The 72,089-nt window shown below is 36.3% G+C and overlaps 2 non-coding genes across 2 annotated transcripts; both read left to right on the top strand.

The window, feature by feature from the left end:
• The first annotated feature begins 18,619 nt into the window (after positions 1–18,619).
• Positions 18,620–18,726, top strand: LOC126008286 (U6 spliceosomal RNA). Its single transcript, XR_007495624.1, has one exon. It is a non-coding gene; the product is annotated as a U6 spliceosomal RNA (small nuclear RNA).
• Positions 18,727–44,561: 25,835 nt separating this feature from the next.
• LOC126007977 (small nucleolar RNA SNORA51) lies at positions 44,562–44,687 on the top strand. The gene has a single exon (XR_007495436.1). It is a non-coding gene; the product is annotated as a small nucleolar RNA SNORA51 (small nucleolar RNA).
• The last annotated feature ends 27,402 nt before the right edge of the window (positions 44,688–72,089 follow it).

Below are 72,089 nucleotides of genomic sequence, written 5' to 3'. Positions count from 1 at the left end.
CCTTTGTGGTTCACATCTAACTTCAGAGCCTTTTGGTCAGCAAAGGTAGCCTGCAAAATTTCTATCTTTTTGATTTTATGGAGGTATGATTTATGTGCCAGCACGTGGTCTATCCTGGAGAATGACCCATGTACGTTGGAAAAGAATGTGTATCCAGGTTTCTGAGGATGGAGTGTCTTATATATATCTACTAGGCCTCTTTCTTCCATTTCTCTTTTCAGGTCTAGTATATTTTTGTTGGTTTTCCATTTGGTTGACCTATCAAGTGTTGACAGACCCATGTTGAGGTCTTCCAGAATTATTGTGTTATTATTGATATCCTTGTTCAGATTTGTCAACAATTGTATTAAATACTTTGCTGGTCCCTTGTTGGGTGTGTATATGTTTAGGAGACTGATTTATTCCTGCTGTACAAATCCCTTGATTAGTACATAATATCCATCTTTGTCTCTTACAACTTTCCTGAGTATAAAGTTTGTGTCATCTGATATTAGTATGGCCACCCCTGCTTTTTTAAGGGCATTATTTGCTTGAATGATTTTCCTCCAGCTTTTGATTTTTAGTCTATGTTTATTCTGATTATTCAGGTGTGTTTCATGTAGGCAGCAGAAGGTTGGCTTCAGTTTTTTGATTCATTTTGCCACTCCGTGCCTCTTAATGGGTGCATTTAGTCCATTGACATTGAGAGAAATAATTGTCATGGGATTTATTGCCATCTTTGTGTAGAAGTTTGGTGTGTTTTTTGTTCTGTCTTGTCTTTAGAATTGATCTTTCAGTTTTTCTTTGAAGGCTGGTTTTGAGTCTGTAAAGTTTTTGAGCTGTTGTGAAGCCATGTACACTTTCTTCAAACCTGAAAGTGTGTTTTGCTGGGTGCAGTATTCTTGGCAAAGCATTTATTTCATTGAGTTTTGTCACTATATCCCACCACTGCCTTCTGGCCTTGAGTGTTTCTGGTGACAGGTCTGCTGTAAATTTCAAGGATGCTTCCTGGAATGTAATTTCCCTTTTTGATCTTGCTGCTTGCAGTATTATATCTCTATCTGTGGGATTCATCATTGTGACTAGGATATGTCTTTGGGTGTTTCTCCTGGGGTCTTTTTTAGCTGGTACTCTTTGGGCATGCAGGATTTGGTCACATGTTTTTTTTAGCTCTGGTAGTTTCTCTGTGATGATGTTCTTGACTATTGATTCTTCCTGAAGATTTTCTTCTTGGGTCTCTGGGACTCAAATGATTTTAAAGCTGTTTCTGTTGAGCTTATCAAAGACTTCTATTTTCATCTGCTCATATTCTTTGAGTAACTTTTCCATTCTCTGATCCTCTGATGCTTTGATTTAAAGCTTTTTTTCCCAATCTCTTCTGCTGTGTAAAGTTGTTATGCATATCATCTTCCAGCACACTAATTCTATCCTCAGCTGCTGTTAACCAGTGGGAAAGCTCAACCATGTTTTTCTTTAATTCCTCTACTGAGTTTTTCAGACCTGTTATTTGACCTGAAATTTCTGTTTGGAGTTTTTTGATTTCTATCTTTATATTCTCTTGATTTTTATTAGTGTTCTGATTTATACTTTCTTTGAGTTCTGTGAGCAACCTCCATATTTCTTCTCTAAACTCCATTTCTGAAAGACTGCTTAGATGGTTGGCCATTGTTGGGTCATCAGAATTTCCATCTTCATTCTCTATGGCTGAAGTTGGTCTGCGTAGTTTCCCTATTGTCATGCTTATGCTGTGGGCTTTTTCTACATGTTGTGGTGGTATTCATTGGCTAGGTGGATTGCACGGCCGCGAAGCGAAGCAGAGCGGCCCACCTTCTCTGCTTCTACCCCTTATAGGTGGGCTTAAGGGGGCCAGCAGAGTTAGTTTTATCTGCAACTCCGGCCTGGAAACACTCACCTCAGCCGAGGCAAGACGTCAGGGGATAAATGCCAGAGAGATCAATGTTCCCAGGTTGAAGCAAGCCTGAGGAAGCCCCAAAATATCTGCCCATCTTAAGGGGCCCAGCAGAGTCTGTCTTATCCACAACTTCGGCCAGAAAGACACCCCTCAGCCGAGCTACGCCCTCAAGGGATTAATGCTGGAGAAGATCAAAGTTCCCATGTTGAGGCAAGCTGGGGGAGGCCCCAAAATGTCTGCCGAGCCTAAGGGGCCCAGCAATCAGCTTTATTCGCAACTCGGCCCGGAAACACTCACCTCAGCTAAGGCAAGCTGTCAGGGGATGAATGCCAGAGAAAATCAAAGTTCCCAGGTTGAAGCAAGCCCACAGAAGCCCCAAATTGTCTGCCAATCTTAAGGGGCCCAGCAGAGTCTGTCTTATCCACAACTCCGACCAGAAAGACACACCGTCTTTAGGGTTTTCTAAGTAGAGTATCATGTTGTCTACAAACAATGAGAGCTTGACTTCTTCCTTTCCTATCTGAATTCCCTTGATATCTTTTTCTTGCCTGATTGCTATAACAAGAACTTCAGTACTATGCTGAAGAGGAGTGGTGAGAGCGGACAGCCTTGTCTTGTACCAGAATTTAGAGGAAAGGCTTTTAGTTTTTCTCCATTGGTAATAATATTTGCCATTGGATTGTGGTAGATGGCTTCAACTAGATTGAGAAAGGTTCCTTCCATTCCCATCTTGCTGAGAGTTTTGATCAAGAATGGGTTTTGGAACTTATCAAATGCTTTCTCTGCGTCTATTGATATGATCATGTGATTTTTATTTTTCTTATTGTTGATGTTGTGTATGATGTTGATAAATTTATGGATGTTAAACCATCCTTGCATTCCTGGAATGAAACCTACTTGGTCATAATGTATGATCTCCTTGATGATGCATTGGATCCTATTTGCCAGGATTTTGTTGAAGATCTTTGCATCAGCCTTCATCAGGGATATTGGTCTGTAATTTTTTTTTTTTTTTGGCAGCATCTCTGTCTGGTTTTGGTATCAAGGCAATGATGGCTTCACAAACGCTGTTTAGGTGTGTTCCCGTTTTTTCAATTTCATGGAAGAGCTTGGCTAGGATTGGTAGTAGCTCCTCTTGAAAGATTGGAAAAAATTTATTAGGAAATCTAATGGGCCTGGGCTTTTTTTTTGGACAGATGTTTGATTACAGTTTCAATTTCCTCAGTAGTGATGGGGGTGTTTAGATATGCTACATCCTCCTTACTTAAATGTGGAAGGTTATAAGTGTCCAAGAAGTTTTCCATTTCTTCTAGGTTCTCATGTTTAGTAGCATAAAATTTCTCAAAGTAGTCTCTGAATATCCTTTGGATCTCTGCAATATCTGTCGTGATCTCCCCCTTTTCATTTCTAATATGGGTTATCAGATTTCTCTCTCTTTCTCTGTGAGTTTTGCCAATGGTCTATCAATTTTATATATTTTTTCAAAGAAACAACTTCTGCTTTCATTGATCTTTCGGATTGTTTTTTGGTTTTCTACTTCATTGAGTTCTGCTTTCAGCTTTGTTATTTCCTTCTGTCTCCCTATTTTTGGTTTCTTTTGTTGGTCATTTTCTAATTTTTTGAGCTGTGTCATTAAGTTATTCAGGTATGCCCCTTCTTCCTTCCTGGTGTGTGCTTGTAGAGCTATAAATTTTCCTCTCAGGACAACTTTTGCTGTGTTCCATAGATTCTGGCAGTTTGTGTCTTCATTATCATTTGTTTTCAGGAAAGTTTTGATTTCCTTTTTAATTTTATCTTGGACCCACTGGTTGTTCAGTAGTAGGGTGTTTAATTTCCAATTGTTAAAGTTTTTCTTCTGTGTGGCTTTGTAGTTTACATCTAAATTCAGAGCCTTGTGGCTAGCAAAGGTAGCTTGCAAGATTTCTATCATCTTGATTTTATGGAGGTATGTTTTATGTGTCAGCATGTAGTCTATCCTGGAAAATGACCCATGTATATTAGAGAAGAATGTGTATCCAGGTTTTTTGGGATGGAGTGTCATATATATATATATATATATATATATATATATATATATATATATATATATATATATATATATATATACTAGTCCTCTTTATTCCATTATTCTTTTCAGGGCTAGTATGTTTTTGCTGGCTTTCAGTCTGCTTGACCTATCAAGTGTTGATAGGGCCGTATTGAGTTCTCCCACAATCATTGTGTTATTATTCATCTTCTTTCAGATTTGTCAGTAACTGTATTAGATAATTTGCTGGTCTCTTATTGGGTGCATATATGTTTAATAGTCTGATTTCTTCTGTTGCACATATCCCCTGATTAGTACATAGTGTCCAACTTTGTCCTTACCACTTTTCTGAGTATAAAGTTGGTGTCATCAGATATTAATATGGCCACCCCAGCTTTTTTGAGGGTGTTGTTTGCTTGGATGATTTTTCTCCAGCCTTTCATTTTGAATCTATGTTTGTTCTAACTATTCAGATGTGTTTCTTGTATTCAGCAGAAGGTTGGATTCATCTTTTTGACCCATTTTGCCACTCTATGTCTTTTAATTGGTGAATTTAGTCCATTAACATTGAGGGAGATGATTGTCAGAGGATTTAATGTCATCTTTGTAAATAAGTTTGCTGTGCTTGTTGGTCTCTCTTGTCTTAGAGTAGACCTGTCAGTTTTTCCTTTAAGGCTGTTTTATCATCTGTGAAGTTTCTGAGCTGCTGTTTATCCATGAAGCTATGTATCCTTCCTTCAAACCTGAATGTGAGTCGGTCTAGGTGCAGTATTCTCGGTGAGGCATTCATTTCATTCAGTCTTGTCGCAATATCCCACCACTGTCTTCTGGCCTTGAGAGTTTCTTGTGACATGTCTTCTGTAAGTCTTAGGGATGCTGCTTTGAATGTAATTTCTCTTTTAGATCTTGCTGCTTTTAGTATTCTATCTCTATCTATGAGATTTGTCATTGTAATGAGGATGTGTCTTGGGGTGTTTTTCTTTGGGTCTCTTTTATCTGGTACTCTTTGGGCATGCAGGATTTGATTGCATGTAGTCTTTAACTCTGGGAGTATCTCTTTGATGATGTCTTTGACAATTGATTCTTCCTGGAGATCTCCTACCTGGGTCTCTGGGACTCCAAAGATTCTTATGTTGTTTCTGTTGAGTTTATCAAAGAGTTCTATTTTCATCTGTTCGCATGCCTTGAGTACTTTTTTCATTGTCTGTTCGTTAGTCTTAAGATTCTTTTCCAATTTCTTCTGTTGTGTTGAGTTTTTCCTGCATCACAACTTCCAGTACTCCAATTCTCTCCTCAGCTGCTGATACTCTGCTAGTGAGGCCATCCATTGAGGTTTTCAGTTGAGCTACCATGTTTTTCAGATCTGTTATTTCAGTTTGGAGTTTTTTGATTTCTGTCTTTGTTTTCTTTTCAGATTGATCTATGCTTTCTTTGAGTTCTTCAAACATCTTTCATAATGCTATTTTGATTTCCTTATCAGAGAGTTTAATCAGGTTGTTCGGAATTTATTATATCATCTGAGCTTTCATCTTCATTCTCTGTGCATGGTGTTTGCCTGCAAGGTTTCCCCATTGTCACACTTGTAGTGTGGTTTTTCCTGCGTGTTGTGGTGGGGTTCATTTGTTAGAAAGAGTGTGTGGCCGTGAAGCGAAGCCATGCTCTTCTGCTGCCTCTAGTTGACAGTTTTTTGGGGGTGTGCTCCATAGGCCTCTGAGGAGACCTTCAAGAATTCAGAAACACAGGCAGACAGGCACAGGAGTAGTTTCCCTTTTAGTCCTCAAAGTGAAGAAAGGCACAGCAGTGTGGAGCCTTCTCAGGCTATAGAGCTCAGCTTATTGGATAGCGACACCAACAGCCAGAATTTACTCACTGGGCAGATTCAAAATGCAGTTTTTTGGGGGTGTGCTCCCATGGCCTCTGAGGAGACCTTCAGGGATTCAGAAACACAGGCAGACAGGTGCAGAAGTTTCCCTTGAAGTTCTGAGTGAACAAAGGCACAGCAGGGCAGAGACTCTGCAGGCCAGAGAGCTCAGCTTATTGGATGGTGACCCCCACAGCCAGAATTTACTCACTGGGCAGCTTCAAAATGCAGCTTTTTGGGGGTGTGCTCCCAAAACCTCTGAGGAGACCTTCATGGATTCAGAAACACAGGCAGACAGGCGCAGGTGAAGTTTCCCTTGTAGTCCTCAGAGTGAACCCAAACTAGATTTTTATTGTAACTAAGTGGGGGAAAGAGAGAGAGAGAGACAGAGAGAGAGAAAGAAGTTTAAAATGTCTGCCCCAGAAGCAGGCAGGGAGGGTAGGTTGGGGGGTGGGAGAGAGAATCAGGGAGGGTGAGAGGGAAACTGTTGAGGCTGATGGCAAAAAATGTGCACTGGTGTAGTTTGTTGTACATCATATGACTGCAACTCAATCATAAACAACTTTATATGTGGAAAAAAACATGTAGTATTAACAACCTTATAACCATGGCTTTTACATTTAAAAATTCAAACAATTTTACATATTTTATCACTGATCTGTGTGTGAATATATGTGTATGTCTCAGCAGGACCCCCTGAGAGGAATAATTGTGGAAGCTAAATATGAATTTAGTGAATCTTTTTTTCAAGTATTGTCATATACCAAGAACAGTTACTTTTAAGAAGTTAAAATTAATGTCTAATACAATATTAAAATGTATTTGTTTACTTAATAACTATACATAATTAATAGATTTTAATAATTGAAATTGACCACATTTTGCAGTTTATAGTATATACAAACAAGTAATACCACAGATACATAATTTGGTACATTGAAATTAGAGGTATTTGAAACTTGCACTTTGAAAGAGAATGGTTTTTATTAATGTTTGATAGAAGTAATAATTTAATGACATTGAGAAAGGTGTTCCCAAGTAGACATTGAACTGCAGTATTTGTCCCACAAATAATAATTTATTCTCATAGGGTACATTATTTTCCTAAAAGTCAACAGAAAAGTCAATTGTCAATAAGCTTATTTCAAACATCTCTGTCTCCTATTAATCTTATTCAGTAGCTTTGAAAATATTTTAAATCTGCTACTAAATATATGTTAAATTGTATTATCAAAACTAATTATAATTTTGGAGATGTCTTTTTTTTTTTTTTTTTTTTTTGGTTTTTGGGTCACACCAGGCAGTGCTCAGGGGTTATTCCTGGCTCCAGGCTCAGAAATTGCTCCTGGCAGGCACGGGGGACCATATGGGACGCCGGGATTCGAACCGATGACCTCCTGCATGAAAGGCAAACGCTTTACCTCCATGCTATCTCTCCGGCCCCGGAGATGTCTTTTTTTAATGGTATAGTATAAGATTATTTATTAGGACAAATTTGGAAATAATAATCATAATACATAATGCACTTGACATGAAGGAAGATGACCCAGGTTTGATCCACAACTTATAGGGAACTACAAGCCTCACTAGGAGTGAGTCAAAATTAAGCTCTAAGTAATGCATAGTATGATTCATAGATCAAAATATAATTCTAGACAAAGTAATATTAAATGTATTAAATTCTAGATGTCATTAAAATCAGCATGACTCTTGATTATCTTTTTTTAATTTCTTTTTATTTTTGGGGGGGTCAAACCTGGGGACACTCAGGGGTACTCCTGGCTCTATGCTCGGAAATCGCTCCTGGCAGGTTCAGGGGACCATATGGGATGCCAGGATTTGAACCACCGACCTTCTGCATGAAAAGGCAAACGTCTTACCTTCATGCTATCTCTCTGGCCCAACTTTTTATTATCTTTAATGGGTTGACTAAAGCAAAGTTAAAATTGAAAGCCTGTTATATAAAATTTTGACACCATTAAACTCACAAGATTGAATATATATTTGAGGAAATACTTTTACTTGTGCATAGTTTTAGTTATTTTAAAATCTTAACTATTAGAAATAATTTGTTGTTGGGAGAGTGCAATTTTTACCTATATATTAGTATATTCCTTGATTATAGATATGATATTGATAAATATTTTAAACAAACTTGGAAGGAAACATTTTGTGAGTGCTTTGTTAAAACATTTGAAAGGAATATTTGGTTTTCAATTATGAACATAAATATTTGTTTCTTAAATACCCACAAATCTGAGTACATTAATAAGACTATATTTTTATTTAGTTTCTTACTATTAAAAAGGACTATATCTTATTACAAGACTATATATACCAAAAGGCAGCATAAAAGTTCTTATATGATCTTTGTTTCTAAATATATGCTATGCCAAATGTAGCATTTATTAATTATATTTGACCTGTTCATCAAATTGTTACTGAATTTTCAAGACATAATGGATTATGTGCATTTTGAGTATGAAGCATGTCTGTATCCAGAGACTAGGATAACACATGGAGAAAAACTATAATCCACAAAAATTTAATACATATACACAGCGATAATAATCATTACAAGTACATCTTCTACTTTCTAAGAATTGGCCTCTTTTTTCTTGCATTTATGATGCTAAATATCTCCCTATGGCATCTTCTGAACAAAACTTCAATGTATGATGTGGCATTCTAATTTTATTCATGTCGTTAACTAGACTTTAAAATACATTTTCCACTTTGTGGTGTTAGATTCAGATGTAACCACATATTGACGTTAATAATTTTGGACAAATTCAGCTTGATATCATTGGAAATTCCTTTCATAGACTGTGAGTAGCTCCGTGAACACAAACTCTTCTTAGTTTATTATAATCTTTTTTTTTTTTTGTGGTTTTTGGGTCACACCCGGCAGTGCTCAGGGGTTATTCCTGGCTTCATGCTCAGAAATTGCTCCTGGCAGGCACGGGGGACCATATGGGACGCCGGGATTCGAACTGATGACCTCCTGCATGAAAGGCAAACACCTTACCTCCATGCTATCTCTCCGGCCCCTATTATAATCTTTCTTCCCTAACAGGCACCTATTGAATATTTTACCATAATTAGTTTATCTCATTTTTGATCATTAAAATGCTTATTTATATTGAGTGAGGGTTGCAACTGAAGGACAAGAGATATTGTTATTATTTTTTGCCTTCATTGCTCATGGTAAGGTTACTTTATAGTTAGCAATTCCCTACTAATAAGATTGCACTTATTGCTAGCCTATATCATTCATCTTTTAATGTTTTGGGCTACTGGGCATGGTCTACGCATTGTTCTTCTTTGTATCCATGGTCTGTTAAGAATTTTTATACAATAACCTCAGAACTCTGGTTGCAATTATAGTTTTGATTAGCTGACAATGATGTCATAGTAATATTATTTTAAATCCATTGTGCTAAGTGTTTTCTTTTTCTTAATGCATTGTAGAAATTCCATTTATTGACAGCAGTAAGACACTTTCAGGCCAATATTGCACTACTTATGGAGTTAAGAAACTTGGCCTTCAGCCTTATGACATAGCACAATCTGAGTTATGTTATAACCACCAAGATATATACATGGTCTATTGTGCTTTATTGCTTAAATGGAACCTATCCCAATGCCTCATCAACTGACAAGGTGGGAATATAGTCCCGAGCTCTAATTTCCACTGGGAGTTGCATATGGTCAGATCTTCTGTAGCCTTTAAGGGGTTGCTCTAAAACTCTGGAAGTCTTTCATATATTTACCACAAAGCAGAAATCAAACTCTTTAGAATCTCAGGTCTTGTTGCCAGACTGCCCAAATTAAAGTTGCCAAATATCTCTCCCTCAACACATTTATTGAACTATAAAACTGCAGAACAGCATTGAATGAAGTCCAATAATTTTTATAGGATATATTTTAGTCACTAGACTTTGAAGAATATTCCAACATAAATTATAAAGTTTCTGTGTCTGGATAACATATTGTTAACAGTTATTTTGCAAGTGCTAATGGCAAGATGGAAGATTTCCAATAATTTTATTGAGGAAGTAGCAATTAAAATGTTGAACACTATGGGGTACACGTAAAATAAAAATAATCTTGTAAACATTGAACTGTGCCTCATGACAAAAATGGAAATATATTTTTTACATAGAATGTTTTTTTAATTTCTACTTCTTTTGTTTAAGGAGAATCAAGAAAGCTCTTCTTTGTTAACATTTAAAGACAGTATAAAAATGCCAGCACTCTGAGCTGGTCTAATACTGTATTATTTACCACAACATCATGAAATGATTTAAAGACAAGTTGTTATCCATATTTCTTTCAATAACAAGTATCACTAAAATTAGGTCACTGACTCCATGTGACAATTTATGACTCTAGAAATGCATGAGTTCTGTTTTCTAAAGATGTTCAAAGACCTCAACTAGCATGATTTCCTCTAGAGCTCTCCAGTTTGACAACCCAACTTTCCAAACTTATCCTACAATATTCAGTCAACAACTTTGTGAAATTAGCTATACATAGCCCAGAAAACAGAATTATTTACATAAGGGGTAGAAGGTGGACAAATGGGCATTTAGTGTATGGTGTCATGGGAAAGACACAGAGATTGAAAGAAATTTACCTCAGATAACAGATGTAAAATGGTAGGTGGTACAATCGAGTTCATAAAATCGGGTTTGTAATCTTCACCATATCTCTTTCATACATTTAGATAGAAATGTAATGGTTGCAGGATTAAAATTTCTCAAATTAAGAGAAGCTTAAGTAGTTTAAAAGTTACATTTCAAAAGGGATTTTAAACAAAACATAGTGATGTTTTCCAACTGTATCTGATCACCAATTTTTCAAGTATATCCTGATAAATAATTTAGACTTGTAAAATTATATACAAAGAAACCATCATTAACAGTATTGTAAGTAATAGAACCTCAATCAATAATTATAAAGAATAATTTATGACTGGAGTGATAATACAGCGAATAGGATTCTTGCCTTATATAAAGCCAAATTGAGTTCAATATCTAGCACTCCATACTGTCTCCTGAGCACCTCCAGGAGTGATTCGCTGAAGGTAGAACTAAGACAAAGCCCTTAGCATCTCTAGTTGTGACTTACAAAATAAAGAGCAACCAAAAATTAATTTAGACTTAGGTTTCCCTCATTAATTTGTAATATATTTTTAACTGAAGGAGTAACCGAGATCCAGTTCTGTTTATGTCTAGGAAGCTTACTAGTATTAGTGATTAATATCAACATTGTTACCATATCTATAAATAAAGTTTCCTGAAGGATAATTTCCCTTAATGACATTCTTTTGGAAATGCATATATATTTTGTTATATTTTTATGATTCATTTCTTAAAAATCACAGAAACTGGTTACCTATCAATTTTCCACATGAGTTTATTCAATAACACAAATATAAAGGGGTTAATATCCAGAAGCAAAATAATTATCATAAGTGGAATTATTTAAAGAAAAATTTATTTTAAGTTTATATTTATTTTTAATTTTACTTTATTGAAACAATAAAGTGACCTACAGAGTTGCTCATAGTTGAATTCCAGATATACAATAAGTCAGGACCATACACCACTAATCTCAACCTCTTGTCACCAATGGACCCAGAGTGCATTCTACACCACCACTCTTTGCCATTTGGCCTGCCAGTAGAATTAGGCCCCTTTAAGTTTAGATTGTTAAAGTCTAGGCTCCTTAATTTTATTATAATTGACTTTGGCTTGGATATTTAGTTATCTTCATATTGTTTTTACCATCAATGTATCTGAGACCACTTGGCCCTAGCCACCAGACTTTATGCCTTTCTTCTTATTTTTATAGAAAAATGTGAGAATATGTGGTAAAATAGAGTAATATCTGTCCCAAGGTTTCAAAAACAGTAAAGATGAGAAATGAAAAATGAAAGAATAAAAGGTGTGTGGCAGTTTATTATTATTTCTAATTTTTTTGCATAGACACAGCAAAAGATGATGAAACTATAAAGGAAAAACTTTTGGCCTAAAAACAAAAAGACCTTACCCAGGAAGCATTCTGCTATAAGACCAAGTACAGGCTCCAGACATACTTAGTTAATTCTTAATGTCTGTTTTTTTTTTTATGTAGGGCTATTTACCCTTTTTTATCTATTTAGTAGAAAATTTTAGTATATAAGTTTCTCTTGAGTTCTGAGTTCATATTAGAACTAGGTTATTGGCATTGTGTAGCTTGTTATTTTTATTCCCATATGCACCAATAGTAACATGTGACATTGTTTCTTTTTGCATAGGCACAATAGAATTCTTATGTGTGAAAACTACTTATATTTCCAGGCATATAAGATGACCCTTCAACCCATGAAAAACTTTCTAAAAGTCTTAAAAGTAAGTAACTTCTTAAAAGTGAGTGGGGGCGGGTCACTCTTCCCTGAAGCTGAAGTAAGTTTCAGCATGCCACATATAAGATGACCCCGACTTTTAAGAAGTTTTTCATGGACCAAAAAGTCATCTTATACACCGGAAAATAAGGTAGTTGTTATCTAATAGTAATAGGAACACTTAAATTTTATATTGCAGTGGGATCTGACCACTTGTCATAGTGACTTTGCTTAGGCATCAGTAGATCGGACATTGGCCATTCACCCCTGAACCTTGGATCCCATCTATGGAACCAGCATGGTTTTCTATACCAGCACTTCTACCAGGGAAGGCCCTAATGCTGCCCTGGAATTGACTTGTTCCAGAGTGGGTTCATCTGACACCCTGACAACTTGGTAATAGCAACACTTATTTTCAGGTCAGGGTTCTCTGCATTGCCACCTAATGGTGAGATGAAATCAGAAGGCATTCTATATCACCATGACATGTTAAAAATCAGGATCTCTAACTACAGAAATCTGACGTGACAACTGTGATTGTGAAGAACTTCTACTAGAACTACAGAAAAAAAGACATTGGAGTTAGACAACCCAGTATTTAAAGAAAAAAATTAATGATGATTGCCTCTTTAGTGCTGAGGTGAAGGCAGTGCAGAACAACTTCTTCTGACAATTGGACCAATGTTGTATACTTGTTGGTTTGTTAGTAGCATGGCCTTGTGATGCTCTGTCTATAAGGTGTGTGTTTCAGTGCCAAGAATTGAGCTCAGAATTTTTCACATACTAGATATATACTCTAATCCTTAAATTATTTCTCATGTATCTATTTATTTTAGTTTGAATATTTATATTTATAAAATTAGTTCATACATATTCATAGTATCTTATTTAGTCTCAAGAATTTTAAACAATAATCCATACAATATTACTTAATTTCCTAAAATTTTTGATAATACATCAAGGACATACAAAAATTAACTATAAATCTGGAAGCTTTTATTATATAATTTGAAAGTGTTATTTTTAAGTTTGTCAACCTATGAAAGAATTTGCTGCTGGTTTTTATTTTTATTTGAGATGATTTCTTATTTATTGCTTACTAAAATTTTTGATTTAATGGTATAAGTGTATGTTTTTTTTCTCAGTGAGTAAAACATGCCCTTTTCTTCTTTAAGCTCAAAGTTCTGATAGTATTGCTTCAAAACCTGCTCAAAAGCTGTAGAAAGCTGAGTATATATGTAAATCATAACTTTTTTCCAAGAAAATTAATCCAAACTCTTCAGTCACAGGAAAATTAACTTTATAAACTAAGTGCTCTAAATAAATGATATTAAAATTATCTTACAAATTATTTTTAACTAAAGAGCTAAAAGAACAGAGTGTAAAATGGAAAATACTTCTGTATAAATACCAACAACAGGGAATAGAAAATTCATTCATTAAAAGATCTTATATTTTAATAACTCACCTCAAAGAATATGTGTAAATTTGATGTTGAAGTATTTTAAAGCTATAAATAAAACATGAGTAAAATATCTTGTAAGAGTATCCTTGGTAATAAAACAATTTTAATGTTGGGAGTTGACCCTCAGAACAAAGCAGTGAATTTAAGCTCAATTATGTGTCATATCCTCAAAAAATTAGCCTCTAAAATGTACTTGATTTACCCCTAAAATCTATATGAGTACTCTTTGATTATATCATTAATACATCTGAAATTTAGCACCGACACAATAGAAAAGAATTGAAGCTGCATATTTATTTTTATGAATTTTTCCCACAAGGATAGATCTTTAATTAAGAAATCTACATTTGGGGCCCAGAGAGATAGCACAGCGGCGTTTGCCTTGTAAGCAGCCGATCCAGGACCTAAGGTGGTTGGTTCGAATCCCGCTGTCCCATATGGTCCCCAGTGCCTGCCAGGAGCTATTTCTGAGCAGACAGCCAGGAGTAACCCCTGAGCACTGCCGGGTGTGGCCCAAAAACCAAAAAAAAAAAAAAAAAAAAAGGAAAGAAAAGAAAAAGAAATCTACATTTATAAACACTGTGACCTGGGAATACGTGGTAGAAAAGCACAAAGCTCACATATTATAGAGAATTTGCCAGTTACTGTACATTTGACACATCTAGTTTCCTTAGCTGTTTTATTTTGTATAATTTTTTCAACAAAATTTAGTTGAAGAATAACAAGTGTGTTTATGACTTTAAAATAACTAATATAAATATGCTTTAGTAAGAAAAAGAGAAATGCTGACTTTATTCATCAAAGCTCTCTAACATGTCTAAAAGTAATGAAGGTGAACCGGGCAGGCACATATTTTCATCATCTAAATCTTCATCACCATCAAGAAAATACTCAAGGAATGGTAAGTTTTACAGAAAGTCTTATATGAAGGCAATTAAAAGTCGTTTATATTTACTATTCTATTTTTATATTCAAATACAGATCCATTTACATGGATATTATTGTGTTTTATATTGATTACTAAATTTTCCTATCTACAATTCCCATTTGTACAGACATTTTCTTTCCAGACAGTTGCAATAGTTCCAGGTTTCCTGTGGATTTTTGTATGACCATAAGTAAATTTATTAATTAAAAAGCCTTTAAATTCCCATCATTTCACAACACCTTGATAATCCTTATTAAATCATCTCCACCCAGGGCAGGACCCCTGTGATTAGGACCCTTGCAAAACATACCTGTCACTTGGTATGACCCTTTATGGAATATTTTATGTTGAATAACTCAGAAACATTGCTTCCTTCCTATTAATTGTATTCCATTATCTTATAATGCTATTTATAGCTTTTCTATAAGATACAAACCAATGTTTAAAATTGACTCAATTTAGTTAATAAGAGTTAGAAATTTCTAGTTTTTTTTATGTGTTTTGGTTTTTTAATAGTCTTGGACATCTATCTTTATTTTCCAATTTTAGAATCAGAAAATATATGTGTACACAAAAAAATTCCCATAACAGAGAATAATGGCTAGTGTAAATTTGGTACACAACTGACTAACATGGGGTTGTGATTAGAAAACTTTGTTTCACATATAAAAATATTTCTTTGTGAAGACATTGGAAAGCCTAAAATCTATGACATTCTATTATCCCTATATGAGAGTATCTCTGTGTTTAAACAAGCACTAGTATTTATTGCATCTGCCATTAATATGTGAGTTCCACACATTTCCATCTTTGATCAGTTCCTGACTTTGATCATGTCTCTCTTACATGTCTATGTATAATGATGGGAAGCTTAATATATTTTTCCAAATGAGTTAATATGTTACAGATGTTGAACACCTACAAAAGTAAGGTCTATGAGATTTGAGAGCTTATTGGAGATTGAAATTTATGGGAACCAAAAACTTCTAGACAAAAAATCATGTGAACAGTAGATGAGTTCCAGTTTCTTTATTAATTCATTTTAATGTATTTGTATAGTTAAAAATTACACCAGGTCATAGCAGGTTATAATTGTCATGCCAATCTTTAGAAATGACTAATATAGTTAGAATCAGTGACACTTTGACTTGCAAAATCACCACTTCCAAAACTTCCATTTTTTTAAAATTAGAAATATTCTGCTATTTATTTAATCCTTTTCTTACAAACATGGGCTAAAATGTGCATAAAAATGGCACTATTTTATGTAAAATATGTGTATATTCTGACTTCCTGAGTGGGTACTCATACATTAAGATAAGTGCTTTACTTAGAAACAATGCTACTCCCTTTATCTTATGTTTGATTCAGTCTTTGGTGTATACTAACCCCTATTAGACCTTTCTATCTACTTTATTCCTAAATTTCAAGATCAAGACAGATTGGTTCCTGGATCAGGGCCTAACAGATTTAGCCATGATGAGGCTTCTCTTTCAACACCTTTACTATCTTGCTTTTAAAGAGTGTGAGGAAATTACTAAGACTAAAAGAGAGAAATGCATTTTAAAAATGTTTTTAAAATATGACACTATTTTTTCTCTTAACTGGAAAATACTCATACAATAGTCAAGCTATTTTCTAATATATCTATGAAGTCATTTTGATGATGTCTTTATTGAAATGCATTAGTTGTGGTAAAGATTTTCAGGTGGTTAATGAGAGGTTTCTTCCTTTTCTAAGACATATGGTCAGAAGACATTTCCAAGGCTGCCATGTACTAACTTGAAGCCAGGAGACTGAGATTAGAGAGTACAATGAATAAATTTGATGTGTAACATTTACAAATTCAGTAATAAAACTTTCATTATAGATTCTTTATATTCTTTCTTTCCACAAGAATTAATTTTGAGGAGATTACAAACATGGAATCTTTGTGTTAAATGTGGTGGAACACCAAAAATTAAAGATCTTTTTGATTCAGGTATGAGGCAAATTCCAGTTAATCAGCAACACTTATACTGATTTCACAGAAGTGAAAAATTTGAATCTTTATAAACTGTGGGCTTTATTTTTTCAAAAGCAATCACTGTTTACAATAATAATAGGCCTAATTAGAATCTTATTCTTTTCTTTACTTAGTGAGTGTTAAACATAGGTTTTAAATTTTATTATAAATGAATGAAAAGTTTACAGAACAATTATTTTAATTTTCATTTATTTTATTTTGCCAGTTGCATTTTTTGTCTTTTCAAACAATCACACTTCAGGAGAGCATGAAATTTTAGGCTAAGTAAAAACTCCTCTTTAACTGTCCTATACTATTAGCTACTCTAAGATAAAGCCACCCATTTCAAGGTAAGAAAAAAAGGAATACCTGTTATATTCTGAATTATCTTATTGCTTTACTTTTGACTTTTTTCTGCCATCCCTGGGTTTAATCAAATACGTAAACAAATGAGTTCAATTTCAATTTGTCTCTCACTGAGGTCATGTACCCTCTCACAACATATCTGAATACTGCCCCTCTAATTCTGCCTAAAATGAAGCAGCACTTAACAAATGTTAAGAACTTGGAATCAAGGGTCAGAACCATAGTACAATGGGTAGGGCATTTTCATGCACTTAACCTAGCTTGATCCTCATCTTCCCTGTAGTGGCGCAATTATCCCTGTGCACCACTAGAAGAAATGACTGAACTTAGAGCCAGAATTAGCCCCAGAGCACCACCAGGTATGAACTCAAAACCAAAATCCACTAAATAAACTTGTAATCATACATATCAGTGATAACACATACAGCTTGATATAATAACAATATTTAATGTGTTCAGAGTGTACTTTCAGGCTACAAGATAATATTGTATCCATCTGTAAAAAGTTGTTCCTCAAAACAGTGTTTGAAGAGCTTAGAAGCTTTTCATTTTAGATGACATATAATTAAAATATTATTCATGCATAAAGAGTCTATAAAATTAATAAATATGTGGATATGTTAGGTCTAAACTCATAAACAATTAGCATCCCCCTTTCCAAATTGATCTCAATTGTTTATATCAGAGAGCATGGGTAAAGGAGATTCAGGTATATCAGTGGGATAAAGGATTTAATAACTAAATTTAATTTAATTTAAGTATCCAAACCACAGTTAAAAATAATAAAAGGCCGGAGAGATAGCGTGGAGGTAGGGCATTTGCCTTGCATGCAGAATGACGGTAGTTTGAATCCCGGCATCCCATATGGTCCCCTGAGCCTGCCAGGAGCTATTTCTGAGAGTAGAGCCAGGAGTGACTCCTGAGTGCTGCCAGGTGTGACCCAAAAACAAAACCAAACCAAACAAAATAAAATAAGAACCCAATAATAAAAATTTAAAATCCAAATTTTAATAATTGAGCTTAAAAATGTGCCTGTCAAGGTAGCAAGGTTGGGTGTGTGCATAGAGGTGGTGAGAGGGAACTTGCTAACTCTGGTGAAAGTAAATTGACAATGGTGGTGGGATTGGTGCCAGAACTGTGTATTTATAAAATTCAACTCTGAATAACTTTATAAATCTTAGTGATTTTATAAAACAAAATATTTCCCCCTTAAATATATTTCAGGGGGGAAATAAGCATGCAAATCTTTAGCAAAATAATATACCTCAGCATAATAAAATATGAATTATAAAAATCAAGCATATGTGTTTAATCAAAGAACAGAGATACTAAGTAGAATACAATTTTTAAAATTTAAAAATGGTTGGCAAGGAGTGAATAAATGTTCAAAATATTTTATAACAGTGGAAACAATCTTCCCTTCACAGTATTACAATGAAACAACAACAGATACCTATCAGTCCACATCTGAACCTAAAATGAATTCTTAGATTCATGATCATGCTCAGTAAGGGTTACCCAGGGAAACAAATGTACCATTCTAGAAAGGAATATATAATGAGGAAGGTTTTCTGCATGAAATCTGTGGGATAAAAGATAGTACTCTCTACCTTTCTCTTAAATCTTTGATTAATTGAAATTTGTTTTTAAAACTCTTTAAAAATTAATTAAAATACAATGAATTTAGTGCTCGCTTCGGCAGCACATATACTAAAATTGGAACGATACAGAGAAGATTAGCATGGCCCCTGCGCAAGGATGACACGCAAATTCGTGAAGCGTTCCATATTTAAAAAAAAATACAATGAATTTAAATTTATAAAGGCTTGTTTAAAGAGTACAAATAACAAAACTATGTGATGAACATTAAGCCTCATTAAACTAAGCATTATTATAAAATAATTTAGAATAAAATAGAAATCCATTTTCTCTTATTTTTATTAAAATTCTGCAAATAACCAAAGGCAATGGATTATCAGGAAATTCTATTCCTGTCTTTCTTTGGCATCAGGCAAAGTACTAATACAAACTCTAACCTAGTGTTCTCAGGTACCATTCTATAATCAGATAAATATATATAGACTTTAAACACTGGAGAACATAGTCTACCAGGGGTCCTCAAACTTTTTAAACAGGGGGCCAGTTCACTGTCCTTCAGACTGTTGGAAGGCCAGGTTATAGTAAAAACAAAAATTATGAACAAATTTCTATGCACACTGCATATATCTTATTTAGAAGTGAAGAAACAAAATGGGAATAAATACAATATGTGGCCCGCAGTTTGAGGACCATTGGAGCTAAAAGCCATTAGTTTGAAAATAGCCTTAAGCTCAGAGGTGGAATTTTAGGCCCTTTCAGTATTCTTTTGTTATCACAACTTTCCAGAGGAAATTCTATTTCAAGACTATGTGAATTATTAATTTGTTCCATAATTCACATAGAAAATACAACATGCTAAAACTAAAATAATAAAAACATAAAGTTTTAAAATTCCAGAAAACATTTAAAAATAAAACATTATTATTTACCATCATATTTATTGCAATATAAAGTATAAGATAATTTAAAATTTTAACAGGTGACTAATAAATGACACTTTAAAGACACCTCAAGTTTAAGAAGGTAGATTTGTGAGATGCTTTTGAGTGGCCATATCTTAATTGGGCCAATTTATCCAAACATACAAAGAAACAAAAAAAAAACCCAAAAATATAAGCAAAACACCTAAGTGATTTGTGTTCATAAATTTATGTGAAATGCTAAATATTGGTTATTTTATTTAATTTATAATAACCCAATAAAGCATGTACTAGTGGCGTCTTGTTTTTCAGGCAAGCAAAGTAAGATTAAGGGGGTTCAGGAAGGTGAAGGGTAGATCTTAGCTTTGTTCTCCTTTGTGTGTTGTTAGCTTCTAATAGCCTCTTCTCAGGGGATACCATTCAACAATATTCTGAATGGGATACATGTGTAGTTAAGTAGTTTGAATGCTTCAGAAAAACACAATGTGGTACTGGAGCATACTAATAAAGAGATAATAATAGCAATGCAATGCATGATTGGATAAAAGAGGGTTTACTATTTTGGAAAATCAGGTAACAGAAATTGCAAGTAAAGAGAATTGTTTTCAGATTCCAAAAGAATATGAGGAAGTGAACAAAATAGACTCTTGAGAGTTGTTATGCCTGCATCTGGCCACCTCCATAGACTCATTATTTTTCTAGAAAGAGATTTAAATCAAGCTGAAACTATGGATACACAGGCTGTACAGTAGAAAGATAGCACTCTTGTGAGGAGAGAATGATCAGATCCCCAACCTGACAAAGCTATGCCAGCTGCACCCACCATCCACAATTGGCCGCTTCATTTATGGTCCAGATTCACCCAATCAATCACGGATCTTTGCAGAGATGCCAAACTGACCAAAACTCTAGTTATGCTGACACCACCATTCTTTTTTGGCATGAGTGCAGGCACCCTGCCCCAACCTCTTGAGCTCCACAATGCCTGACAGTCAAACACACTCCTCAAAAATGCCACAGTATCAGCCATAGAGCTTGGAATTTCTGGACTGGGTAGCCACATATGTTCAACAGCTCCAATTTTTTTAATACTTTTATCCCAGAAGGAACACACCAATTTAGACAACATGGATTTGAAGCTACCTAAGTTTCAGAAACAAAACATGTAACAGAAAGATCAACTAGCAACAAGATTTCAATAAACCTTCTGACAATGACATAATGATTTCTTGTTCCTGCACTTTTTTCTTTTCCTTATTTAAAAATAATTTTATTACTTATCTCTAAGCAAATTTATTATGAGTATTATGAGCAATTGTGTGATATTTAGTCTTTAAAATATTTTATAAAAACTTTATAACTTTTTATAAAAAAATCTTTAAAAGTAAATTTAAAAACAGGGGTCAGAGAGACAGCACAGCAGTAGGGCGCTGCCTTGCATGCAGTTGACCCAGGATGGATGTCAGGTCGATCCCCAGTGTCCCATATGGTCCCCGAAGCCAGGAGCAATTTCTGAGTGCATAGCAAAGAGTAACCTCTGAGCATCACCAGGTGTGACCAAAAAAAAAACAATAAATAAATAAATAAATAAATAAATTTTAAAACAGGAGAGAAATATAAATTAGCCAGAAGTAGTTGTCCATGGTGAGAAGCTTGCCACATAGTGGGCAATAGTTGAAAATAATTTCAGGACAAGAACTTGGTGGTAAAGTGATGTTTGGTACCCTTTTGGTATAAGTATTGAAAACCAAAGTGCCTGAAAGTAAGAATAGACTGAGAAAGAGGAGAAAATGAAGTGTTTTCATAGAGCTAAGTTAAGGGACTGGAGGAAAACTGGGTATATTGAGGCAGAAAGTGTACATAGGTGAAAAGATAAATGTTGATATATCATATGACTGAAATCCAACCAGCAACAACTTTGTAACTGTATATATCATAGTGGTTCCATAAAAATATCTAAATAGTTGTACTACATGTAGGAGAGGTCCTTACGCAGAGACAATAGATTAATTCTCTCTTATTATTTCTTTCAAATCCCCATCCACCCCAACTTAGCTGTTTGTAGTATAGAAAATGCACAAAAGTGGTAATGTTAATGGGTGAAATGAAGGAAGACTTTTTTTTACCCTCATTTATTTTTTTGCAGTGTAGGATAGTTGACAAGAGTAATGAGTTTATCTTATGAAAAAGTGTTTATATATATATATGTACACACACACACACACACACACATATATATATATATATATATGAATTGAACTTGGCCTTACTAGACATGTGTTCAACAACTTGAGCAATCTCCTTGGCCTCTAAAAGATATATATATATATATTTATATATATAATAACTATTCATTTATTAAATTCCTACTTTGAACTGGTTTCTATGTTTAAGTTTTGCTATTTTAAAGGCATTAAAATGTGATTTAAATTATTTAAAGTTGGGGCCAGAGCGATAGTGTAGCAATAGGACTTTTGTTTTGCACGTGGCTGACCTAGGATGGATCTCCTTTCAATCCCCAGCTTCCCATGTGGTTCCCCAAGCCAGGAGCGATTTTTGAGCACATAGCAAGGTTAATCCCTGAGTATTAATCACTGGGTGTGGCCAAAAATAAATAAATAAATTATAGTTACTTAAAAGTTTAAGCTATTTTACTTAGCTCTTAAAATAATTTTTTACTTATGCAATATTTGTATTCCACTAGACTGATATCTCAAAATCCTACTTTCTTTGATGAGAAAATTAAGACCTTGGAAGTTTGCAACATTTAATAGGTACACTAAACTCCTTTGGAATTAAGAATAAATTTCAATTAAGAAGTAAAGTAGGGGCCGGGCGGTGGCGCTAGAGGTAAGGTGCCTGTCTTGCCTGCGCTAGCCTAGGACGGACCGCGGTTCGATCCCCCGGCGTCCCATATGGTCCCCAAGCCAGGAGTGACTTCTGAGCGCATAGCCAGGAGTAACCCCTGAGCGTCACCGGGTGTGGCCCAAAAACCAAAAAAAAAAAAAAAAAAAGAAGTAAAGTAGAGGGGCCGGGCGGTGGCGCTAGAGGTAAGGTGCCTGCCTTACCTGCGCTAGCCTTGGACGGACCGTGGTTCGATCCCCCGGCATCCCATATGGTCCCCCAAGCCAGGAGCGACTTCTGAGCACATAGCCAGGAGTAACCACTGAGCGTCACCGGGTGTGGCCCAAAAACCAAAAAAAAAAAAAAAAAGAAGTAAAGTAGAGAAATGATATTTATAAGCTTCCAATGTGACAAGATGAATAAATTCATGGATATCAGGTCTTAGAAATTCTCCGTACTTTTAAAATTAATATTAATATTTGGTAACATTGTCCTGAGTTAATTTATGATCTTTTATTTCTAAGAAATAATTTTACAAATTGAGTATGTTCATACTGCATCAGACTTCAGAGAAAACTCTAGTGGCAAATACAGAGAACATCTCTTAGAAAAATAGAAACCATTTTAGCAAATCTGGAGATTGTATAGTAATGTCATACATTTTTATATCAATTTCTGGAACTTTACATTGATTGCCATTCTCTTCAGTGAGAGTTCAGACAGCATTCAGCCAAACTAAAATTGATGTTGTAAAGTCAAATTGAAGGTTATTATTTTTTTTTTTACAGTTACCCTTGTTGTAGCACCATTTCTCATATATATTAGGCTGACCTAGGTTTGGGAAACTTGTCAATCAATTGTTCAGGTTTATTTATTTTATTACTCATAGAATACAACTGACCAATATAGGAAAACATCTATTATAAAGAGAGCAAAAAGCTACTAAGAATTAAACAACAAATGATAATCTTTCCTTTTTAAAGGCACTTCGAGTTGAATATTAAATGATATCTTCCAAGTTATTTTTAATTAATTTCAATCTTCTAGTGTTTTTTCTCGTTTTATGAAGAATTGTATAAGGTAGAGAGGATAAATTTCTTAATGATTCCAGCATTTTGAGTAGATATAGAGAGGATTAGCAGATACAGCACTAATCATTTTCACTCTTTAGTGGAGGGTTGAAGTTCAGCCAGAGGTCTTCTACAATAGGAGTTTTTAAAAGATATTTAGTGAGGTCCCTATTGGAACGTTATCAATATTGCAAACAATTGTACATTATTTGATAATCACAGGCAAATTTCAGCCTGTGAAAGACATCATGTTGACTACCTTTATGTAAAATGGGTTTTTAAGAATGACAACATATGGTTGACTTAGCAAATCTTTTATAGCAGGAAAGATTATCTAGTGGAAGAGTTGAGGTAAGGGAAAAGGGGGGAAACTCTCATGTTAACCCTAAATAGTAAGTAGTTTTTATACACCCTATTTGACTCTGAAGAGGATGATATCATTCATCTCCAGTCTCCAAAAGTTTTAACATTATCTTTAGCTAAGGGCTGTCCCTAATTTTTTCAATTTGAATGTGGGCTTTGGGCAGTCTAATTTGACTAGCAATGGAAAGTTCCCAACAGCCCACCTGCTGTTATTAACCTGAATATGAATACTGTGTGAATGCCACATGCACCATACATGCAGTATCACTTTACATGTATTCCTTACATTCAACATCCCCATGCAGGTGACAGCAACCATGGATGAAGCTCAAAAGGAATTTTCATCCATATTTTCAGAAATGATTTGAAACAGAGTTAATAGTTTTAATTCTTATAAAAAGTGTCCTATCCTAATATTCTATATCTTTTAAAATTGTAGAAAAACAGCCCTTGTAAAAATCCAAAACTACATTTTATACAGACCTACACATAACACCATTTAGATAAATTTTTACAAAATAATGTTTAACATGATTCCATGTAAAGCCTTCTGATATTTTCACATTTAATTCTTTTTGTTTGTTTGTTTGTTTTTGGGCCACACTCGCCGGTGCTCAGGGGTTACTCCTGGCTGTCTGCTCAGAAATAACTCCTGGTAAGCACGGGGGACCATATGGGACACCGGGATTCGAACCAACCACCTTTGGTCCTGGATCAGATGCTTGCAAGGCAAACACCGTTGTGCTATCTCTTCGTGTCCCACATTTAATTCTTTTGAAATAAAAACAATACTGGTTTTGTGTGTTAAATTAACAAAAAATCACTATAAATAAATACCTACACTTGGGACTGGAGAGAAAGAATGGAGGAAGGGTGCTTGCCTTGCATGCAGAAGGACTGTGTTTTGAATCCCGGCATCCCATATGGTCCCCCAAGCCTGCCAGGAGTGATTTCTGAGTGTAGAACCAGGAGTAACCCCTGAGCGCTTCTGGGTGTGACCCAAAAAATCAAATAAATAAATAAATATCTACACTTTCATAGACGCTGTCCCTACTATTTTAATTTCTTTTTACATTTGGTTTTTGTTGTTTTATTTTTGAGTCATACCTGGAAGTGCTTAGTATTAAAGGACAATTTGAAATGTCAGGGGTCAAAGCCAGTGTGTTCTAGGGAAATGGCCTACTTTCTCTACTATCACTCTGTCCCTGTCATATTTTTGGTTGTTTTTTGGGGCCACACCTGTTTTTTTGGGTTCAGAGGTTAATACTGGAGCTGCACTGTGAGATAGTTCCTGGAGGGTTCAGGAAAACCGAGTCTACCTGTCAAGGCAGGCATCTACCTAATATGTACTGCTCTTCCCACCATGACAATTGTAATTATTTTATTTTTTATTGTTTGTATTCAGTTTTAGAAAATAATCTCAAAATAGTTTTTTATAAATATTTTTAATATTTCAGAAAAGCAGTAGTGAGGGATTTTTCTTTTCATTTTTTAGTACCTTGTTTAAGCATTATGGTTACAGAACTGTTCATGACTGAATTTTAGTTATAGAATATACCTTTCAACAATGCAGTTTTCCCATCACCAATGTCCACACTTACACTCCCATGCACTCTTATACACCCACCCATCCCTGCCTATCTCTGAGACAAGCATTTTGCTTCTTTCTCTCTTTCTCTCTCTTTTTCCATTTTGACACTGTTTTGCATTATTGCTAATAAAGGGGTAAGATGCATGTCACTTTATCCCATTTCAGCGCTGAGTTCTTGTTCAGAGTAATCAGTGCCAACCATCATTGTCATAGTGGACTCTCTCTAACAAATCTGCATTCACCTTATATGTGGCAAGCTTCTTACAATGGACTGGTCCTACTTGCCTTCACCTGTCACATTTATTGCACCTGGATGTTCTTACCCTGATGCCTATTACTTTTCTTTCTAAATAATTTTTATTGTAACCAAATTTAATATTAAATCTTTCACAGTAATATTTAAGGTACATGGTAACAATGAATCAGGGCCATTCCCACCACCAGGGTTGTCCTCCCTCCACCCTTTTCATAGCATGTGTCACATATCTCCCTCCTTTTTCCCTGGAGGGCTAGTGTAACTGTTCCCCTCTGTGCATAGCTTCTTGTAAATAGGGTATCGATTCTGTTGTTGTTGGCTTTGGGTTTGGTGTTTAACCTTTCATTTTACTTATAGCCCCAAGATGAGTGATAATATTTTATTCTATATCTCTCTTCTGGCTCATTTTACTCAGCATAATAATCTCCATGTCTATTCATGTAGAAGCAAATTTCATGACTTAGTTTTTCCTAATGGCTAGATAGTATTCCATTGTGTAGTTATAACACAGAATCTTTAGACACTCATCTCTTCATGGGCACCAGGGTTGTTTCCAGATTTTGGCTATTATAATTAGTGCTGCAATGAACAAAGAAATGCTGAGGGCTTTTCAGCATTATGTTTGCGGGTAGTAGTTATGGTTATCATGGGTATATCCCTAACAGTAGTATTGCTGGATTATAGTGAAGCTCAATTTCTAGTTTTTTAAGGAATATCCATATTGTATTCCAAAATATCCATATTGTTTCTCAGTGAATAAGAGTCCCTTTCTCCCAATATCGGCAGCAGCACTTGTTCTTTATGATGTGTGCCAGTCTCTGTGGTATGAGATGATATCTCATTGATTATTTGATTTCCATCTCCCTGATTAGTGAGGTGGAGCATTTTATCATGTGCCTTTTGGCCAACTATATTTGATGAAATGTCTTCTTTGAGTAAATGTTTGTTCATTCTTTCCCAATTTTGGATGGGGTTAAATTTTTTTTTCTTGCTAAGTTCTATCAGTAACCTTTATATCTTAGATATTAATGTACATCTTATTGGGTACCAAGTGCATAGTTTCTCCTGTTCTGGGGTAGTTTTCTTTTTAATCTTAGTCACTGTTCTCTTTGAACTGTAGAAGTTTCTCAATTTAATGCAGTCCTATTTGTTTATCTCTGCTTCGACTTGCTGGGGCAGTTGTGTTTTCTCCTTGAAGATGCCATTATTTCAAGTTCATGGAGTGTTTGGCCTATGTTTTCTTCTCTGTAACTTATAGTTTCATGTCTGATATCAAGATTTTGTTTGTTTGTTTGTTTGTTTTTGCTTTTTGGGCTTGTGACGTTCAAGGTTACTCCTGGTTCTGCACTCAGAAATCACTCTTCGCTCAGGGGACCAAATGGACTCCAGAGATCGAACCAAGGTCTGTCCTGATCGACCGCGCGCAAGGCAAAACTCTAGCGCTGTGCTATCACTTTAGACACTGATATCAAGGCTTTTTACTTAGTTTTGATTTGGCCTTTCTTCATGATGTGTTAAAGAGAGATCTGAGTTCACTTTTTTTTTATGAAGTTAATCAGTTAGTCTAACTCCACTTGTTAAAGAGGTTTGTCTTGCTCCACTTTGTATATCTTGCCCCTTTATTTAGATTAACTGATCATATATCTGGGATTCCGTCTAAGCATATTCAAAACTATTCCACAAATCTAAGGATTTTTTTGTATTCAACTATCATACTGTTATAATAACTACTGCTGAAATTTGTAAAAGTGATGACTCGCATCTTTTCCTCAAGGATTGTTTCAGTTATCCATGGACATTAGTGTTCCAAGTGAATTTCAGGACTGTTTGATCATTTTTGTGAAAAAATGTTATGGGTATTCGTATAGGGATAAAATCTGTACAATGCTTTAGGAAGTTATGTAATTTTAATTATGTAATTCTCTTAATCTATGAGCAAGTTGTGCATCTCCATTTCTTTGTGTCTTGGTTTTCTTTAAATGTTTTAAATTTTATTTTATTGAAACAATTGTAAACTACAGAGTCCTTTGAATTTCAGATATATTGTGAGTCAGGATCATTCCCACCAGCAGTCTCAACCTCTCTCCACCAATGAACCTAGAGTGCATCCTATACCACTTTGCTCCCTGACGTGCCAATGTAACAGGCCTCTTTAATTTTAGATCATTAAAGTTTAGGTCCCTTGATTCTATTATTGTTGACTTTGGCTTGAATATTTATTTCTGTCCTTATTTTGTTCGCCACCAATGCATCTGAAACCACTTGGCCTCAAGCCCCCAGCCTTTCTTTATTCCTTTGTTCTTAGTTTTATAGAAAAATCTGGGAATATGTGGTAAAACAAAGTAATCCATGTTCCAAGCTTCCATGAAAAAGATGGAAGCCCTAGTTAAAAGATAAAAAATAAAATGAATAATAAAAAAAGGTGTGTGTGTGTGTGTGTGTGTGTGTGTGTGGCAGTTTTTTTTTTTTTTTGGTTTGGTTTTTGCATAGGCATGGCAAAAGATGAAAAAAACAGAAAAGTAAAAACCTTTGGCCTGGAAATAAGGAGACCCTACCTATGAAGCATTCATAGTTTTCTTACATTATAATTGCTTTGTTAAAGCACCATGGTTACAAATTATTTTATTGTTAAATTTAAATCATAAAATGTACATCAACCTTCACCAGTGCACTATTCCAGTCATCATCACCAATGTCTCCCGTTTCCTTCCACCCCACCTCTCTGCAATCCTATATTACTCCAGGTCAAGCAATTTGCATATCTCTCTCTCTCTCTCTCCTCTCTCTCTCTCACACATCCTATCTCTTTTCTTTTTAACTCTAAATTTGCATAATTTTAATGTGCCTTACCTGTTAGTTTCTAACTTTTCAGCATCGACTTTTGGTCCAGCAATCAGTTCCATTTATCATTGTTCTAGTAGACCATTCTCTACTCTAGGTATACTCACCTCTCTTTGTGGTGAGCTTGCAACCCTGGGTTGGACCTCCTGACTTTTAGTTTATTGTCTCTGGGTATTATATTATGCTATCTCTTGTTTTCTTATATCACATAAATGAGTGATATTATTTTATATTTATCCCTCTCCCTCATTTAACTCATCATGGTAGTCTCTGTGTCCAGCCATGTATAAGAAAATTTCATTATTTCATTATTCCTAAAGGCTATGTATTATTTCATTGTGTAGATATACCATAGTTTCTTTAGCTGAACATCTGTTGTCAAGCACCTGGGCTGTTTTCAGATTCTGGTTATTAAAAATAGTAGTGCACTGAACATAGAGTGTAAAGATAATTTTTTATTGTTTTTGTGTTCTTGGATTCTCTGGGAGTGGTAATGCTGGGTCATATGAAAGCTCAATTTTTAGGTTTTTGAGAAATATTCATTTTGTTTTCCAAAAAACCTGGACCAGCCTCTGCATTCCCATCAAAATGAATGAGATTCCCTTTCTCTCTACATCCACACCAACTGTGTTGTTTTTTTTATGATTATGTGGCCTAGTCTCTGTGGTTTGAGATGATATCTTATTGTTATTTTGATTTGCAGGTTCCTGATGATTAGTGATGAGGAGCATTTTTTTTCATGTGTCTTTTGCCATCTGTATTTCTTCTTTGATGAATGTCTATTCATTTCTTTTCCCACTTTTCAGTGAGGTTAGAGATTTTTCTTTATAAACTTCAATCAGAGCCTTGAATATCTTATATATTAATATCTTAGATATTAATCATTTTCTGATGGGTATTGAATGAATAGTTTTTCCCCTTCTGTGAGTTGCATTTGTACCTATTCACTATTTTCTTTGAGATACAGAAGCTTCTGAGTTTGATGTCATCTCATTACTTTATTTTTGCTTCCACTTGCTTTCCTCTCTGTACCTTATGGTTTCAGGTGTGATATCATAGTCTTTAAAAAATTTTCATTTAATCTTTGTGCATGGACTTAAGAAGAGACATGATAGAGCATGAAAACCGGCTAAGCTTTGCAAAAGCCGGCTCCCTGTGTGTGACACCAGGCCGGGAAAATCCGCGAAAGTATACCGGCCCAGTGGGGCCCAACTGTGAAAAACTGTGAGTGTGACCTGTCTATGCCTGTCTACTGTCCTCTTGCATGAAACTCTTGCGAGTGGGGCAAAAAGAGGCTCCAGAAACCTCGCTCACCCAGACGCCATTTTCAGGGAGGGACTACAGAGCATGAAAACCGGCTAAGCTTTGCAATAGCCGGCTCCCTGTGTGTGACACCAGGCGGGGAAAATCCGCGAAAGTACACCGGCCCAGTGGGGCCCAACTGTGAAAAACTGTGAGTGTGACCTGTCTATGCCTGTCTACTGTCCTCTTGCGTGAAACTCTTGCGAGTGGGGCAAAAAGAGGCTCCAGTGGAGCATGGCCGCATAGCGAAGCAGAGCGGCCGTGCACTCTTTCTAAGGAAAGAACTCCATTGCAACAAGAAGGAAAAATCACACTAAGAACGGTGCTATATCACAGAAGCAAACATTTCTCTCCGGACTGTCTTCTCTGTTGCATGCTCGGGCCTAAGATTTGACCCAGTGTGAGGCTTCATCCACGAAGGACTCCCCTCCCTTAGAGGCAAGTCAGCCCATCCAGAAAGGGAGGAACCAGAGGAGTGTGCTGCCTGCATCATATAGAAAATGAATACCACCACAAAACGTAGAAAAACCCACAATACAAGTGTGACAATGGGGAAACAACGCAGGCCAGCATCAGACATAGAGAATGAAGATGACAATTCTGAGGACCAGATAATGACCAACCAACTAATCAACCTCTCAGATAAGGACTTTAGACTAGCAATATGGAAGTTGCTCAACGGACTCCAAGAAACCATGGATCGAGTTGAACAGAACACTAATAAGAACCAAGAAAATATGAAGACAGAAATCACAAAACTCCAAACTGAAATAACATGTCAACTAACAGGACTGAAAAAGTCAGTAAACGAAGTGAATGACAAAATGGATAAGCTCTGGGACAGGGTATCAGAAGCTGAGAATAGACTTGGTGCTGTGGAAGATGAGATACATAACAATTCCATACAGCAGGAGAGATTGGACAAAAACTTAAAGCAAATGAGCAGACAATGGAAAAATTAGTCAAAGAATGGGAACAGATGAAAATAGAAGTCTATGATAAGATCAACAGAAACAACTTAAGAATCATTGGAGTCCCAGAGACCCAGGAAGAAAATTTCCAGGAAGAATCAATGGTCAAGAACATCATTAAAGAGAAACTTCCAGAGCTAAAGAATATATGTGATCAAATCCTGAATGCCCGAAGAGTACCAACCAAAAGAGACCCCAGAAAAACCACCCCAAGAAACATCCTAGTCACAATGACAAATCCCACAGATAGAGACAGAATTCTGAAAACAGCAAGATCAAAAGGGGAAATCACGTTCAAGCAAGCTTCCCTGAGATTTACAGCAGACCTGTCACCAGAAACACTCAATGCCAGAAAGCAGTGGTGGGATATTGTGACAAGACTGAATGAAATGAATGCTTCACCCAGAATACTATACCCAGAAAAACTCACTTTCCGGTTTGACGGAAGAATACATGGCTTCACAGACAAAAAACAGCTCAGAAACTTCACAGACACAAAACCAGTCTTAAGAGAAAAACTGAAAGACCTAATCTAAGACAAGACTAACCAAAAGACACACCAAATTTTGAAATAAAGATGGCGTTAAATCCCAGGACAATTCCTTCTCTCAATGTCAATGGACTAAATGCACCAGTTAAGAGACACAGAGTGGCTAAATGGATCAAAAAACTCAATCCAACCTTCTGCTGCCTACAAGAAACGCACCTGAATAGTCAGAACAAACATAGACTCAAAATAAAAGGCTGGAGAAAAATTATCCAAGAAAACAACACCCATAAAAAAGCTGGAGTGGCCAAACTAATATCAGATAATGCAAACTTTATACTCAGGAAGGTTGTAAGGGACAAAGATGGACATTTTATATTAATCAAGGGGTATGTAGAGCAGGAAGAATTCACTCTCCTAAACATATATGCACCGAATGAGGGGCCAGCAAAATATTTAATACAACTGTTGACAAATCTGAAAAATAATATCAACAACAACACAATAATTGTGGGGAACCTTAACATGGCTTTGTCAACACTGGATAGGTCAACCAGACTGAAACCCAACAAGAATATACTAGACCTGAGGAGAGAAATGGAAGAAAGAGGCCTAGTGGATATATATAGGACACTCCATCCCCAGAAACCTGGATACACATTCTTCTCCAATGTACATGGGACATTCTCCAGGATAGACTACATGCTGGCACATAAAACATACCTCCATAAGATCAAGAGGATAGAAATTTTGCAGACTACCTTCGCTGACCACAAGGCTCTGAAATTATTTGTGAACTCCAAAGGGACTCAGAAGAAACACTTTAACACCTGGAAGTTAAACAGCCTCATGCCCAATAACCAGTGGGTCCGAGATGAAATCAAGGAGGAAATCAAAAGGTTCCTGGAAACAAATGACAATAAAGACACAAACTATCACAACTTATGGGACACAGAAAAAGCAGTACTGAGAGGAAAAATTATAGCTTTGCAAGCACACATCAGGAAGGAAGAAGGAGCTTACCTGAGTAGCTTAATGACACAGCTAATAGAACTAGAAAGTACTCAACAAAAGGACCCAAGAATAGGAAGACAGAAGGAAATAACAAAGCTGAGAGGAGAAATCAACGAAGTGGAAACCCAAAAAACAATCCGAAAGATCAACGAAAGCAGAAGTTGGTTCTTTGAAAAAATAAACAAGATTGATAGACCACTGGCAAACCTAACAAAGAAAGAGAGAGAGAGAAACTTGATAACTCGTATCAGGAATGAAAAAGGAGAGATCACTACTGATATGACAGAGATTCAAAGGGTAATCAGAAACTACTTTGAAAAACTCTATGCCACTAAAAATGAGAACATGGAAGAAATGGATAAATTCTTGGACTCTTATAACCTTCCACGGTTGAAGGAAGAGGATGTAGCATATCTAAACACCCCCATCACCATTGATGAAATTAAAACAGTAATCAAATGTCTGCCGAAAAACAAAAGCCCAGGTCCAGATGGATTCACTAATGAATTCTATCAAACTTTCCAAGAGGAACTACTGCCAATCTTGGCAAGACTCTTTCATGAAATTGAACAAAGAGAAACACTTCCAAATAGCTTTTATGAAGCCAACATCACCTTGATACCTAAACCAGACAGAGACGCTACCAAAAAAGAAAATTACAGACCAATATCACTGATGAATGCAGATGCAAAGATCCTCAACAAAATCCTGGCAAATAGGATTCAATGCCTCGTTAAAAAGATCATCCACTATGATCAAGTAGGTTTCATCCCAGGAATGCAAGGCTGGTTTAACATCCATAAATCTATCAACATAATACACAACATCAATAACAAAAAAAATAAAAACCACATGATCATATCAATAGATGCAGAGAAAGCATTTGATAAGGTCCAACACCCATTCTTGATCAAAACTCTCAGCAAGATGGGAATGGAAGGAACCTTTCTCAATATAGTGAAGGCCATCTACCACAAGCCAGTGGCAAATATTATCCTCAATGGTGAAAAACGGAAAGCCTTCCCTCTAAATTCTGTCACAAGACAAGGCTGTCCTCTCTCACCACTCCTATTCAACATAGCACTGGAAGTACTTGCTATAGCGATTAGGCAAGAAAAGGATATCAAGGGAATCCAGATAGGAAAGGAAGAAGTCAAGCTCTCACTCTTTGCAGATGACATGATACTCTACTTAGAAAACCCTAAAGACTCTATCAAAAAGCTTCTAGAAACAATAGACTCATATAGCAAGGTGGCAGGCTACAAAATTAACACACAAAAATCAATGGCCTTTCTATACACCAATAGTAATAAGGATGAAATGGACATTAAGAAAACAACCCCATTCACAATAGTGCCACACAAACTCAAATATCTTGGAATCAACTTGACTAAATATGTGAAGGACCTATACAAGGAAAACTATAAAACTCTGCTCCAAGAAATAAGAGAGGACACATGGAAATGGAAACGCATACCCTGCTCATGGATTGGCACGATTAACATAATCAAAATGGCAATACTCCCCAAGGCATTATACAGATTTAATGCCATCCCTCTAAAGATACCCATGACATTCTTCAAAGAAGTGGATCAGACACTTTTGACATTCATTTGGAACAATAAACACCCTCGAATAGCTAAAGCAATCATTGGGAAAAAGAATATGGGAGGAATTACTTTTCCCAACTTTAAACTGTACTACAAAGCAACAGTTATCAAAACAGCATGGTATTGGAATAAGGATAGGTCCTCAGATCAGTGGAATAGGCTTGAATACTCAGAAAATGTTCCCCAGACTTACAACCACCTAATTTTTGATAAAGGAGCAGGAAATCCTAAATGGAGCAGGGAAAGCCTCTTCAACAATTGGCACAATTGTATAGCCACTTGCAAAAAATTGAACTTAGACCCCCAGCTAACATCATGTACGAAGGTAAAATCCAAATGGATTAAAGACCTCGATATCAGCCCCAAAACCATAAGATATATAGAACAAGACATAGGCAAAACATTCAAGGACATTACAGGCATCTTCAAGGAGGAAACTGCACTCTCCAAGCAAGTTGAAAGCAGAGATTAACAGATGGGAATATATTAAGCTGAGAAGCTTCTGCACCTCAAAGGAAATAGTGCCCAGGATACAAGAGCCACCCACTGAGTGGGAGAAACTATTCACCCAATACCCATCAGATAAGGGGCTAATCTCCAAAATATACAAGGCACTGACAGAACTTTACAAGAAAAAAACATCTAACCCCATCAAAAAATGGGGAGAAGAAATGAACAGACACTTTGACAAAGAAGAAATACACATGGCCAAAAGACACATGAAAAAATGTTCCACATCACTAATCATCAGGGAGATGCAAATCAAAACAATGATGAGATACCACCTTACACCCCAGAGAATGACACACATCACAAAGAATGAGAATAAACAGTGTTGGCGGGGATGTGGAGAGAAAGGAACTCTTATCCACTGCTGGTGGGAATGCCGTCTAGTTCAACCTTTATGGAAAGCGATATGGAGATTCCTCGAAAAACTGGAAATCGAGCTCCCAAAAGATCCAGCTATACCACTCCTAGGAATATACCGTAGGAACACAAAAATACAATACAAAAACCCCTTCCTTACACCTATATTCATTGCAGCACTATTTACCATAGCAAGACTCTGGAAACAACCAAGATGCACTTCAACAGACGAATGGCTAAAGAAACTGTGGTACATATACACAATGGAATATTATGCAGCTGTCAGGAGAGATGAAGTCATGAAATTTTCCTATACATGGATGTACACGGAATCTATTATGCTGAGTGAAATAAGTCAGAGAGAGAGAGAAAAACGCAGAATGGTCTCACTCATCTATGGGTTTTAAGAAAAATGAAAGACACCCTTGTAATAATAATTTTCAGACACAAAAGAGAAAAGAGCTGGAAGTTCCAGCTCACCTCAGGAAGCTCACCACAAAGAGTGATGAGTTTAGTTAGGGAAATAACTACATTTTGATCTGTCCTAATAATGAGAATGTATGAGGAAAATGGAGAGCGGGGGTCGGGTGGGGCGAAGGGAAACTTGGGACATTGGTGATGGGAATGTTGCACTGGTGATGGGTGGTGTTCTTTACATGACTGAAACCCAAACACAATCATGTATGTAATTAAGGTGTTTAAATAAATTAAAAAAAAGAACTTGCTTTGCCAGCTAAAAGATAAAAAAAAAGAAGAGACATGATTTATTTATTTTTTTTGCATATAGCTGACCAATTTTCCCAAAATTATTTGCTGAAGAGGACTTTGTTGCTTTACTTTCTATTTGTTGCTCCTTTATCAAAGAATAGCATGCTTGAAGCCTGCCAGGAGTCTCAAACTATGACCCGCAGACCATATATTGTATTTATTCCCATTTTGTTTCTTCACTTCTAAATAAGATATATGCAGTATGCATAGAAATTTGTTCATAATTTTTGTTTTTACTATAATCTGGCCCTCCAACAGTCTGAAGGACAGTGAACTGGCGCACTGTTTAAAAAGTTTGAGGACCCCTGCTAGTCGATCTTATAGCAGTATGCTTCACAGGTAGAGACACCACGTTTGCCTTCTTAGGTCATGGGTCATGGGTATTTCCTTTTTAATTTACCCCAATGTTTACTGTGCCTATGCAAAACAAAACAAAACAAAACAACAAAATAAAAACACTGCCACACCTCCCTTCTTTTTTTTTTATTTTCAATTTTATTTATATGTCCTAGATAGGGACCTTCACCTTTTTCATAGAACCTTGGAACATGAATCACTTTGTTTTACCTCATATTTATACATCTTTCTACAAATTGAGAAAAGAAAGTGGATGGGGCCCATGGGCCAAGTGGTCTCAGGTGCATTTGGTAGGAAAAATTAGTCTGGACTAAATACCCAAGCCAAAGTCAACAACAATAGAATCAAGAAACCAAATTCTAATAAGTTAAACACAAAATGGACCTACTACACTGGTAGACCCAGGACTAAGGGTATGGTATGGGATGCATGCTGGGAATTCTGGTGGAGGGAGGTGAATACTGGTGGTGGGAATGTCTCTAATTCACTGTCATTATATCCAACCACTGTCTTTGAACCTTGAGTGTTGCTTGTGATAAATATGCTGTAAATATTAAGGATGCTTCTTTGTATATAATTTCCTGTTTTAATCTTCTTTGGATTTCTTTTAGCTGCAACTTTTTGGGCATCCACAATGTGGTTGCATACACTCTTTATGTTCTTGACTGTTGATTCTTCATGAAGTTTTTTTTTCCTGTGTCTCTGGGACTCCAGTCATTCTTATTCTTGTTTCTATTAAATATATCTCAAAGTTCTATTGTTTGATCATTTGTTAGAGGATATTTTTATCTTCTGTTATTTGCTTTTAGTTTCTTTTCCAAAATATCCTGTTGTATGGAGATATTATACAGGTCATCTCTCCTCACTAATTCTGTCTTCAGCATTTGTTAATTTACTGGTAAGGCTTTCCATTGAATTTGATTTTTGCCTACCATGTCTTTTAATTCTGTTACTTCTTTTGGAAGATTTTTTTTATTTCTACTCTCTTATTCTCTTGAGTTTTATTTGTGGTTCATTCAGTTTACCATGATTTAAGTTCTTTGAATATTATTAACATTTCCTCTCTAAATTCTTTATCAGAAAGGCTATATAGATTTAGGTCTTTAGAACTACCATTTTCATACTCTAAGCCTGGTTGAGTTCTGTGTTGTTTCTCCTTATGTCCTGACAGCAATCTCAACAACACTTACTCGGATACATTTCACCTCCCAACCTATTTCCTTTCTAGGTAAATTTTAAGTTTTGCTATTGTAGTTCAGATTGCACCTTACTTTGTTGTTTACTTGGTGGTTTAGATATATGCATATAGAGCACCTTTACACTACTGTATGCCTAAGACCCCTACCCTATCCTTGTTAACTTGATCTGCCTTTTACTGTACTTTCCCAGATTTATCTTCTTCCCTGTCCTCTATAACTTAAGATAAAGAAATTTATAAATCAAATAATCCCCTTTACAAAGGAAATTATGTATAAAAGACTATTCTTTAGGTTTTCAACAGATTTTTCGAAAGCAACCCTGAAGGTCTGAAGGTAGTAGTGGGATACAGTGGTAAAAATCAATAAAATTACTGCTTCATCAAGAAGTTGACCCAGACAAATTTACAGGTTTGAAGAAAAAATACAAATCCTCACAGATAGACAGCAGCTGAGGAACTTTACAGACTTAGAACAACATGAAAAGAACTAAACTATCTATTTTAAGGCAAGGCAGATCCAACAAATACAGAAAACTCCTAACAAAAGATGACCCTAAATCCCAAGGCAATTATCTCTTTCAATGTCAAAGAATTAAATGCACCAGTTAAGAGACAAAAAAGTTGCAAAATGGACCAAAATGTTGCTTCCAATGTTTTGCTGCCACCAAAAAACACATTTGAGAGGCTGGAGCAATAGCACACTGGTAGTTAATATTTGATAAAGAAAAAAAAAACTCACAAAATTGATCAAGGAAAGTTTCTTTAAAAAGTGGTGTTTGGATAACTAGATAACTACATGCAAAAAAAGCAAAACACAGATCTCTATCTAACACCAAGCACAAAGGTCAGAACATTCCATGACATTGAGACTGAAGGCATTTCATGGAGGAAACAACACTTCCAATCAAGTGGAAAAAATGATAAACAAATGATAAAAAATGGTATTACACAAAATTAAGAAATGTCTGTACATCAAAAGAAATAGTGACTTGGATTTAAAGGCCACCCTATTTATTTATTTATTTATATTTATATTATAATATATTATTTATATATTATATTATTTATTATTTATTCAAAACCCATTTGATATTGATCTAATATCCAAAATATACAGGTACTGACAGAATTAACAAGCAAAAAATCTAACCCCATCAAAAAATGAACAGACATTTCCTTGAAGAAGAAATGCAGATGGACAAAAGGCACATGAAAAAATATTCCACATCCCTAATTATTAGGGATATACAAATCAAAACAACTATGGGATAGCATTTCACAGCACAGAGACTGGCGATATATCATAAAGAACATGATCAACTAGTGCTGTAGGGGTTGTGGGGAGAAAGGAAATCTCATTCAGTACTGGTGAGAATCCTATTAAATTCAAACTTTATGGAAAGCAATATGGATATTCCTCTAAAAGCTGGAAATTGAGCTTCCACTTCTAGGGATGTACCCTAGGAACAAATACATACAAAACAAAGTGCACACCTATGTTTATTGCAGCACCATTTATAATTGCCAGAATCTGTAAATAATCCAATTGCCCAAAATAATGAATAGCTAAAGAAACTGTCGTACATTTACACAATGGGATACTATGCAGCTATTAGGAAAAATAAAGTAATAAAATTTGCCTAAACATGATTGAACATGGAGATGATTATTCTGAGTGAAATTATACAGATGGAGAGAGAATAGTCTCACTCATCTACAGGATATAAAAAAATTAAAGAGAGTCTGACAATAACCAGAAACAATAGAGCTGTATGCCAAGATGACCAGTTCATGACATGTATCTTGCTACAAAGAACGGTAAGTGAAGCTAGAGCACTAATCACAATGGCAACAACCATGACAATGATAGTGATTAAGAGAATCATAATGCCTGTCTAAGGAGCCAGAGCTATAGTACAGTGGTAGGGTATTTGCCTTGCACTCAGCCAACCCAGGACAGACCTCTGTTGGATTCCAAGCAACCTAAATGGTCCCCTGAACCTGCCAGGAGTATTTACTGAGCACAGAGCCAGGAGTAATCCCTGAGAGTCACCGATGTGGTTTCAAAACAAAACAAACAAACAAACAAACAAAAAGAACCCTCCCCCAAACAAAAACATAATACCTGTCTGAGAGACAGATAGGGAATGGGGAGGGAAATACATGGACATTGGTGGTGAGAAGATGGCACTGGTGAACGGTGGTGTTCATTTTATAACTGAAACCCAGTATGAAAATGTTTGTAAACATGGGCATTAAGTAAAACTATTCTAATTAAAGTTAATCCTAACCTAACTCAAATCATAACCCTAACCCTAAATCTAATACTAAACATTATCCCTAAACTTCACTCTAACGAAATCCCAATGCTAAACATAAACATAACTAAATCTAACTCTAAAACTAAATTTTACACTAAACTTAGGCTAACATTAACTCTAACCTAAATCTTAACATTACTTTTAACCCTACCCTAATCCTAACACTAACCCTAAAACTAAACTCTAAACCTAAACCTAAACCTAGCCTAAGCCTAACTGATCCCTAGCCTTTACCCTAACTCTAAACAAACTAACCCTAAACCTATAAAAAAGGAAGTAACTCATGCAACTGAATATTAGACCTACATCTTAAATCTTAGACAATATGTATAGCATAGAGTTACTATCAAACAGTCACATTCCAAAGAAAATAAATGTGTATCTAAAAGTGGTAATTTAAACATGTTATGATATATTTCGCAATTTTGTGAAATAAAAATTAATTTATAACATCTATAAGAATTTATTTTCTCAATAGACTTATGATAGTAGTAAAATGTTAATTTTATATGGAAATGCAATTTATACAAAGTGCAATACATGGATTACGTAGTATGTATTTTGGTAGGTTTTTTTTTGGGGGGGGGTCACACCCGGCAGCACTCAGAGTTTACTCCTGGCTTTATGCTCAGTAATCGCTCCTGGCACACTCAGGAGACCATATAGGATGCTGGGATTCGAACCACCAACCTTCTGCATGAAAGGCAAATGCTTTACCTCCATGCTATCTCTCCAGTTCTTATTTTGGTAATTTTAAATGTACTCATCTACATAGTACATTTCCTGTGATAATATTAAATTTCTATGATCTTCCCCCCTAATATTTTTATTCAAGCCTTAATTATGAATGTGCTGGTATTACTTTTTATATGCATAGTGAGAACTACATTTCATTAAAATAAATGATATTATTACTTCTGTGGGGTCTCATCTTCCAGTTTCATACAAGAAATCAGAAGAATCACTGGAAAAAAAACACATTTTTGGCCAGGGGTTTTTGAGCAGCTTCTTTGATAGCCCTGAGACAGTCAAACTTCTTTTTCTGATTCTTTCCCCAGCCACTTTTATTAGCCAGAATTTAACATAAATCACCTTGAGGGTCAGAGTTGACATAATTAAGGAAACTTGTGCTACTTAACTTAGAAAAAGTGAAAGTAAAAAAATAAAGTGATTTTAAATTAGTTTTTGCTTGCTTTCTTTTGTTTCATACAATGAGACAAATTAATTCTGAGATTAATTCATTAGGAGTCTGTTCTGCCTAGAAATAGCATCTTGTTGTAAAGCCAGAATGTTAATAAGCTGCCTATTTTTGATGACATTTTACCCTTCTCTGTAACTACAAGCACATGGACCCTTTCCATATTCTTTGGACAACCTTCCTTTGATTCTTTGAGCTCTTTTTATCAAGTATTCCCTTTGCAGTTAAAATGTCTTATCTCCTTGTGAGGTCTTCTGCTCAGTTTTCCCTATTATTCTTTTTTGTCTCATAACATTGATCATGATAAAAAAGTCTTTTAAATTTATTTTCCTGTTTATTTGTTCTGCATACTTCATGAGGTAATATCTCTGTGAACATTCAAAATTCTTTATTGAAATATCTGCAGCATCTCATCTAGTGGAGTGTCTAGCATCTAGAAGATATCCAAAACAATTAGTTAAGATTACCTTGAATCAATTAAGTAATTATTTACATGTGTTTTTTTGTTTTGATAACAAATAAAATGTTCTTAAGGTAAAACCTGATATATATTACAGGAATTAAGGCATTTTTCTTATATACAAACCAAATTTGGCTTGACTCTTCAAACTGTATATGGTTCCCCAGGTGACCAGTGGTCACCTCTGAGCCCAATGCCAGGAGTAGCCCCTAGCACTACAACATGTGGCTCAACTTTCTCTCTCTAAAATAAAATATCATAAGGAAAATTGATAATGCAAATTAGCCAATAGAATAAAAAACATTATTTTTATTACTTATAAAATAAAAATTTTTGAGACTTTTTAATTTATATTCAAGCATATATATTGTTTTGTCAGCAATGCTTACTAGAGACAATTTTATTTGATGCAAAGTATATTTTTTTTGTCCCATTGATTGGTCTTTCTTTTATGAAAAAGAATGACATCATTTTCCAAGTGCTATATTTAGTGCTTTGTATGAAGCAGGTAATTGACCTAAAATTCTCAGGAGACGCCTATGAAGTGAGTCCTCCTATATATTACTCTATTGAAAAGAGAATGAAGTGGAGTCAGAGAAACTGGTGGAACATTTCTTGTAAAGTTCCACAATTATTAATTAGCAGAAAATAAGCAATATACAACCTAGACAGTTTTATTCTAATGTCTATACTCTTTTCTGATAGTAAATTACAATCAAATGTTTAGGTTTAAAATGCTTAGTAAAATGTTTTAACTTCAAGTGTCAGAATGTAGGAAACATTAGATTCTCCTTTCCGTTTTCATAGTTGGTTTTAGGAAGGCCCCACAAAGGTGGATAGTAGAATTGGGTTAATAGGACTGGTCTGGATCTTGCAAATTCCTACAGGTCAAAACAATGAAGGACTGTGAAGACTTGTGAGATTCAGAGTCTTTTATTTGGGGCGGGGGGGGGGTGGTGGGTGTTGAGCTACACCTGGAGGTGCTCAGGAGTTACTTCTGGCTCTGTACTCAAAAATCGCTCCTGGCAAGGTTGGGGGAACCATATGGGGTACTGGGGATTAAACCCGGGTATGTCTACTGCATGTAAGGCAACCATCTTACCACTGTGCTATTGTTTTGGCCTCTGTCAGCATAGTCTTTCACAAAGTTATTGTCACAGAACTAAAGGAACAAGGAGATGAGATGTTTTGGGCCTTTTATGACATTGTGTTGTAATAAATATTGTGGAACTAACCTGATCCTATAAAAAAAGAGTACCACCTCTCTTGAAAGGAAAGTTCCCTAAAATAGCAGATTTTGAGAAAATATGGCCATGGTCCAGAAGCTATTTCTCAACTACACACCCAGATGAGAGCCTTGCTCAAGCTGCAAAAGTCTGATTATTGTTTGGATCAGGTCTTAATGTACTCTTAGGATTTTTTTTTTGTTCTGTTTGATGATAGAGCATAGGATTTTTCATGCTGCCACAACTACCTCACATAATGCTGTAACAATAGATTTTTATAGTCATGATAGTATAAGTATGAAAAATAAAGTTCTCTTAGTTGCTTTGTGCATATTCCAGATGCTTAAATAAAATAAAAACAAAGCTTAAAGTTGAAGGACTTTTTCCCCTAGAGTTGGCACTTGAAGAAAGTTTGGAGATCCCTTATTCTATCCTGCTATACAGAGAAATATTACCACACTAAAGTACAAGTCAGGAAAATTCAGAATGGATATTGGTTCTCTGACTACACAGCAACATGAATCTTCAAACCAAACTATATATAAGCATGTATATATAAATATATATATATATTATATACATATTGTGTTAAAAGCCTAGTGTAGAGTAATAATCCATATAGGTTCTAAAAATGAAAACTATATACATAGATTTACACTGCATATAAGTGAAGATAATTCTTTTATTTCCAGGTCTGTTCTCATCTGGAATTTAGAGAGAAAAAAAGAGAAAGAAATATATCTGCCCTACAGGCAAGCAGAGGAGAAAGTGGAAGTGAAACGAGGAATGCTGGTGGTGGGAAATGTGCACCAATTAAGGGCGTTGGATATTGTGACTCCATCATGATAAACTTTGTATTTGTGAAAAAATTAAACAACTGTATTATGAAAAACCTTGTGGCTAAGGTGTTTAAATAAAGTAACTAATTAAAAAAAGGTACTAAGATGTAGGCCAGGGAATTAGGGGTGAGAGAGGAAACCTGAGAAAATTGGTGGAGAGACATAGGTAGTGTGATCAGGCCTGGAACATTGTATAACTAAAACAACTATAAGTAACTTTCTAAATCATGGTAATTTGATAAAACTTTTTATATATTGAGGGACTGGAGCAATAGTACAGTTGGTAGTAAACTTGCCTTTCACATGGCTGATCTGGATTCAATTCTCAGCATCCCACATGGTCCCTGAGCACCACCAGGATAACTGAGTACTATGACAGGAGTTACTCCTAAGCATTGCTGGTTGTGCCCACCAATTGATGTCTGTAATTGACTTTAATTAACTCCTGTAATTACCCAATATCCATCAGATATGGGGTTAATATCCAAAATACACAAAGCACTGACAGAACTTTACAAGGAAAAAACATCTAACCCCATCAAAAAATGGGGAGAAGAACAGACACTTTGACAAAGAAGAAATACAAATGGCTAAAAGGCACATGAAAAAATGTTCCACATCACTGATCATTAGGGAGATGCAAATCAAAACAACTATGAGGTACCATCTCACATCACAGAGATTGGCACACATCAGAAAGAATGAGAACAAGCAGTGCTGGCGGGGATGTGGGGAGAAAGGTGGGGAGAAAGGAACTCTTATCCACTGCTGATGGGAATGCTGCCTGGTCCAACCTTTGTGGAAAGCAATATGGAGATTTCTCCAAAAGCTGGAAGTTGAGCACCCATATGATCCAGCTATACCACTCCTAGGGATATATACTAGGAACATAAAAATACAATACAAAAATCCCTTTCTCACACCTATGTTTATTGCAGCGTTGTTTATAATAGCCAGATTCTGGAAACAGCCTAGATGCCCCTCAATAGATGAATGGTTAAAGAAACTATGGTACATATACACAATGGAATATTATGCAGCTGCCAGGAGAGATGAAGTCATGGAATTTTCCTATACATGGATGTATATGGAATCTATTATGCTGAGTGAAATAAGTCAGAGGGAGAGAGATAAACACAGAATGGTCTCACTCATCTATGGGTTTTGAGAAAAATAAAAAACATTTGTGTAATGATTCTCAGAGACAAAATAGAGGAGGACTGGAGGGTCCAGCTCCTGACATGAAGCTCACCACAGGGATCGTTTAGTGCAATCACAGAAATAATTACACTGAAAATTATCATAACAAAATGTGACTGAATGAGGGAAGTAGAAAGCCTGTCTAGAGTACAGGCCGGTGTGGGCTGGGGAGGAAGTTACACTTGGGATATTGGTCATGGGAATGTTGCACTGGTGAAGGATTTTATATATATATATATATATATATATATATATATATATATATAAAAATATATATATATATATATATATTTAAAAAATAAAAAAAAGAAAAAAAGAAAAGAAAAGGCCTCCCAATTCTTACCACAGGCTGTGCTCTTTACATATAGAAAGAAGAGGTAGAGTAAATGCACCCCATATACACCTCAACCCAGGCCCTTTGCCTGGTCTGTACTATGAATTGGGGGACAAAATAAATATTAAAAAAAAGGAACATAACAATGTAATTTTCTCACTTAAAAGTATTAATCTGAGTTACTCAAAATTAATATATTCCCGATAAATTTTCAGATTATACAACCACATGAAAATACAAAATTATAATCTTACATTTCATACGCTAAATATATTGGAGTTGATTTCCGAGTTAAGAAATGATAATATGTTTAAACATAACTAATTTTTATCTCCAATGTAACCATTAATCGTGATTCCTAATCCTTGGATATTTTTAGTGAGTTCTACATCAAATGTCTCACTTCACTTTTCAGAGTAGATGCATCAACCTAAAATAAATATCCAAAAAAATATTAACTTTTGTATAAGGTGTGAGATAAGGATCTAAGTTTATTTTTCATGTGATATTAACATATTTTCCCAGCATCATTTGGTTAAGATGTTTTGTTACTGGACTTATGGCACTTGGCTCCTTTTGTTGAAGAATAGCTGTAGATATTATGAAGGTCTGTTTCTGGACCTTTAATTATTATCCATTGGTCTGATAAGCTGATTTTATTTCAGTTTCAGACAATCTTTATTACTAGCTTTTGAATATAATTTAAACTTGGTGAGAGTACTGCTTTGTCTTTTTTTTTTTTTTTGTCAAATTTATTACTCCAGGTAAATTTTATTTAAGCCAAGTCATTTGACTTTTTGTTTTGTTTTGTTTTTGGATCACACCTGGCAGTGCTCAGGGGTTATTCCTGGCTCCAAGCTCAGAAATCGCTCCTGGCAGTCTCGGGGGTCAATGTGAAATGCTGGGATTCGAACCAATGACCTTCTGCATGCAAGGCAAACGTCTTACCTCCATGCTATCTCTCCAGCCTCAACTCCAGGTAAATTTTAACAGCATTTTCTTCATGTTCTTAAAATTTTATGGGAATGTTTATGAATACTGAATTGTTTATAGTGCTTTGAATATTATTACAATTTTAGTAATGTTAATAAATCCCATAAAAATTGGGAGAAAATCTGAGCTCAAAGAAAAAATATAGATGGCGTATATAAAACACACACACTCGTGTGAGCATGGGAAAGTACAAATAAAAATCACAATGAAATGTTACTTAATGTTAGTGAGATTAGCACAAAAAAAGAAAAATTTGTGTTAGTAAAAAACTGGAAAAAATGATCATCAGCTGTTGTTGTTGCAAATGTTGTCAGGTTCAATAGACTTTTAAAAGAATTAAGAATTAAGTTTCCCTATGACCCAGAGATTTCATATCTTGGAATTCAACTCGATATCCCAAATGATATTTGAAATTATATTTGCACTATTATTTTCACTGAAGAAGTGTTTAGAATAGTCAATGTCTGTAAATAACCCAAGTTTCTAAGAGTGAATAAAGAAAATATGGTACATACACACAATGTAATACTACTCAAAACCATGAATTTATTTTCCTTGCTACTATATGGATGAAACTAAAAGTATCATTCTGAGTGAAGACAGTAAAAAGTAGAGTAACAAATAGAGAGGACAAATTATCTCTTCTCAATGTAAAATATAATAATATGAAGAATATGTAGTAAAGAAATAACAAGTAGTTAATGGCAAAGGACCCTGAGATTTAGTCTACTAAACTGAGTTTGCAGAAAAATAAGGTGAATGAAAGGAGACCTTGAAACATTTTGGAGGGTGTTGACACTCGGTTGTGATATGATGATGAGATAGTGTTTGCCTGAAAATTCTTAAATTATATTCTAAATCAAAATGCTTAAAACAACAACAAAAATAACTAAGAAATAAATTGATTTTTATGAAAAATCTGTTATTGTAGAAAAATAGATACATTTATATTCATTGTGCATAATTTTAGAATCAGTTTATGTCTAGGTTATAAAATCTAGAATTATTTTTTATAAATAATTCATTTTAAAATTTATCTCAAAATATGTTTTGAGCACAAACTCTAAGTGTTAGAGATAGCAGCACATTAAGCTGATACAAGTTTCTCTCTCATGAAGCTTATGTCCTAATTCAGAACAGATATAAATAAGTGGACAATATTGTTGTAGATATTTTAAATACTATGGGAGCAAACATGAAAAGGTAGTAAGTGAAGAGGTAGAAAGAATATTACAGGTTTTTTTGTTTGTTTTTTGTTTTTTGGATTTTGGTTTTTGGGTCACACCCGGCAGTGCTCAGGGGTTACTCCTGGATATCTGCTCAGAAATCGCTCCTGACAGGCATGGGGACCACATGGGATGCCAGAACTCGAACCTCCATCCTTCTGCATGCAAGGCAAATGCCCTACCTCCATGCTATCTCTCCAGCCCCTAGAATGTTACAGTTTTTAATAGAGTGATCAGAGAAGGTATACATGCAAAAGCTGAAGAAGTTATCCATGAAGATATTAAAGTGATACATGCTTTAAAAAACAGAAAAGAATACATACTAAGGCCAGGAAAACATGTTTGGCCAGATGAAGTGTTAATAGAGTGTTCTGGAGGGAAAAATGAGTCATGAGAGAACAATAGAAAAGTTAGAGAGGCCTTGTCAACTGTGGGGTGAACTTTGATTTTCAATTTGTATTGAAGGAATCACAGAAGAGTTTTAAATACAGAAAGCAATTATACAGTTACAGAATACCCTGGCTACTCAGTTGAGTATATATTTTACTTCAAAAAAAAGCAGTATCTGTTTATTAATTTTCTATGCTACCATTAATCACCACAAAGTTAGAAGCTTATAATTATATACTTTAATAACTCACAGTTTCTGTGGGAAAATAAATGAACAGAAACATTTTTGTGTGTACCACATCAGGTAGTAAATCATCTCTCCTGGGGTTTTGGGAACCATATGGGATACCAGGGTTCAACCCAAGTTGGCCGCATACTAAGCACCCTGTCTGGTATACAATTGCTCCAGTTCCTAGATGAGCAACCCTCTGCATTGTAGTCAATATGTCAACCAGGTTTGAGTTATCTTCTGTGATATGACTGGAAAAGGACCTACTTTAAAGTGTCTTTAGATTGTTGATAGAACTTATTTTCTTGCAGTTATAATATCCATGTAGCTGTCTTCCTTAGAGTTAAACATACAAAGAGAAAAAACACATACATATATTATGCATTAAGAAATATGGATACTAGAGCATGCCTGTGAGAACTACAGTATTAAAAACACAACAAGATAATGGTAGTATTCTTACTGCTTGCACAGCATGCATTAATTAGGGACAAGTTCCCTAGTATAGCTACAGTCAAAAAGAGCTTATACAATGTTAGGAGTACCAGACATAAAGTTCAAAGGTTCATGTAAGTACGAGTTACCAGCGTTAAAGTCTGTTTTTGAAGATTAATAAAGACAATTAATCCCTTCCAGAGGGGCTGGAGTAATATAATATAGTGGATAATATAGTGAGTAGGGTGATTGCTTTGTATGTGGCCAACCTGGATTCAATTCCTGGCATCCCATCCATATACCCCACCAAGATTGATTCTTGAGTTCAGGCCAGCAATCCAAAAACGCTGCTGGATGTGGCCCAAAAATAAACAATGAAAAAGAAGCTATTGTAGAAATCCAAATAAGAAATGTAAGAATTAAGCTGAAACTATAAAAATAATCCATTATTACTAATGAATCATTTGATTGTGGTATGGTTTAGACTGGACATGAATATTAAACACAATAAACAAGAAATATTTATTAACTTACTTTGGTGTCTTACAGTTTTATGTTATCATAGCTATCTCCTCTAGTTCTTTTATTAGTACTTTAATAACCATAACTGTATGGTAATATACATCACAATTATTTAGTCTATCTTGTTTGAACCAAAACCTACATTTCTCCAATTCCTTTTTTTGGTGCAAATTCACTTTTAGTAGTTATGTGGGACCTAGAGTTATAATTACGAAAACTTGTAGTCAGGGCAACATTGTGGAGTCCTAAGATTCATTGTTAAATCTAACCAAGAGATTTTTATTTTATGATAAAGAACTTTATTTTGTCTTGAATCATAGATGACAATATTAAGGATCTTAATATTAGGGTCTTGATAATAAATCTCTGTACCAAAAAGATGTGCAGAATCAAGATCTCAAGGATTTGGCCTATTCTGGTGTGCTCTCTTTATGGTTTTCTGTACTGTGTTCCAGTGCTACTCTAGACTGTGGTCATAGCACCATTCCTCCTTTGAACTTAATGTCCTGCCACAAATTTAGTTTGGTGTTACTGCTTGAACTTCAAATGATTAGCTTTATGTTTTTCCCAATGATGGTTTTTGCCATTATGGTCTCTTGCTACTCTTCAGAGATCTCCTCCAGTTGTCATCTTTATAAAAATGTTTACATGCATCAATATTGACAAATAGCAACCAAAGATGCTTCCTAATGCCAGGTTTCAAATTCAAGGTTTAGTGTAAACCTTTGGCAGAATCAGTAAATGGAATGAAAAAGACTTTTTTCGTCACATAGGTGTCATCAATCTATGATTATGCTAATTATAAAAGACACCATGCATTTGAATTTTATTCTAAAGTGTCATTGTAAATTTGAGGTGCTTAGTTGATTAAGTTACTTAAAAGCACAAGATTGCGGGACCCTTTCCCCAGGGACCCTGGCGGGCCGGCTGGAGGAGTGAGTGAGGGAATTTCTGTCTCTTTGCACCGGTGTTTGGGTCGGACCCTTTGGCGGGCCGGCTGGAGGAGTGAGTGAGGGAATTTCTGTCTCTTTGCGCCGGTGTCTGGGTCGGACCCTTTCCCCAGGGACCCCGGCTGGCCGGCTGGAGGAGTGAGTGAGGGAATTTCTGTCTCTTTGCGCGCGGCATTTGGGACGGACCCTTCCCCAAGGAACCCCTGCGTGCCAGCCAGAGAGGGTTGAGTGACTCCCTTCCCCCAGGTGGGTGACTAGAAAGTCAAGTTGAGCGACCCGAACAGACGGGAGAGATAGGGCCAGCCATCTGGACTCGCAGGGGAACTAGAGCAGTCCACCTCCCTGGACCCTGGAGTGGACCAGGGACTCCCCAAGGGTGAGGACAGAGCCTGAAGGGTTGAACTGAGGGAACCCTTCAAGGGAGGCGTGGAGGGGGCGGAGCTCCATTGACTCCCGGAAAAAGGAGGGGGGACTGAGAGCTAGGCTCAACAGCGCCAGTAACCATTGTGGCCAGGAGTGGAACTGCACCGCTGACAGAAATAAGGAGCAGAAAGGGACAAGACCCACAGCAGGAAGGCTGCACTCTAGGTAGCAAAGGGGAGGAAAAAGGGCTAGGTCCAACAAACTCACCCAACAGGTCCCTCTAGAAACACCTTCAGGAAGGGGACCAAAGCAGGCCAAAATTAGAAGCCACAGCACTCCAAAATACACCATTAAATACAAAGAACAATGCGTAAAGCAAGGAAATCGCTAATAACTGGAGACACCATGAAAAACTCTATCAAATTTCCAAGTCCACCAAAGCGCACAGATCCACGGGAAGAAGACCTAAAAGCAGTCATGAGGAAGGAAATGCAAGAATTACTAAAAGAATTAAAAGAAACCCTAACAACCGAATATAAAAAATCCATGGACGAACAAATCAGCCAAATTAAAGAAGAAATGTCAAAGAACATGAGAGAGTCCATACAAAAAGAAGTGAAGGAATTAAAAGACAAGGTAACAAGCCTTACGAGCAGAAACACAGAGTTGGAGAAGCACATAGAAGAACTCGAAGGAAAACTGCAATCAAAAAATGATCAAGAAACCAACAAAGAAATAAAAGGCAAAGCACTGGAAGGAAAATCCAATATCTAATCAACAAGGACAAAAGAAACAATCTAAGAATTGTGGGTATACCAGAAGGGGAGGAAATAGGGAAGGGGGTAGAACAGGTAGTCGGGGAGATAATAACAGAGAACTTTCCCACCCTCTGGAAAGACAATTCAGGACAAATCCAAGAAGTCAAGAGAGTCCCTAATAAAGTAGACCCCAATAAACCCACACCAAGTCACATAATAATCCAAATGGCAAAAAACAAAGAGAAAGAGGAACTCCTGAAAGCAATAAGGGAGAAAAAAAACCTCAAGTACAAAGGAAAGGACATAAGAATCAAACCAGATCTCCCATTTGAAATAATTCAAGCAAGAAGACAGTGGAATGACATATTTAAACGACTGAATGAAAGAAATTTCCAACCCAGGGTCCAATACCCAGCAAAACTATCATTCATATGGGAGGGCAGACTAAAAACATTCTCAAACATGAATGAACTTGAACTATTTGTGCAAACTAAGCCGATCCTAAGCGACTTACTCAGAGAAGAATTACACAATCCAAACCCCCGATTGTAACAACAACCACTCCACACAATACAACTGCACAACAGTCCTCTCTATCAATAATTTCCCTAAATGTAAACGACTAAACTCTCCAATTAAAAGACACATAGTAGAGAACTGGGTTAGGAAAAATAAACCGGACTTCTGCTGTCTGCAAGAAACACACCTACAGCTACAGGATAAGCACAGGCTTAGAATAAAAGGATGGAAAGTAATTATTCAGGCCAATGGAAAACAAAAAAGAGCAGGGACAGCCATTCTTATATCAGACCAAATTGTATTCAACCTCAAGAAAGTGATCAGAGACAAAGAGGGTCACTACTTACTGGTCAGGGGAACATTAGATCAAGAAACACTAACCCTGGTCAATATCTATGCACCTAATGTAGAGTCACCAAAATATGTGAGGCAACTACTGGCAAACCTGGAGAAACACATGAAGGGAATTGTGATAATAGTAGGGGACCTCAATACTCCACTATCACCACTGGACAGATCCTCCAAGCAGAAAAATAGCAAAGAAATAAGAGCTCTAAATGAAAAATTAGAAGATTTAGGGCTAACAGACTTATATAGAGCCCTCCATCCCCAGAAAGCAGAATACACATTCTTCTCAAACCCACATGGAACCTTCTCCAGAATAGACCATGTCTTAGGATACAAAGCCAACCTATGTAAGATCACAAAGGTAAGGATAATTAGAAGTACCATTTCAGATCACTATGCAACAGAGCTTAAAATTGATGTCAAGAAGAAGCAATGGAGGAAAACTAATACCTGGAGACTAAACAACATGCTCCTTAACAACAGCTGGATCAAAGAACAACTCAAGGAAGAAATAAAAAGATTCCTTGAGACAAATGACAATGAAGAGACAACATGTCAAAATCTATGGGACACAGCAAAAGCAGTAATTAGGGGGAAACTCATAGCAATACAGGCCTATGTCAAGAAACAGGAAAACAACAAAACCAACAGTTTAAAAGATCACCTCAAAGAATTGGAACAACAGCAACAGAGAAATCCAACCACAAACAGAAGGCAAGAAATAATAAAAACCAGAGCAGAAATAAACAATATCGAAACTAAGAAAACAATACAAAAAATCAATGAGACCAGGAGTTGGTTTTTCGAAAAAATAAACAAGATAGACAAACCATTGGTGAGACTCACCAAAAAAAAAGAGGGAAAACACCCAAATCACTAGGATCACAAATGAAAGGGGAGAGATTACAACAGAACCCCAAGAAATACAACATATCATGAGATCATATTATGAACAACTATACTCAAGTAGGCTAGAGAACCCAGTAGAAATCGACAGATTCTTGGACAAACACCCTCCTCCAAGACTGGAAAAGGAAGATCTAGAAAGTCTAAACAGACCAATCACTTCAGAGGAAATTGAAGAGGTAATTAAAAAACTCCCTAAGAACAAATGCCCAGGCCCAGATGGATTTACAGGTGAATTCTATCAAACATTTAAAGAAGACCTATTACCACTGTTCCAAAGGCTTTTCCAAACCATAGAAAAAACAGGAATCCTCCCCAACTCCTTTTATGAGGCTAATATCACACTCATTCCCAAAGAAGACAAAGACACCACCAAAAAAGAAAACTACAGACCAATCTCACTAATGAACATAGATGCAAAGATACTCAACAAAATCCTAGCAAACCGAATCCAACACTTCATCAAAAAGATCATACATCACGACCAAGTGGGTTTCATACCAGGAATGCAAGGTTGGTTCAACATACGCAAATCAATAAACATGATACATCACATCAACAACATGAAAGACAAAAACTACATGATCATATCAATTGATGCCGAGAAGGCATTTGACAAAATCCAACATCCTTTCATGTTAAAGACACTCAGCAAAATAGGGTTAGAAGGAACCTTCCTCAAGATAGTTACAGCTATATATGAAAAGCCTGCAGCCAACATTATACTTAATGGCGAGAAACTAGAAGCATTCCCACTAAGGTCAGGAACTAGGCAAGGCTGTCCACTCTCTACACTCTTATTCAATATAACCTTAGAAGTGCTAGCAATAGCAATCCGACAAGAGAAGGGAATCAAAGGAATTCAAGTAGGGAAAGATGAACACAAGCTAGCTCTATTTGCCGACGATATGATGATATACATCAAAAACCCTAAAGAGTCCACAGTAAAACTCCTAGAAACAATCAACCAATACAGCAAAGTGGCTGGATACAAAGTCAATACACAAAAGACAGTAGCGTTTCTATATACAAACAATGAAGTTGAGGAGAGAGAGATTAAAAATACAATCCCATTTAAGATAGTATCAAAAAATATCAAGTATCTAGGAATAAACCTTACAAGAGAAGTGAAAGACCTTTACCAGGGAAACTTCAAAACACTTCAGAAAGAAATTGAAGAAGATCTAAAGAAATGGAAGAACATCCCATGCTCATGGATAGGTAGAATTAACATAGTCAAAATGACTATCTTACCCAAACTTCTATATAGATTTAATGCAATCCCTATCCAAATTCAGACACAATTCTTTAAAGAAATAGAACAATCACAAAATTCATCTGGAACCACAAAAGATCCAGGATAGCCAAACACATACTGAAAAACAAGAAGCTGGGAGGCATCTCCTTACCTAACTTGAAACTATACTATAAAGCCATAGTAATTAAAACAGCATGGTACTGGAACAGAGACAGGAGCTCAGACCAGTGGATCAGAACAGAATTCCCAGACATAAACCCCCAGATATACAGCCAACTAATATTTGATAAAAGAGGCAAGAATCTGAAATGGAACAAAGAAAGCCTATTCAACAAATGGTGTTGGTACAACTGGAAAACCACATGTACGAAAGTGAAAATTGACCCATACCTCACTCCTTATACAAAAGTCAACTCAAAATGGATCAAAGACCTTGAAATCAGACCTGAATCTATAAAGTTTATCGAGAATAAAATAGGCAGAACACTCGAAGACCTATATATCAAAAAGGTCTTTGAGAACGGAGCACCAATGGCAAGAACATTAGCATCAAATATAAACAAATGGGACTACATCAAACTAAAAAGCTTCTGCATGGCAAAAGAAACCCTACTTAATGCAAGAAGACAGCTAACAGAATGGGAAAAAATCTTTTCACTTGACATATCAGATAAAGGGCTGATATCTAGAACATACAAAACACTCAGAAAGCTGAGCCCCTCAAAACCAAATAAAGCCATAGAAAAATGGGGAGATGAAATGAATAGACACTTCTCTGAGGAAGACAAAAGGATGGCCAACAAACACATGAAAACATGCTCACCTTCACTCATCATCAGGGAGATCCAAATCAAGACAACAATGAGATACCACCTTACACCAGTGAGGTTGGCTCACATCAAAAATAATGGAAACAACCTTTGTTGGCGAGGATGCGGTATGAAAGGAACTCTCATCCACTGCTGGTGGGAATGCCCCCTAGTCCAACATCTATGGAGAAAAGTCTGGAGAGTGCTCAAAGAACTCAGAATTGATCTGCCATTTGACCCAGCAATTGCTCTACTAGGCATATACCCACAAGATGGAAGGACATTCATTCCAAAATATATATGCACCCCACTATTTATTGCAGCACTCAGTATAATAGCCAAATCTTGGAACCATCCTCGATGTCCTACAACAGATGAATGGATCATTAATATGTGGTACATATACACAATGGAATATTACATTGCAGTCAGAAACGATACAATCACAGACTTTGCAGCAACATGGATGGACCTAGATCATGTTATGTTAAACGAAGTAAGTCAGAAGACAAAAGATAAACACAGAATGGTAGCACTATTCTGAAACACCTAGAACACATAGTTTATACACAACTAAATCCTATCAAATAACAGGGTAGAAACTCCGAACACTGTAATAGTCAGCATAGACGTGGGAGCAGTGTCCAAAATACATGAAAAAGGAACAACGCAAACTCTTGACTACACATTATACCACAAAGAAAACAGCAACAACAGAAACGGCAGCATAGAGAGAACAGGTATGTAATCAGACTTCTACAACAAAGGTCCACAATAATCCCTGAGAGTTCATATACAGGAACACAAGTTTAGAACACCAAGGGAAATCACGGACTACAATGGCAACATACCATAACACTACCTTTTAATGCCTTTATCTTACTATACTTTAAATAACCTCTCAGCTTTTCTGCCCACAGGTGCCCTTGGATACAAAGGGCGGACAAACTAAGGTGGCAACTCGGGATACCACACGGGATACCATACCTTGCTTGCACTACGAGATGGCCACAAGAAAACTCTTTAACATACACTTTATCTTTAGGTAATACCTTCATTTAGGAATTGAAGCACGTGACCAGTCAGACCACTGAAGCAGTACCTGAGACGTACAGACTTAAACTACAGGCTCTATTCTTCGAACACATTCAATCAAACCAGCATTCCCTTGCTATTCTCTCCCCTCTCATCACTACTTTTTTTTTTTCTTTTTCTTCTTCTATTCTGCTCATTACTTTTCTCCCTTTCTCCCCCCCTTTTCTCTCTAAGGTATTTTCTCTTTTCTCTCCCTTCAAACCCTTCCCATACACCTTCCCCTTTCCCCCCTCCGGAAATCCAACTATCCCCTCACCCCTCAATCCCATCCAGATCTCCCACCATATTAAAACTCCTCTCCCCCAGTCCTTATTCTATTAGGCATCAAGATCGACCTCCTACCCAATGAACCAGTACCCAGCACCCAGGCGAGAGGACACCCAGATAAAACCACACCTCGTCTCCTGAAAGAAAAGACAGCCAACTCCCCTATGGACTCATGCTGTGAGGCCCTCCCGACCAACTCCCCCTAACGCGAACTGCTCCTTGAAACCCGGCCTAGATCCAAAAGTATCCCCAATGCAAGAACTCTTCCAAGACCCCCCTGCCGCAAATATTTACCAATCTGAAGAAGGTCAGGGGGTGGGTTAGGAAGACGCCTGGGAACCCACACACCACAAGAAAAACCCAAAAGACAATGGGAAAAACTGTACTTCCAACATAGGCATAAGACCTGTAATACACCACCTCTTTACCTGCCCTCCCCCAAATGTAAGGTAGTCTTTTGCACCACTTTGGTCCCATAAAAATTTTGCTAACTCATTTTATTTCTTTTTTTTTTAATTTATTTATTTATCTTTTTTTTTTAAATGTTTGTCCTTCATATATATTTGTGAGCACATACAGTTTCAATACCCCCCCCCTTTTTTTTTCTTCGTTTTTTGGTAGGTGATCTGTGGCTGTTATCCCATCAGTCCACCCACGAATACACAGACATTATAATGTAGCACCACTTCCCCCTACAAAGGCACACTAAGTAAAGGGGAAATTTTACATTTAAAAAAAAATAATAATAAAAGAGAGCTCTTATCTACTAGAGATAGGAACTCATAGTTATTTAAAATATAGGGATATCTCCTGCCTTGAAAATATGTCATGTGGAATCAAATTAGACCTCAGGTGATTAGATACCATTCATCCAGCCTTGAACCCTGGATCTCCGACATAGAAACGGCACAGCTCTCCACAACAGCTGCAGGAAACAAACTCCATCCAGGACGGCCTTAATACGACGAGACCAACAACAAGGCCCACCTCTAACATGATATCCTGACAACGGGGAAAATGCGATCATTTTGACCTTAGAGCAGATTAGCCTACCTTACCAACTAACGACAAGACAAAACCAGAAGTCTTGGCTCCCTTTGGTAGGACAAAAACCCAAGATCGGGATTTACAGATGACTGGCTGCTTGATTCACGACCAGACTGTATACATCTTGGGACCAATAAATAAGCCCTAGTTTAGGGTTTGAACTATGACCTGCACAAGAATCATGATCCCCAGCCCCAAAGATCCGGCAGAGACAATTGTAACGGAATGGGGCTTTTGGGAGCACAAAGAAAGACGCTATCCTAGGTGCCACCCTAGGCTCAGTGCAAAGACCAAGATCATCAACCACAGAAGATGGGTTAAAATGACACTGAGGTAACAGAACCTCTAGAACCACAAAGACTGACTTCATCATAAGTCCCACCTCAGGATCTGTACAGATACTGAGACCTCTAAACACAGAGCAGAAGTCTTCCACACACCAAAAGAAAAAAAAAAGAAAGAAAAAAAAAACAAAAAAACACCACCGGGAAAGTAAAGGATCCTGAGCAATGTCTAGAGTTGATCCCATGACAGTATGCTCCAAGGACGGAGAAATCCCATATCTCTTAGGCCAAGTGAATTCTTTTTCGAATGACCCCAATATTTACTGTGCCAGTGCAGGAGGGAAAAAAACAAAAATACAAAAAGCACAAAACCTTGGTTATTTTTTTGATATAAATATATATAGTACCTTCATTTATTATTGTTATTATTATTTTTGATTTACCAATCTATTTTGGTCGATTTCTCTGTTTGGGTGTGATTATTGAAAGTGTAGTCCCCAATTATACTTATTTTTTTTATTTTTTTTTCTCTTCCTTTCTTCTCTTTCGTTATGTGCTATGCCATGTTTCTTAATTCAAGACCATGGCGTGATTTTTGTTTGTCTGTTTTTGTTTTATTTTTTTTCTACTTGTTTGTTTGTTTGTTTTGTCTGCTCTGTGTGGTGCTTATCGAAATAGCTGGAGCCCTCACTGGATATTTGACACTTCTTTTGGTACTAGTGGAGTGTTTCACCTACTTTTTCTCCATCTCCCAGAGTGATGATGAGAGCCTTTAGAAGGACTCCGCCCATTTTCGGGGTATTAGACTCTTACCCCAGTTTATTGCTTTTTTCTCCTTCAAACAAAACCACGCAACTTGAACTAGCTAGTCCTGACTCCAGATAGAGGGGGAAATAAGGGAGGCATCAGGACCAAACAGGTGCAAGACTACTAAGTAGTGGGTTAGATACAGAGGGGACCACATATTCTAGCCGCCCTGGGGTGAGGGAAAAGGAAAAGGGAGGTAGGATAGAAACGGAGGCGTAGGGATGACAATTTGGCGATGGGAATCCCCCCTGATTTTATGTAAATATGTACCTAAAATATTATTGTCAACAATATGTAAGCCATTATGATCAAAATAAAAATTTATATTAAAAAAAAAAAAAGCACAAGATTGCTGGTAGAAGTGTGAAGTTACTGGAATATATTTGTTCCTCCTGCCACAGCCTGGGCCAGAATTATTATGAAGCCATCTGGGTTTTTAATTTTTGGTAGTCTCTAGCCCTTCCACTTAAAACAAGTGGCTACTTTAGTTTCTCTGGAATTTTGTGGCTTTTATGTAATGTAATCCTTGTTGAGAAAAAATTCAGTAGACAGTAGAATTTTAGTTAGTCTGCCAGCAAGTCTGTCAGATCAAATTGCCCTTTCTCCTTTTCCATTTTTCTTCTCAAATTATTCACACCTTTCAAATTTTTGAATATATCTTCAATCCCCAGATCTTAGACCTAATAAGGTTATGCCAACACATTCAATAGAAAACCTCAACACAGATTTCCCTATCTCATAAAATCTTCCCCAAACTTGTAGTTCTGTATCATCTGTAGTCAAGAAAATCACTCTAATGCCATGCCTTTATTCCTCAGCTCTCACTCTGTTGTCCTCATTTTCCAATTAAATGATTATTTAATATTTTCCTAAGCAGTCAAGTATCAATAGAATACACTTTGCCAAAACCATGAGGAAGTTTGTGCACTGAAGTCTTCACATTCTTACGTTACTCTGGTTATTGTCAGAAAATTTGAACCACAGCCCCACGATGATGCCATAGAGAGTGTAGTCCAAGAGGGCTACATTGCTTCCAGATTTTTTAGAAGTAGTTATTTCGGTCACTGAACTCATGTGAGTCAAAATTCAGATCCTCCTCCAAACACTTTGCCCCAAGAAGACCTGTCTTTTGACACACTAGCTTCCTGAGTCGAAGTCAATAAACACCTTTGGTTTTGTGTCATCTTTTACCGGTTAGTAAAGGTTATGTTTTTGATAAAAGACAGTTGTTACAACTATTTCATTTAACCCTTCTTTTGAATTCAAGAATTCCAGAATTTTTTAGTTTCTACCATAAAATCTTACTTCCTTAAAAGCATATAGAAGTCCTCCTGTATTTATCAGTGTACATGAAAAGATAACTGGATGACAAAAGAAGACTTTGATAATTGGCTCGGTAAGTAATTAAAATGATGTAATAAAATAGAGGATATACACTTACTAGTCAGCCTGACATTTAAATGATAATTTGCTGGGCAAGTACTTATTTTATCTCTTAGATTCCATTTATGTTAAACAAACAAAAAAAACAATGTTATATTTTGTTCTTAAGATAGATGAAAATATCTTTCAGAGAACTAGAGTAACTCCCAAGAATTTCCTTATTAATTTGCTTATGGATGGATATGAAGAGTGCATATGAAGAATGCAGACTAAAATTAGTCATAGGGAGAGGAATAGGCAGAAAAATCTCACTCAGACATAGTAATAGAGATAGAGATAGACAAACTATCCCACTTTGTGGGATATAAGAAAAATAAAATATTGTATGGAAATAATAGACAGAGGCAATAGAAATGAGGACTAGAAGGACAAGTCTATGGTAGGAAGCTTGCTACAAAGAATAATGAATGCAGTTAGGGTAAATAAGTCTTCTTTATGACAGTGTTAGTTGGAACTGATCACTCTGGAGAAGAATTGGATGCTAAAATAGGATAAAGTGATATATGTGTGGTACCACTTCACTAACAATAGGCCAAACTACAGTATCAAAAAGAAGAAAGAGAGAGAAATAAATTTCCTGCCCCAGAGGCAGGAAGGTTTGGGGGGAATGTAGGAAGAAAAACTGGAATCATTAGTAATGGGAAAGTTCCACTGGTAAAGGGTAGTGTACATTCTATGACTGAAGCTCAATCATGAACAATTTTGTAACTAAGATGCTTATATAAAGTAGTTATAAAATTTTTCTTTTATTAAGCAGAGACAATAACTTGAAAATCAGAACCCAGAGTAGATACACCATTCCACATTAAAAAAATTTTTGTATTTGTATTTTTATATTTTATATATTTATATATATTATATATATTATATATTTTTATATATTACAGTATATTTTTATTTATATTATATTATATATTATATATATTGTATTATATATTTATATATTATATATTTATATATATTTTATACTTTATAATTTTTATTGAGACCAATGTGAATTATAAGGCTTTCACAGTTGTATTTAAGGTACATAGTGACAGCTAATTAGGACCATTTCCACCACCAGTTATTTTTAATTTTTAATTTAGAACATTGTGATTTATGACCCCTAAATAAAAAAGAAAGAAAAAATAAACATTGCGATTTACAAAGATATTCAAATTGTTTTTAGTCATTCAGTATTTCAGGAACAATCTCACTACCAATGTCAGCTTTCTTCCACCAATACTCCCAAAGGCTTTCCCATGCAACCAAACCAGGCCCCAGCCTCACATAATAACAGACACCATTATAAATTGGGTTGTTAAAGTGCTCTCATGATTTTATAGTTGTTGACTCAGGCTTGAATATTTATTACTGACCTATCCTTTATATACATATATTTCAGTTTGCCAATATTTTTAAGTATTAACACGCTTTATTATTTGTTCAGCTATAGTCTGAATTAATTTCTTCTCTGGGTTGGTTGCAAGAACATTCTCTTTTTATAGTATCTTTATTTAAGCACCACAATAATAAACATGTTTGTTGTTGGGTTTCTATTATAAATAAAAGAACACCCCTTCCATCAGTGCAACCTTCCTACCACAATGCCCCCTATCTCCCTCCTCCCGAAACCCCTGACTGTATTCAAGACAGGCATTCTATTTCTCTAACTCACTACCATAGTCATGATAGCTGGTAATGTAGTTATTTTTCTAACTCACTCAACAATCTTTGGGGTAATCTTTATATACTGGGATGGTCTTTCTAGCCCTCACCTCTATTGTCTCTGGAAATTATTATTATATATTTTTTTTATAATCCACAGATGAGTGAGACTATTTTGTGTCTCTTTTTTCCTCTAACTCATTTTACTCAGATAATAGTTTCCATGTCCATCCATGTATAGGAAAATTTGATAACTCCAATTTTTCTGACAGCTGCACAATAGTCCATTGTGTATATGTACCACAGTTGCTTCAGCCACTCATCTATTGTCAGGCATCTGAGTTGTTTCCAGATTCTGGCTATTGAGCACTGCAATGACTATAGACATACAGGGGGCATTTTTGTATTGTGTTTCTATGTTCTTTGTGTTTCCTAAAAGTGCTATTGTATTGCTGGATCATATGGGAGCTCAATTTCCAGTTGTTTTTTGTTTTTTGTTTTGGTTTTTGGGCCACACCCATCTGACGCTCAGGGGTTACTCCTGGCTATGTGCTCAGAAATCACTCCTGGCTTGGGGGGACCATATGGGACACCGGGGGATCGAACCGCGATCCGTCCTACACTAGTGATTGCAAGGCTGACACCTTACCACTAGCGCCACCTTCCCAGCCCCTCAATTTCCAGTTTTATGAGGAATCTCCATATTGTATTCCAGAAAAGCTGGACTATACAGCTAGCAGCAGTGAATGTGAGTTCCTTTCTTGCCACATCCCCACCAGAACTTATTATTCTAATTTTTTTTTTTGTGTGTGTGTGTGTGTGTGTGTGTGATGTGTACCAGTCTCTGTGGCTTGAGATGGTTTGATTTTCATATCCCTGATGGCCAGTAAAGTGGGGCATTTTTTATGTGCCTTTTGGTCATCTGTCTTTGTTCTTTGAGAGGTGTCTGTTCATTTATTCTATCCATTTCTTGATAGGGTTAGATGTTTTATTTTTTGTTAAGTTCTTTCAATACCTGTGTATCTTAGATATTAGCCCCTCATTTGATGAGTATTGGGTGAATACATTCTCCTATTCCATGGATGGCCTTTGTATCCTAGTCACTATTTCTTTTGAGGTGTAAAAGCTTCTCAGCTTAATGTAGTCCCATTTGTTTATTTCTAATTCTACTTGTTTAGACAATAGTTTTTGCAACTTTGATATGCTTTTAATATCAATGTCATGGAGTGTTTTACCTACATTTTCTATATAATTTGTGGTTTTGGTTCTGATATCAAGGTCTTTAATCCATTTAGATTTGACTTTTTTTTTGCATGGCATTAGATGGAGGTCCGAGTTTGCTTTTTTGCATGTGAATGACCACATCACATTTTGAAAAAGCTTTCCTTGCTCCATTTTACATTTCTTGACCCTTTATCAATGATTAATTGATTATATTTCTGGGGAACATTCTCTGAATACTCAAGTCTATTCCATTGATCTGAGTATCTATCTTTATTTCAATACCATGCTATTTTAATCACTATTGCTTTGTAATACAATTTAAAATTGGGGAAAGTGTTGCCTTCCATCTTCTTTTACCTAAGTGTTTCTTTAGCTATTTGTGGGCCTTTATTTTTCCAAATGAATTTCAGGAGTGTTTGATATACTTCTTTGAAGAATATCATGGGAATCCTTAGAGGAATTGCATTAAATCTGTACAGTGTTTTGGAGAGTATTGCCATTTTAATGATGATAATCCTCCCAATTTATCAACAAGGTATATGTCTCCATTTTCTTGTATCCTATTTTATGTCTTGAAGCAGTTTTTTTGTAGTTTTCTTTGTATAGGTCCTTCATTTCTTTCCTTAAGTTGACTCCCAGGTATTTGAATTTCTGTGGTGTTATGGTGAATAGTATTGTTTTTCTTTTTTTATTTTTTTGGGAGGTGGGGCACACCCAGTAATGCTCAGGGGTTACTCTTGGCTATGCACTCAGAAAATGCTCCTAGCTTGGGGGACCATATGGGATGCCAGGAAATCGAACTGCGGTCCATCCTAGTCTAGTGTGGGCAAGGCAGATGCCTTACTGCTTGTGCTACTGCTCCAGCAAGTATTGATTTTTTAATGTCCATTTCATTCTATTGCTTCTGTATAAGAAGATGATTGAGCTTTCCACTTTGTTATATGAATTTATTGTTTCTAGAAACTTTTTGATAAACATAGTATGTCATATGCAATTAGTGAGCACTTGGCTTCTTTCTTTCCTATCTGAATGCCCTTGATAACTTTTTCTTGCCTAGTTGCTAATGGCAAGTACTTCCAATACTATGTTCAATTGGAGTGACAAGAGGGGCAACCTTGTCTTGTACCAGATTTTGGAGGAAAGGCTTTTATTTTGTCTCCATTGAATATAATATTTGCAATGGCTTGTTGTAAATGACTTTGATTATATTGAGAAAAGTTATTTCCATCGCCATCTTGTTGAGTGTTTATCATAAATTTGTTTTGAGCCTTACTAAATTTTTCTCTGCATATATTGCTATTATTATATGTTGTTATTTTTTCTTTTGTTGTTATTATGTATTATGTTGATTAACTTACATAGGGTATACATATTTTTTTCTCTGGAATGAAATCTATGTGGTCATGGTGTATGGCTTCTTGATGAGAAGGATCCTATATGCTAATATTTTGTTGAGGATCTTTGTATCTGTGTTCATCAGGAATATTGGTCTGTAGTTTTCTATTATTGTAGCATCTCTGTCTGCTTTAGGTATCATGGCAATGTTAGCTTTGTAGAAACTATTTCAGAGTATTTCTGTTTCTTTAATTTCATGTAAGAGCCTGAAATGGATCAGTAGTATGTCCTCTTTAAAGGTTTGAAAGAATTCATTAGTGAATACATCTGGCCTGGGATTTTGTTATTTGGAAGACTTGATTACCATTTTAGTTTTCTCAATAGTGATGAGATATGCTAGATTATCCTGTTTCAACTATGGAAGATTATAAGATTCCAAAACTTTAAGCATTTCTTCCATATTCTCTTGTTTTTGGCATAGAATTTCTTAAATATTTTAATCTGTGCCTTAAACATTTTTATGTAGACCAGTTCTTTCTTCCTGATGAATGTTTAAAAATATATGCATCTTCATCTGTAAACTGCTTTTGCAGTGTCCCACATATTCTGAGAATTTGTCTTCATTCTCACTTATTTTCAGGAATCCTTTGATTTCCTCTATAACCTACTGATTGTTTAGCAGTGAGCTGTTTAATTTCCAGGTGTTAAAATTTTGTTCTGTGTCTGTAATACACTTTCCTTTGAAGGGCATCTTGATCATAGATGATTCCACTCTCTCCATTTTATTCTTCAGCCAGTGTATCCCTGTTAAGTTTTAGTCTGGTGGACCTATCACGCAGTCACAAAGATATGTTGAATTCTCTTAATATTATTGTACTTCTATTGATATCTTTCTTCTTTTTTAATAGCAAATTTTTGTTGTTTTTTGGGCCACACTCAGGGGTTACTCCTGGAAATGTGCTCAGAAATCGCTGGGGAATCTAACTGCAGTCTATCCTAGTTTAGCACTTGCAAGGCACATGCCTAGCACCACCACTCTGGCCCCTTTAATAGCAATTTTAAAATTATTTTCATTCTCTAATTAGTGCATAAATGTTTAGGAGTGTGATTTTTCTTCCCACATTTACTTATCTCTTGATCACTAGAAAGTACCCATCTCTGTCTCTTATAACCTTTTTAATTCTTAATTATGTGTTATCTAATATTAGTATACCCACTGCAGTCTTTTTAAGGGAATTGTTTGTTTGAAAGGTTGTCCTTGAATCTATGTTTGCTCTGATTATTCACATTGTGTTTTTGTTTCTTTTTTTTTTTTTTTTTTTTTTGGTTTTTGGGCCACACCCATTTGACGCTCAGGGGTTTCTCCTGGCTATGCATTCAGAAATCGCTCCTGGCTTGGGGAGACCATATGGGACGCTGGGAGATCGAACCGTGGTCCATTCCTATGCTAGCACTTGCAAGGCAGGCACCTTACCTCTAGCGCCACCTCTCTGGCCCCGTGTTTTTGTTTCTTGATCCATTTTTTACCCATGTTACCACTCTGTTCCCTAAACATCTTTTTGATAGTCAATCTCTAACTCTGTGGTATTGTGGTCTGATAAGATACTCGGCATAATTCTTATGTTTGTAAATTTATGTAAGTTAGATTTATGTCTTAAAATATAATTTGCCCTAACTAGAGAATGTTCTGTGTGCACTAGAAAAGAATGTATAATCAGATTTTTGAGGACTGAAGACACTATATAAGCTCGTTAGTCCAAGCAATTCTAGTTACTCATTTAGGGCTCTTATTTTCTGATGATGTTCTGCCTAGTGGATCTATCCTGTGTTGACAGTGGTGTGTGAAAATCTCTCATCACATGACATTTCTATCTATGTGCTTTTTTTAGGTTTCTAAGCAAAAGCCTTACATACTTAGCTGTACCAACATTTGATATGGACATATTTATTAAAGTTAGATGAAGCTCCTGGGATGAGAGGGCAGACCAATGTCATGTAGGGTAACAGACTGGGCCTAGAGCTGGAATGGGTAGGCAGATAGATTTTAAGATGAGTGGCAGCATTAGTCTAGTGCTTGGAGAAAGGAAACTTGAAGTTATGTTGGCAGTCTTGAATTTTATTCTGTTTTTTTTTTTATTCTATCTGATCAACCAGAATTATACATATTCTGCTGTGTCATTCTGTTACATAATCTTGTACTTAAAATCTAGAAATTTAGGGGCTGGTGAGGTGGCGCTAGAGGTAAGGTGTCTGTCTTGCAAGCGCTAGCCAAGGAAGGACCATGGTTCGATCCCCCGGCGTCCCATATGGTCCCCCCAAGCCAGGGGCAATTTCTGAGTGCTTAACCAGGAGTAACCCCTGAGCATCTAATGGGTGTGGCCCGAAAAAAAAATCTAGAAATTTATCTGTGTTATACATAAATAGCTTTAGATAAAATTATTCCATAGCTATTTAAACAACTTGAGAAATAACTTTTATAGTTTGTTATTCATTTTATTGCAATTTTATTAAGCAATCAAAATAAAATTATAAGAATTGTATCTAGGTCACACTTTGGTATACAAGTATTGTTAACAGGTACTTAAGAGCTGCTATGAACATGATAGAGTACGTTTTTTATTGTAATATTTTTATTTTATTCTTTTCATTTTATTTTTTTCTTCACAGAATTATTTTAGTGACAATGAATGAGGGGCATTCCCACCACCAGTGTTGTCCTTTCTCTACCCCTGTTCCCAGCATGCATCCCATATCTCCTTCCTTTTTCCCCCAGAGTACTAGTGTAACTGGTCTCCACTTTACAGCTTCTTGTAGATTATCTATTCTGTTGTCGTTTGAGATAAAAAGGATAAGAAAAAAAGGAAGAAAAAATTTGGTAGCAACTACCAAAAAAAGAAAGAGAAAAAGAAAAAAATGCACCCAGTTAATAAGAAAAGAAAAAAAACACCAAATAATAATCACAGGAGTGAACAGGGAAGAGAAAAGTGGAAGAAAAAAAAGAAGTAAAATAAAGTCAAAAACTAACAAATCAAAACAAAACAAGAAAAAGAAGGGGTGCTGGAGTGGCAGGGTTTGGCATTCCCTCCACTTTTTTTTTTTTACAGAGGCACAGTAAGCATTTGGGGAGAATGGGAATTCCCGTGGCCTAAGCGATTTAAGGCTTCTCCATCCTTCAAACATATCATCATGGAATCAACCCCTGGCTCCATAGATACTTATTACCTCATCCCAAGGGCTTTTTATGTGGTGCCAGGAAACTTTCCTCTCAGTTGTGGGTGAGAAAATGAGGCCACTGTAGCTAGTGGTCTTGGTATTTGCGCAGGTCCTAGGACAGGGTCTAGGTTAGAGTCTTTACGGTTCTAGAGGTTCTGTTCCATCATTGTTGTTGTGTTCAGTCTTCTGTAACAGATGCTCCTGTTTTCATTTAGTCCCTAAGCCTAAGTATGAGATATTATGGATCTAAGGGTTCTTCTCAATCTCTGTTGTCCAAGTTGGGCCTCTGTAATAAGTCCCTTTTTTTTAAAAATAAGAGTCCTGGGCTACAGTCTAGGGTAGGGTTTTCCTTATTGGTCCCAAGAAAATTTCTGCCCAGTCGCAGTTGTCAAAATCAGTTTTCTGTAGATGGTGCTCTTATTTTTTGCAGTTCAAAGGAGAGTACACCTTTTGATTTCAATTTAGTGTTAGGTGAGGTGATAGGACAACCTGGTCTTGGGTCAAGTTGTCATTTCCTCGTTGTCATATCGTAACTGGTACAAGTTGGTGCCAGAGTGGTGTTATAATTCTCCCAATGGAGTTGGTTCCTGGTGTTGTTGCCCAGAGCTGTATCAGTTCTACATCTGGGATCTGGGGTTTGGGGTTGAACTAACACTGTCTAATCTCCTGGAGACTGGGTTGTATCCACATGACACATGTCCAGGATGGGAGGAACCCTTGTGTTATAAAAAGTGTGAGGTCTTATCTCTAGAGGATAAGATCTTATTTCTGTGTCTATGGTTTCTCCTTATTTACTGTGCCCATACAAAAATGTATGGTTTCATATTGGATTGCTGGTGCTATTCTGGGTAAGGATGACAGATTATACTCACAGTCTCTGTGGTATGTTTTTGATCTGCTCTTTTATTCCAGGCAAGGCTTTTTGTACCAAGCAGCACCAAAAATGGTAAGGATAGAGAAAATATGTATACATTAAAATAGAACAGATAAATAATACTGGGTTTAGAAAAAAGGTATTTGAAGAAAATAAGTGAAAGTTGAGTTTGAGACATGTTTTGAGGCATTATGGAACCCTATATTTTCCTTGAACTGGGGGTTTTGCTAAAGCTGATTCGGTATCATGTAACAGTCCACGGTTTGATGGGGGCAAGAGGGGCCACCAAGCATGAGTCAGCAGGCATGTTGGTTGTAGTTCTTTATCGAGGCATAAGATGGGGAAGAGAGGGTGTTTTTCACTGAGGAGCTGGATGGTGATCTGTTGGGGCAGAAGGTCAGTCTTGGTGTCTACTCAGTTAGGAACAGTAAAAGAGGGATGGAAATCCTGGCATGTGCGCTCTCTGGGTCCAACTGCAGCCTCCCTCTCCAGTTTGAAAATGCATGGGGGAGGGGTTCCCCTCCTCCCATCGTCCCCCAGGGCCAAGTTGCCAGGCCTGACCTTGCCGTGGAGGGATCTCAGTCTCCTGGACTAAGTGGTCAGTCTAGGAGGCTTTTGGCCAGCAGTCTGCCCAGAGACCCTGACATACCAGTAAAAGAGGGATGAATATCCTGGCATGTGCAGTCTCTGGGTCCAACTGCAGCCTCCCTCTCCAGTTTGAAAAAGCATGGGGGAGGACACCGCCCACCAGGGCCCGAGTTGCCAGGCCCAGCCTTGAAGGCCAGTCTGGCATGGGGGATCTCAGTCTCCTGGACTAAGTGGTCAGTCCAGGAGGCTTTTAGCCAGCAGTCTCCCAGAGACCCTAACATACCATACCAGTAAAAGAGGGACAGAAATCCTGGCATGTGCGCTCTCTGGGTCCAACTGCAGCCTCCATCTCCAGTTTGAAAATACCTAAAGTACGTTTTTAAAATATTTTTTCTCAAAGTTAATTAGTAAATAAAATTAGTTCACTGAGAAATTTTGCTCCTTATCTAGCATCTACATAAATATTACAATTTGGTACTTGACATTATGTCATCATTTTTAAATTCCATTTGCCATTAAAGCATACTCATATCTAAAATGCATTTTATATTGTAATTCATAAATAAGATACACCTAAATATATTAAATTATAAATTTCTAATTAAAGATTTTAGAAAAGGATGGAGGTGGCATAAGTGGTAGAACATATGCTTAGATTTTGCAAGAATTTATGTTTGATCCATAGTATCAGACACCCTCTAAGCATTATATTGTGCATGTCTGGTGACCTCTAAGCACTGCTAGACATGGTTCTCCATAGCAATAAAAATAGTCAAATTATTTGTTTCCCTTAATTGGTTTTCAGTTTATAAAATTTAATGACCTTGTTTTTATGGTTCACTTAATACATGCTCTAATATCTAGTAATGTCTCAGTGCCTTCCAAACACTGAAAACAACCCTATACCAACTTCCCTCTTATTCCTACTCATTTCAATAAATATCATAGCTTTCCCTGAAAATAGGATCTTTCCCTCTTTACATATTTTGGTTTCCATATGAATAAAGACATCTTTTATATTCTGACTTGTTTTGCTTATCATAAAGCTAGTCAAGATGCATCCATTTATCTTACATGACATGGTCATATATTTTAAATGGCAGAGTAAAATGCCAATGAGTATATATACCATACCTTCTTTATCCAATCATTATTTAAATTTATTCCAAGTCTGTCTATTGTGAATTATGTTGCTATAAATACAGGAATATATATACATATAAAAGGCATACAAAGGATATATATATATATATATTAAATTATTGCGTTTATATCCCTGAATAAACATATAGATGCAATACTACTGGGTGATATGAAATTTTCATTTTTATTCTTTCTAAGGAATTTGTACACTTTTGCCAAAAAACTCAGCTTATACTTGAGTATATAGGTATTTGTCTATTTTTTTATTTACCATATTTTCCAGTGTATAGGACAACTGGGCATATAAGATGACCCCCTACTTTTTTCTGTTAAAATATAGGGTTCGGACCATGAAAGCACCACCGGGAGAGTAAATGAACCTGAACGGAGTCTATGGTTAATCCTGTGACAATATACTCCAAGGGTAGAGAAACCCCATAGTGCTTAGGCCAAGTGAATTCCTTTTTGAATGACCCCAATATTTACTGTGCCAGTGCAGGAGGGGAAAAAAAGGCAAGAAGCACAAACATTTTTTTTATTTTTTATATTTTTTTCATTTATTATTATTTTTATTTTTATTTACTTATTTACTTTTTGTCGATTTCTTTGTTTTGGTGTGGTTATTGAAGTTGTTGTCCCCATTTACATTTCTATTTTTTCTTCTTCTTTTCTTTTCTTTTCTTTCTTTAGGTGCTCTGCCATGTTTTTTAACTCAAGACCATGGCTTTTTTTGTGGTGCCTATCGTTATCACTGGAGTGCTCATTGGATATTTGACACTTCTTTTTGTACTGTTGGGGTGTTTCACCTTCTTTTTCTCCTTCATCTCTCAAACTGACAATGAGAGCCTCTAGAAGGATTCTGCCCATTTCCTGCATATTAGACTTTTACCCCAGTTTATTACTTTTCTTCAAATAAAACCACATAACTTGAACTATGTAGTCCTTCCTCCCATTTAGAGAGGGAAATAAGGGAGGCACCAAGACCAAGACTACTAAGTACTAAGCTAGGTACAGAGGGGACCACATATTCTCGAAGCCCCGGGGCTGAGGGGGGAGTATATGGGAGGTAGGACAAACACGGAGGTATAGGGAGGACAAATCAGTGATGGGAACCCTCCTGATTTTATGTAAATATGTACCTATAATATTATTGTCAATAATATGTAAGCCACTATGATCAAAGTAAAAATTATATTAAAAAATGAAGAAATAAAAAAATATAGGGTTTGGACTATATGTGCCACATAAGACTATCTCTTTTTTAAAACACACCAAATGAAAATTAAAAAACATAAAAGAAAAAGAGTAGAACTCTCTCAAAGATTAACAGTATATGTTTAATAAAGCTAGACTTTGGAGTGCCAACAATCATTTTACATTTGTCATTTGTAGTGAGTGACTGTGATTTTTTTAATTGTGATCTACATTAAGAGCAGGGAGAGGGGGCTCCTCCTCCAGGAGCAGCTGGCTGGGGTGCAGTGATTAATCGGACTGTTAGAGGGAGACAGAGTGCCTCCTCTGTGTCCTGTAAAAGCTGAAAAGAGAACTGAGCACTGGAAGGCTGCTTACCCAGTGGCTGGATGAGATGCGGTGCTCAGTAACTCAGCTCCTCTGTGTGCCTGAAAGATGAATCAGGACAAGCAGAGGACTGAGTGATGACAGCTGACAGCTGGCAGCTGGATGGGATGTGACAGTAAGAGGGGCGCAGATCACTCGTCCCTGAAGCTGGAATAAGTTTCAGTGTGCTGTATGCTGGCATATAAAATGACCCCCCACATTTAAGAAATTTTTCATGGGTTAAAAAGTTGTCTTGGGATTTTCAGGGAGGGACTTCAGAGCATAAAAACCGGCTAAGCTTTGCAAAAGCCGGCTCCCTGTGTGTGACACCAAGCGGGGAAAATCCGCGAAAGTACACCGGCCCAGTGGAGCTCAACTGTGAAAGACTGTGAGTGTGACCTGTCTATGTCTGTCTACTGTCCTCTTGCGTGAAACTCTTGCGAGTGGGGCAAAAAGAGGCTCCAGAAACCTCGCTCGCCCAGACGCCATTTTCAGGGAGGGATTTCAGAGCATAAAAACCGGCTAAGCTTTGCAAAAGCCGGCTCCCTGTGTGTGACACCAGGCGGGGAAAATCCGCGAAAGTACACCGGCCCAGTGGGGCTCAACTGTGAAAAACTGTGAGTGTGACCTGTCTATGTCTGTCTACTGTCCTCTTGCGTGAAACTCTTGCGAGTGGGGCAAAAAGAGGCTCAGAGGAGCACGGCCGCTCCGCTTCCCTACGCGGCCGTGCACTCTTTCTAAGGAAAGAACTCCATTGCAACAAGAAGGAAAAATCACACTAAGAACAGCGCTATATCACAGAAGCAAACATTTCTCTCTGGACTGTCTTCCCTGTTGCATGCTCGGGCCTAAGATTTGACCCAGTGTGAGGCTTCATCCACGGAGGACTCCCCTCCCTTAGAGGCAAGTCAGCCCATCCAGAAAGGGAGGAGCCAGAGGAGTGTGCTGCCTACATCATATAGACAATGAATACCACCACAACATGTAGAAAAACCCACAATACAAGTGTGACAATGGGGAAACAACGCAGGCCAGCATCAGACATAGAGAATGAAGATGACAATTCTGAGGACCAGATAATGACTGACCAACTAATCAACCTCTCAGATAAGGACTTTAGACTAGCAATATGGAAGATGCTCAACAGACTCCAAGAAACCATGGATCGAGTTGAACAGAACACTAATAAGAACCAAGAAAATATGAAGGCAGAAATCACAAAACTCCAAACTGAAATGACATGTCAACTAACAGGACTGAAAAAGTCAGTAAACGAAGTGAATGACA

The sequence above is a fragment of the Suncus etruscus genome, chromosome 4, assembly GCF_024139225.1.
Source record: "Suncus etruscus isolate mSunEtr1 chromosome 4, mSunEtr1.pri.cur, whole genome shotgun sequence".
Lineage (NCBI taxonomy): Eukaryota > Metazoa > Chordata > Mammalia > Eulipotyphla > Soricidae > Suncus > Suncus etruscus.
This window is presented reverse-complemented; position numbering and strand designations above follow the sequence as displayed.